At 40.7% G+C, this 72,089-nt stretch overlaps 1 protein-coding gene across 1 annotated transcript; it reads left to right on the forward strand.

The window, feature by feature from the left end:
• Positions 1-11,912: 11,912 nt before the first annotated feature.
• SKOR1 (SKI family transcriptional corepressor 1) lies at positions 11,913-35,402 on the forward strand. Its single transcript, XM_072148716.1, has 9 exons — positions 11,913-12,206; positions 16,223-17,801; positions 22,599-22,698; positions 23,367-23,477; positions 26,390-26,458; positions 26,578-26,652; positions 29,801-29,875; positions 30,650-30,715; positions 34,824-35,402. The coding sequence occupies exons 2-9, from the start codon at positions 16,233-16,235 to the stop codon at positions 34,931-34,933; spliced, it is 2,175 nt and encodes a 724-aa protein (XP_072004817.1). The 5' UTR covers positions 11,913-12,206; positions 16,223-16,232; the 3' UTR covers positions 34,934-35,402.
• Positions 35,403-72,089: the final 36,687 nt, after the last annotated feature.

Below are 72,089 nucleotides of genomic sequence, written 5' to 3' on the forward strand. Positions count from 1 at the left end.
TCTTGGCCTGTTGTGAAGTAGAGATGTTTGTGTTGCTGAGGTTTATACCTTGATCACATAAGAGGTAGAACTGCACATTGTGCTGAGGTCTAAACCTTTGTCTCTTTAGAAGTAGAGATGTAAAGGTTGCTTTAACGTGAGCTATTTGGAGAGAGAGCTGTCCTTAAAAATACTTTGATATTGATAAAAACCTCAACACTGCTAGGAGAGACAACGTTAGGGGGGGGCAAACTGGGCTTTTGTCCAAGGCCCCCTGTCCTAAAGGGTCCCCTGCATATGGACTTTTGTGGGCAGAGGATGTATTGCTCCTTTAATAGCCTCTAAAATTTAGAGGCTAAATGATGCCCGGGTGAAGCTGCTTATCATCTATCTGTCTAGTTATCTATTTCCTATAATTTATCTATTTCCTATCTATATATCTGTCTATCTTACCATTTATCTATCTAGCTTTTTTGTCTATCTCTTTATCTATATATCTTCTATCTCCCATCTATTATCTATCCATCTATCAATCTATCTTCTATCTCTCTTCTACTCATATATATATATATATATATATATATATATCTACTATAAGATTCTCCTACAGCCCCATATTACAGACACTTACCTACTACTGGGTATAACTACAAAGTGTTATTATTGTGCATGGATAATGGAGCCTCTTACTGACTGTGACTGCTTATAAAATAGTTTTATTTTGGGCCGCACACCGGCTCTGTCATAGTGCTGAGGTCTATATCTTGATCTCGTTTAGAGGTAGAGCTGTCCATGGTGTTGATGACTAGGTCTCTTTAAAATTTTAGATGTCCATGGTGCTTACATTTATAGGTTGGTGTCTTATGAAGAAGAGATGGTCATGTTGCTGAGAACTATATCTTGGTCTCTTTTGAGGTAGAGATATTCATGGTGATGAGGTCTATATCTTGATCTAAATTAACATAGAGATGTCCAAGGCCCTGGGGTCTACACCTTCATTTTATAAGAGTTAGAGATCTTTCTGGTGCTGAGGTCTTTATCTTGATCTGTTTGGAGCTGTTCTTTAAAATACCTTGAAATTGACAGAGCCCCCATTGGAGCAGAGGTCTACCTCCTAAGTACTTTGGATATTGTGCTGTCCAGGGTGCTGAGTTCTACACCTTGATCTCTCTACTGCTAGAGCTATCCATGGTGCTGAGGTCTCTTCATCTCTGTCCATCTTAATATAATTAGAGACAACCTTGTCCATGATAAGTTTTATACCATGATTTTATTACAGGAAACCAGCAAAAATTAACTAGTCACTACCACAACTTTACCAAGTAGAATAACACCTTCCAGATCATGGTCCGTTCATGGTCCAGCTCGCATCATCAAGACCATCAACTTTGAAGTGCTATGCAAATAACTTGGGAAAAGTCACAGAGGAAAAGAGCTCAGGGCCTAAATGACTCCAAGAAATGTATTTCACCACTGATCCCTACACATATGACGTCTTCTAAGTGGTGAATAGCTAAGTAGCTATTTGTCTACCTTATGTGCAGCCTGGTTGTATATGTTCCCCAGCTATAGGGCCATCACTGGGTCAGCACATTAGAAGAGACCCCGTCAGTGCTTGTCCTCCCATTACACGACATTAAACTATCTGGCTCTTCCTTTCCTTTCTTTTATCAATGTCCAGTAATTAAAATGTCACCGTTTAATTATCTCCCGCACTGATCCTCTTGGAACAATCTTTTTCCTAATAAAGGATCTAATCGAAATGCTATTTCTATCCAGAAAATGTTACAGAGAGAGGCTGTGACTGCAGATCAATAGGGAGGAGGGATTGATCCGCCTGTAAAGAGGGATTTATTGGGGTCATGCTTTTATATGGTGCTGATACAACTGTTAAATGGAGAACATTCATTTTCAATAGGAGCGTTTATTAAACTTGCACTGAATTAGTCTGTGGTGATTTATAGGGCAATCTCCCCGGGAGGAGAAGGTTCTCATTTTATAGGACACGGATCTGTAGGTTTTAACCGAAAAATGACTCTCTAGTCTGGTTCAAAAGGAAACTGCTGATTTTTTTTTTCTGGGGGCCCTAAATGTTTGGAAAATAGAAGCTGGAAATTCAATCTTTTTTCCACACACTGCGGTTTTATCCGTCCCCTACAGAAATAAAGCCACTTACACATACTTTATGTCTCTGCTGGAGAAGCAGAGGTGCACATCAGAAATATGCTGCCGCTAAATCAGTCTCTTCTAAACACTCATTCACATAGGGACAGTCTGGAAGACAGTCACATAGGGACATGGAGACCCAGACATACAGTCCTACAGGTGCACTCCAAATCAGTCACTTCTGGATATGATAGCAAAGACATAGATAAATACATCCCGTGTAAGAAAGCAGAGCTGTAATCCTAAAACACAGTCTTATAGGGACCCAGAGACACAGACATGCAATGCTAAACATAAACTTGATCCTATATGGACATGAGTTACAATTCACATGAATTGAGTGGTATTAAGGACCGAGGCTCTACAAAACGACCTGGAATAAGAGAGATTTCAGATATATAGTGACACGTCATTATCCAAGAAGATCAGCAGATAAAGGGAATCATCACCATCCATTTACCCGCATTGTACAGAGATAGTGGAGACGGACAAATGCATGGTGTCTATTATTAGAGACCTTTGAGGTGCCTGGTTGAACCAAGTTCAACAATGAAGTTCTTGTGTGTTGTAATAATAATAATTCTTTATTTATATAGCACACACAGATTATGCAGCGCTGCACAGAGCTTGCCAAATCAGCCCTTGTCTCCATGGGGCTCAAAATCGAATACACCTACCTGTATGTTATGGAGTGTGGGAGGAAACCGGAGGACCCGGAGGAACACCCCCCCCCCCCCCCAAACACAGAGATCATACAAACTCTTTGCAGATGTTGCCTTGAACCCAGGAAACCAGCGCTGCAAGGCTGTAGTGCTAACCACTGCTCCACGGTGCTGCCCAATTCTCCATTCCATTCAATTTTTATATTTGGACCAGCATTGAGCCAATTGGAGATTCTCATGTCTAATATATTATGGAAATATAAGTTATAACTTATCTAAGTAGCTCTTTTTAGTACCTTATATGTAAATCAGACAATCATAGACCAGCATATCCCCACTGGATCTACAGCTGCATAGCATGATGTCAGCATATAACCAAATCAGGGCCTTGTGACTGGTGGGCAACATTGTAATACTGCCCAATCTTCTTCTATCCCTGGTTTTGGCAGAACCTCATCATCGTATCTTCTGATGTGGCAATTAGTCAATCAATCAAATGTGTAAATCACCTGCCATTATGATATAATATCAGCAATGGGTTGTATACCTTATTGACAGCTTGTATATTGATTTATCATTACATAAAAAGGACACTGCTGCCTTAAAGTAAAAGAAAAATGATTGTTAGACTTTTTAGGATCACTGCTTGCTTTAAATGCAAGAGAACATTCTTGTTCACATAAGGTGCAAAAAATACTCTAACTGTATGGGGTCCAGGGGAGTCTGAACCCTAGAAAAAGGATAACCTGGGAAAGATACACACCCTGATCTCAGGATCAGCTTTTACAAACACACTACAAGCCGTCAGAACAGGTGAAGCATTTGTGTCACACAGAGGATTATAGAGGTCAGAATATGAACTGGAATATTTCCATTCGCTAGTAGAAAAGTTCATGCATTTTTAATGTACATTGTCCCCTGTACAAACTGCAAAGTGATCCCATACATACACAGGTCAATGTGATTGTAAGGATGCAATAGATACAATAGTCACAATGATATGTTACAACAGGTAGTAACAATACAAGACAAAGGAAAAGGATGAATAATAACTTGAATAATAGTCTGGTAGGTAAACTATAGGGAAAGGGGTTGGAAGAGGGATTGGCATTGAAGCTGAAAAGGAATTTAAGTGGATTTTAGTCAGTACAGGCGGTCCCCTACTTAAGAACACCCGACTTACATATGACCCCTAGTTACACACAGACCCCTCTGCCTACTGTGATCTCTGGTGAAGGTCTCTGGATGCTTTACTATAATCTTATACTGCAATGTCCAGCTGTAAAGTGTCTGTTATGGAGCTTTATTGATATTCCATGCTACAATTACAGCAAAAAAAATTTGAAACTCCTACCTACAATGATAAAATATACAGTTTCGACTTACATACAAATTCAACTTAAGAACAAACCTATGGAACCTATCTTGTATGTAACCAGGGGACTGCCTGTATATGATGGAATCCATTGGGACTTACAAACGAAGGACTTGGGGATAAAGTTTCAATGTTGAATTATTATTTCTTAATTCCTAAATATGTACAGTATGATGTATCTCTCCACCTCATCGCTAAATATACCTTCTCCCAGTATATGGCCTGCATTTATTAGTAGTGGGGCAGTGTGTACTATGTGCAGTGTACCTCACTAATGTGCAGAGTGTACCAGATTAATGAATACTGGCGCACCCTGCATGCGCTGATCACAATCGTATACCAGTTTAACGTGCGCCATAATTATGTAGGACTTGCCAACATACAGTAAATGTGGTGCATAGTGCGAATACGCCTCGAAACACCCCTTTAGGTGCATAATAATAATAATTCCTTTATTTATATAGAACACATAGATTACACAGAGCTTACCAGATCTGTCCCTTTCCCCATGGGGCTCACAAATCTAAGGCTACATTCACACACATGTATAGGGGACTTATGTACGGCCGATATACGTCCCCCATACACTTCTATGGGCTCACGACCCTGTACGGTGCCGCTCACGTGTGGCACCGTACTGCTCCGTAGCCTGGGAAAAGATAGGACATGTCATCCCCTGCAGCGCTCATCCCCTGCTCCTCTCCGCAGCGCCGATGTATGTCCGCCGTACTACGGTACGGCGGACATACATCGTGTGAATGTAGCCTAACATACATAGTACAGACGTGACACATGTATGTATTAATGTGCAGTCTATGCCAGAATACTGGTGCAGGCTGCATAGTAAATATGGGACAATGTATCAGATTTTATAGCAGATTGTTGAACTTCTTAACTATTGTGAATTCATAAACATCAAGCAAAGATGTTTAAACTATTACAAAAAAAAAACTTGCAGAACTTTTTTTATATATGATGATCTGTATTAGGAAAGAAGGATGTTTAATTTGATGTAAAGGCAAGTAGTTTCTCCTTTGTGCCCCCCAGACCACCAGATACGATCCAAATTCTGCTAACTGCCCCTCACCCACTCTGCTATATGTTGCATAGAGAGTCTGGGATACATTACTGTAGGCTTGGTTATTGTGACTGGGAAGGATGGAAAAGCTGGGTTAGGACATGTATAAGCTGTGTTCACCGTTATTTTGAGGTATCACCCAGCTTTCCTTTGACCTAAAACTAGTTAAGTAGACATGTCAGAAACTTAACAAACTAATCTGAGAGTTTTCCAATTTTTGGAGCCTTTTTTTTTAATTTTAGGGAATAATTCTACAAAAACGACATTGAAAAGTATAATATAACTAAGAGACTGGTGTAATAGAGGGAAGTGCAGGCTGCTCTGGTGAGTGGAGTGTAAGTAAGGAAGGAGTTGGTGAGTAGCAGAGCTGAGGCTGATCCTCTGTGGTCCAGGCCCCTTCCTCTTCATTATATTGAGTGCAGTAAATCAGGCAGAGCTATTAGAGGTGGCACTATTGGAAGGGGAAAGTGCCCATGTGCTTGACCCCTGACACCTGCCAGATAAATAATTCTCTCTCCTGAATTATTAAATGACGATTTTTGCAGCTAATCTCCCATTCTGTGACAACGAGAAGGTCAAAGGCGCCTCCCATAGCTCCCAGTGTGTCCCAGCATCTCCTAGCATGTCCCCAGGAAAAGCTCTGGCAGAGATGGATAGTCTGTGGTTCAGGGACAACATCAATGGGAGACTGGCTGGATTAACCCCTTCAAGCACAGCTCACCTATAGAGGAGGAGGGTATGTGAGACGAGAAGGAGAGATCTATTTGTCTTCCTATGTAAAGAAAATCAACTGAATAAATTAAAAGGAACAGACCTATAGCTAGATGTATATATCAGGATAGATAGTTAGATAGATAGATAATAGATGGGTAGATAGATAGATAGATAGATAGATAGATAGATAGATAGATAGATAGATAGATAGATAGATAGATGGAAAACTTAATATAGTCTACACACAGCTCACCTAGAGAGGATTGTACATCCAGTCCTGTGTGTAGAAAGCGGAAAGAAATTATAAAACAGATCGGTGGGTAATTATAGGATATTATAAAGATAGGAATGAAGGGGGTGGATGGATGGATGGATAGAAAGCCAAATAGATAGACCTAAAATAGGAAAATGGGTGTGCCAAATATATACGAGATAGACAGACGCTAAATTGTTGAAAGGTATTTTGAATGTATTAGCATTGGGAAGGAATCATTTCATAGTGTTCATACTATTACTTTTTTATTATTTCCCTTTTATCTTGTTGCCTACAAGTGCAGTGACACTTGGACGTTTAGACCAGGATTCCCAGATATCATTTATATTTATAGAAAAGTTGTTTTAATTTGGAAGCTTGATAGATATGATATATATAGATTAGATAGATATGATATATATAGATTAGATAGATAGATAGATAGATAGATAGATAGATAGATAGATAGATAGATAGATAGATGATAGATAGATTAAGTATTATTGTCTACAGGTGAGTGCAAGCTACAAGAGCCCAGGCTTAATGGCCCTCCAGAAATAATAGTAGAAAAAAGCAGAACACCAAAAGCGATTATATAAGTGAAAAAGTAGTTTACTTTTGGAGAGCTGCTTTTTATACATACATAGAGATAGATAGATACATACATACATACATATAAATAGATAGATACATACATACATACATACATACATAGAGATAGATAGATACATACATACATGGAGATACATACATACATACATACAGACAGACACATAAATAGATACATACATACATACATACATGGATGGATAGATAGATAGATGCTATTGTTCTATAGACACCCCTGTAGTGAGTAGAATGTATTAGACATCACTGGGGTGAAGCATTTACCCCTTGACATACAGTATATTTGGTTATTATAATGTATGAAGCCCCTTATCTTGGCCCTCTGCCCCCCTGTGGCTATAAGCGGGACCCCCGGCAGCAGCAGCCTGCCCCCAGTCTGTATTACATCACATATATACATATATATATACACACATTTAGAGCCTGATTCCTGTACTAATCATTGAATGTTAATTAGAAATTCATTACAATTAGGGCCCTGTCTTAACACAAGGCAATGTTGTAATTACATTTGCTTTTTCATTCAGACTTCGTGTTTACACAGTAAGCAAAATCCGCCTTTACCTTGTGATTATCCCCACTACTCTTTATACTGTACTAATTATGTAAATGAAGGCTAATTATCAGAGAGGAGCACACTCCACTACATTCCACTGCGAGGAGACTGACAACTAGCTGCTGACATACACTGGGTACAGCATCAGGGTATACCCAGCATCAGCCCTACCACCACACTGGCATCAGCAAGGACAGGAAAGACAGTCACATCGAAGGACAAGGAGAACATCTAAACTCCTACCGATAGATAAAAAGCAACAAAAAGACATTACTAATAATGAACGAATAAATAGATAAATAAATATTAAATAAATAACATTTAAAAAAAACTGTTATTCTCTATCTTTTACATGTGTTTGTAGCTAAACAGCTGCTAAAAAATATACCAATAAAAGACTAAAAAAATAAATAAAATAATGATAATTGCAATACCATAAATAAGGTGTAAATAAAAGTCATTATTATATTATAAAACCAGTAATAATAATAATCATAATTATAATAATAATTGTAATAATAACATAAAATAAGTAATAACCCTAACGACAATATCTAATAAAATAAAATAATTATTCAATATAATTAGTAAATACAGCATAAAATAACATACAATACAAAAGTACAACATTTTTATATTTTTAAATAATTATATCATATATTTGTACGTGTCTAGATATCTTATGTAAATAATTAATTGCTTTGATTATTACCATGAGTTGATCATGTAACCAAGAGATGCTGAATATAAAATGTAGGCTTGCAGACATATATCAAGAATAAAAATTATAGTAATATAAATACTTGACAGTATATGTCCCCACAGCACTTTCTATCACACATATCAGTTCTTAAAAAGTTCAGCTTAGTAGTATTTGTCACAGATATTGGTCCTTTCTCATATATATATATATATATATATATATATATATATATATATATATATATATATATATATATATATATGCACTCAACAAGAAAAACAAATGTGGCTCAGGTGCACATCCCAGGACCTAAACCAGGGTCCATCCACATGTAAGTAAAAGAAAAATGGCAGCGCACCGAGTCTTCAATGTGAAAAAAAGAAAAGTGAACTAGTTTATTCACACATCTGTCCAAACACTACGTTTCGGCTCCTCAGACCTGGAGCCTTCTTCCTTGAACTTCCTTTTACTTATATATATATATATATATATATATATATATATATATATATATATATAAGTTTCATGTACTCTCCATAAAGTTTGGTAACTTTTATTAAATCTAGTTTAATGAGGGGCAGGAGGGAAATCAGAACTGCTGGAATAATGATGACTGATCTTCTTTCCATATATAACTTGGTGATATTATTCATCAGTATTGTAGGAGCCATTTGTATGGGGAGATAAGTAACACCAGGTGCTCAGATCCTGGAGCCATATGTGTAAGGTCTGGGGACAAGGCTGGGGACTTCAGTGCTGGGGTGAGTGATCAGTCCCTGGGGGAAAGTTGAGGGGATAAAACTTTTGCAATATCTGAGGCTGATCTCTGCACCACTATAAAGTCACAAACAGATGGTGAAATATTAGGAAGGACCTATTAGCAGGTTTTCCAGGTCTGTAAAGTTTATATTTCCATCCTCGATCACTCATCCCTAGTTTTCAGAACTTCCAGCTAAACAGGGTGTCTATGAGTAGCAGTATATGATGACAACCAGTGTAGATACCAGACATGTATGAGGCTGCTGTACTGGTGCAGGGCACAGACAGGTGACACAGGAGAAAGTTGAGGGAGAGGAGCCTGAAGTCTAATTACAGACATGTGAGGTGTGAGGAGCAGGACTGAGGCTCCAGCCCCCTGTCACCAGCCTGACACAAGCCTCACAGACCCTGAATAATTGACAGCACAGACATAATTACAGAATAACATTGTAATGATGGAGGACGCCGGGCGGCTGCTCTGGAACCTGAGCACAAGATCACTATCAGGTTCACCATTATCCCTCCCTATAAATGTTGCATCCAGAGCTGGGTGTAGGTGACAGTCTGCAGAGGACATGGCCCCTTCTGTGACCCCCTTCCCCCTCCCTTGAAGGAGCCCAGAATAAACACAGGGTGCACAAACCTTTGCAGCTCTCTATTAATAATCCCACACCCTGCAATATAATAAATACACCCCTCAGTGTAGAGCATGACATAGTCCTATAGGGACTGCCATCATATTCAGGTGAAAGGTGCAAGTGTTAGCACAAGGCTGGGGAATTAAGTAGAGAGCAGCCACAATATGGATAGTCCAAGAAACTGTATATTGTTATGGGATAGATAGATAGATAGATAGATAGATAGATAGATAGATAGATAGATAGATAGATAGATAGAGTATTATTATAATATGATATAGACAGATAGATAGATAGATAGATAGATAGATAGATAGATAGATAGATAGAGTATTATTATAATATGATATAGATAGATAGATAGAGAAGATGGACAGATTTGTATATATATATATATATATATATATATATACACCCTATACCATTACACTGTATTGTAAACGATATCCATTAATAAGTTTTATTTGTTTCAGCATATAATATTCTCCTCTATACATCAGTAGATTATACTCTGTATATGCTCCTGTATACTGCACTATGCTTTGTATGTTAGGGCTCCTTATTATTGGGGCAGGAGAGGCAGCAGCAGGGCAGCCCGGGGCTATGCTGTGACCGATATTAACTTGTGTTTGATTAGTGTAATTGTTCGCAGTTACTCCGGACACTATGATTAATTACAGTTTAATTAACGTGTCCATTAAGAGCTGTTAATGCCACAGAGTTGTAGAGAATGCCTCGGGGGCAACTCTGTGCAACCTCAAGCTGGACAGCACTGAGGACTGGGGGGTAACATATATAACATTATGCTACACAAGAGCAAATATCTGCAAGGTATGGATGGAGACAAGGCCTGGAGATCTATTACCAGCCCAGCCACACATATACACTAACTAGAGGGAGAGGGGGATAGATATGGAGATAGAGATAGACCGTTACAGATAGAGAAATAGCAAGATTAGATAAATAGATAGATAGATAGATAGATAGATAGATAGATAGATAGATAAGATATGAGATAGATAGATATATATATAGATATGTGATAGATAAATAGAATGTAGATAGATAGATAGATAGATAGATAGATAGATAGATAGAAACTGTGGTCTCTATTGCATGCCTTCCTCAAGCAGTAGATAGATAGATAGTAGAATATATGCATATATATATATATATATATATATATATATATATATATATATATATATATATATTAGTAGTTAATATGAAATAGATAGTGAGTGATAAATACAAGAAAGATGGGTAGATAGCTATACAAATAAATACAAATAAAATAAATGCTAAATAAATAAATAGCTGACAAACAATAGCTGAGAAGATAGATATTGATCATATAGTTATATATATATATATGCGTGTATATTAGCAAGTGAAGTAGATCAAGATACAGGCGATAGATAAAAAGACAAAAAGAAAGAAAGGCGATAGATGTCGGATAGATACAAATCTACATATGAAATAATTTAATAGAGATGTTTACAAAAGGTGAATAGATGGATAGGCATAATTAGATTATATATTTTGGATAAATGGCAATTATTTTGCTTTAATCGGTCAACATATTCGAAGTATTATCTACATATGTTTGATAATGTAATGGAATAAAACATCTATCTATCTATCTATCTATCTATCTATCTATCTATCTATCTATCTATCTATCTATCTATCTATCCATCCATCCATCCATCCATCCATCCATCCCACATATGGGCTACTATTTTCCTAAGCTGTGGGGTTCCTCTCTCCTTCTCTCTGGAGTATCCTATGTATGTGATTAGTGTAGCATCCCTCAGACAATTGTACAAATCCAGGACAGGACTTGTAAAGGGGATGGGAGGAAATTGTGCGTGTGGGATTCTGCATGCTCCACATACACATGTATGACTGTGCTGGGGACATGCATAGGCACCACATGCTCTGAGTATATTATAAGTGCTCTGGGACCTGGATATTATTTAGTTATGCTTTATTATAGCTCCACTTGCCTCCAGTACAAGATACAGAGCGGGTATATAAATGTATAATAGCTGTGCTTCTGGTACAATGTGCCACCAGGCTCCACTTTCTAGCTGCCACTTCTTAAATATGAAACTCATTTCCCTCACTGCTAAACTCTGAGAGAGATCCTGGAAAATGGATCGAATCCTCTTATGTTTATCCAGCAATTAATTAGTAATAATTATCATCTTCATGATTACACTTTTCTCACACATCAGATTTAAAGGGTCTCCCACCCCCAGCACACAACCACACAGACCAGAGAGGAGGAAGTGGTAGGAGGAGGGGGGGGGAGGAGGAGGAGGATGAGGGTGGTATCTGCTTGTAGTAATAATAATAAACACTCACAGGTGAAGAGTAATCCCCCCACTTACCTCTGGTATCTTCTGCACATCTCACTCTCTTGGAGGAAGGAGCCCACCAGGCAGGGCTGTGCTACACACAAGGGGTTAATGGGAACATGTCACTGCTAAGTGGAGTCGCCTCCCTATTATTGTAGCTGTCACTGGATCACTGGGAGCACTCAGATCAGCTGCATCCTCAGTGTGGACCCCAAGCCCATGGTGCCAGCTTCAGCCTCCATGTCCTGCCAGCCTCAGAGCCCATAAGTAGGGTACAGTACAAGAGCAAGCTACTAAACTGGAGGAGATAGCAGCAACCCACAGCGCAAGAGGGTGAGTAACTCTACAAGCCTAACATAGCAGTCTATGTAATGCCATCTATCTCCTATCTTTCTCTTATCTATCCAACTATATAACGATGTTGTATCTATATCATATAGCTATATACAATTGTGTCTTGCACTCATAAGTTGCGATAACTAAATCCAGATCCAGGGATCACTCCGCTATAATTTTGGATGTATATAAGTCAGGGTAGACAGAGGACACCCTCTATTTTCAGGAATGCTGCTCCCCATCTTCTTATTCTGTGTAATTACAATGCAATCCCCTTCATTAGGTGATCTCTTTAGGATAAGCCTCTTTCTGTGTGCACGACTTGTACAATTGGTACAGTTAAATAAACTAATCTGCCCCTGGATTATCCCATGTCAAGACTTTACCCAAAGACCAAGAGCTGGATTTACAAAAGCCCAAAAAGGATTATGAGAGAGAATAAATATTTAAGGATCCACATGAAATGCTTCTATTAATGCAGGAATATTTCGAATATTTGTTCGTATTCAGTTGTTTAAAAACGAAAAAATATTTCTACAGTAGAGCTAATAATAGTCAGTGGTTACATATAGAATTATAAATATACAAGATAAGCAAATTGTCTAGTATCTGCATAATATATTGGAATAGCACCTTATAATAAATAATAATTTGCGATAGCAGATACATATTAAGAATGGTAAGATATAGAGGCTGTTCTTTTGGGACATGGGAGCAGGAGAGCATTTGGAGCAGATGCTCTGTGTTATTGTGGTGCAAGGATAATTCACATTCAGGTCATAGGGTTGTGTGAATGGACAGGATACATACATTGTCCTGGGAGAGAAGCCTGTGTATGGACTGTATATATACAATAAACAGGGGCTATACACAGTGCTGGATGGAAGGTGATGTTGCACTGTGGCTTATGTGATGCTTGTATGACTTAGTAGCTGTACTTAGGTCTCAGTAATAGGATGCAATGGAAAAGAAGAGTATAGAGAGGATACCCGACCTATGTAGTCGGAGAGATTACCGGCAGTTTATATCATCGATGGTTTAGGATCATACACATTTTTTTTTTCTTTTTGCATGATTGATCCAGATTCCTTGTCCAAACCAATTTGAACAAGGAATGTATTTATCTATACTTTTATTTGTAGGACGTATAAGTATCACATGCTTATTTTTTTTTTTAATTGGGGGGGGGGGGGGTTATCCTGCCTTAACTGACACAAAATTAATATGTTGCAAAATAAATTAATAGGATGTCTATATATTTTAAGGAAAATATTTGAAAACCTTTCACTTTGATATCACTTGTGTGAATCGGATCTTTTCATCAGAACTTAGAAAAATAGTCCACTGCCAAATAGAGAAGAACAAAACCGCATGCGACTTTTATACCATACAAACATTGTTATATACACACAGAAAATATTACATGATAATATTCACCAGGTCATGTATGTTGTGTCTATATAATGTGCAGAACACATCCTTGTTAAATATAAACAACACCTTTTTTATTTTATTTACATTATTTCAACATTATTTAATGTATACAATTTGTTAGCTTACTTTCCTTGCATATACTTTATTAGGCATACACAACATACATGATCTAAACACACAATACAAAAGATAAATATGCACAACAAATGTGAATGACACTACAGACTCATCTATAACACATGCAACACAAACTTCATTGACTTTACACGCAGGGAAATCAACTACACATCACATACATTTACATACATGTATTGCATACAGATGTTTTTCTATTAACATTGTTCTTATTACAGTGGGCATTTTTGGTTATTTACATATGTCACTGTCACCTCTTATGTTCTCTGCTCCTACACACACACACATATACATATTATATATCTATTTAAAGAAAACTGATCACACAGCTATGAATATGCTACAAAATGTATATGAACATAATTCCTAGCACTATACATATTCGCTATATATGTTTGACTATGGAGGACATCCACATGACAGCTCTTGGGTTATATTTTCCCAACATTTATACTGAGTTCAGGCAGGATTTACAACACAGGGCTGTACATCAGTGTGAACAGGACCCAGCGGTTCTTCAGCACATCAGGTGTATTCTACAGTAGATGATATCTGTCACTGTGACTTTCAGCTGACTACACCTGATCCTGGATCCTTTGTGTGTAGATTCTTCTATACACTATAAGGCTGTGATTATAGCCCTGCTCACATGTCTGTACTATATACTCCAGTCATTTATTATTTATATAACATCCGGACTGTTCTCTGTATTACACCAGGGGCAAGAAAATACTACTAGAAATAGGACTATAAATCCTCCATTTATTATTAGAGATGGGATCTGATCCTAAGAGCTTACAATCAGCAACAGTTCAAAGAGGATGAAGGCTCAGGCTATAAAATTGAGCACAGGTTATTACCGCACGTGTCCACTATCAGCTGTATATAATAATAATGCTACATATATAATGCTACACCTATGGAGCGGAGCTAAATTCAGATGATTCCAAATAGATCTATTTATCTATTTCATATTATTCCAACTCCTATCTATTACCTATCGCTCTCTCACAGGGCAAAAAAATGTAAAAAATAAAAAAAATCATATATATATATATATATATATATATATATATATATATATATTATAAAATCTAAAAAATTTGCGTAAATATCATATTCCATGTAATTAAACCAAATCCTCCTCCATAATATATAATATTAATTCTAAACTACTACCAGGAGATTCTTCCTATATTATGGTCGCACTGTTCCCTTCCAAGGCAGCCTGGAAATGCACGGTGTATTCCTGTGTTTTCTTTATACATCACAAAGTTATGGGGAATTTTACTAATAGAGAGGAAATATCTCACAGAAAAAGGTGTCATCCGCATTTTCAGAATTTCTGTATATATAATTAATGTATACAAAAATATAGGAAAGAACTAACGAAAATGATAGTAACACTATTCATTAGTATTTAAAGTAAATGTGTGTCGAATTATTTAAATATATATTCAAAATAAAAATTATATATATACTTTCCAAAACATAAAGCAGCACTCCAGTTCCAAGTGAATAGGCGACCTCCGCTATTTTGGAATAAAATCCTTCCTCTATTCATTTGAAACCTGGAGTGCTGCTTTATTGTTTGGAAAGTATACGCATTTGAGTTTTTTAGTGGGACTCTGAAGCTTATGCACCCCCCCCCCCTTATTAGAGTTTTTTTTGGCACTGTGCTGCTGTGGACTTCTTTTTGATTATATATATACATATATATATATATATATATATATATATATATATATATTTATACACACACATTACAATATCTATTGTCTTTATACAGATGTGTCTGGCTATTATACTGTATACTACAGATGTGTCTGGCTATTATATAGTATATTACAGATGTGTCTGGCTATTATACTGTATATTACAGATGTTTCTGGCTATTATACTACATATTACAGATGTGTCTGGCTATTATACTGTATATTACAGATGTTTCTGGCTATTATACTACATATTACAGATGTGTCTGGCTATTATACTACATATTACAGATGTGTCTGGCTATTATACTGTATATTACAGATGTTTCTGGCTATTATACTACATATTACAGATGTGTCTGGCTATTATACTACATATTACAGATGTGTCTGGCTATCATACTGTATACTACAGATGTGTTTGGCTATTATACAGTATATTACAGATGTGTCTGGTCATTCTTCTGTATATTACAGATGAGTCTGGCTATTATACTGTATACTACAGATGTGTCTGGTCATTCTACTGTATATTACAGATGTGTCTGGTTATTATACAGTATATTACAGATGTGTATGTCATTTATACAGTATATTACAGATGTGTCTGGTCATTACAATGTATATTACAGATGAGTCTGATTATTATACTGTATAGATGTGTCTGACCATATATCGCTGGTGTATTACATATGATAGTGACATGTCCCCCGGTGTTGTATCTTGCAGGGGAGACGCCATGGATGGGATGAGCGCCCAGAGATCGCCCGTCTCGTCGCCCAGCACTAAGCCCCCCGGCGGGGAGAGCGCGCCCTTCTCCTCCCTGAAGCCTAACCAGGTGGGGGAGACGTCCCTGTACGGGGTGCCCATCGTGTCCCTGGTGATAGACGGGCAGGAGCGCCTGTGCCTGGCGCAGATCTCCAACACTCTGCTCAAGAGCTACAGCTACAACGAGATCCACAACCGGCGGGTGGCGCTGGGCATCACGTGCGTGCAGTGCACCCCGGTGCAGCTGGAGATCCTGCGCCGGGCCGGGGCCATGCCCATCTCGTCCCGCCGCTGCGGGATGATCACCAAGCGGGAGGCCGAGCGCCTGTGCAAGTCCTTCCTGGGGGAGCACCGGCCGCCCAAGCTGCCCGAGAACTTCGCCTTCGACGTGGTGCACGAGTGCGCGTGGGGCTGCCGGGGCAGCTTCATCCCCGCCCGCTACAACAGCTCCCGGGCCAAGTGCATCAAGTGCGGCTACTGCGGCCTCTACTTCTCCCCCAACAAGTTCATCTTCCACTCGCACCGCGCCCCGGACTCCAAGTACACGCAGCCCGACGCGGCCAACTTCAACAGCTGGAGGCGGCACCTGCGGCTCAGCGACCCCTCCGCCTCCGACGACCTGGCGCACTCCTGGGAGGACGTCAAGGCCATGTTCAACGGCGGCACCCGCAAGAGAGCCTTCCCCTCCCCGGCCTCCAGCAGCAGCGGCGGGGGCTCTGCCCGCCAGCACCTGGAGCTGCCCCCGCCGCCGCCCCCGCCGCCAGCCAAGAGCCTGCGGGGGGACGAGGAGCAGGCGGCGCGGAGCTTCCCCCTCATCCCGGTGCCCAGCAAGAGCTTCTCCGGGGTCCTGCATAAGATGACACCGCCGCTCTTCCCCCCGCCGCCCTACGGCTTCCCGGCCTTTGGGCTGTGCGCCAAGAAAGACGACGGCGGCCTGGGGGAGAAGGGGGCCCTGCCCGGGGTCTTCTGGCCCGCAGCCCCCGCTTCTAAGGACTCGGTGTACCCACCCTTCCCCGTCTTCTGGCCGGCAGCCGGCGCGCTCCCGGTGCCCCCCTACCCCGGCTTATCCCAGCAGCAGGCGGCCGGCAAAACCGCGGGGGAGGCGGAGGAGCCGGAGAGCAGCGCGGACGCCCAGGAGGAGCCGCCCCCGAGCAGAGACGAGGACAGGTCCGGGGACGAGGCGCTCACTCCCAGGAAGCTGCGCTACATCTCCGCCTTCAGGCCCGTGGTGAAGGCCGCAGAGAGTCTGGCCAAGTTATACGGGAGCCGGGAAGTGTACGGGCCCAGCCGCCCCCCGGGATACAGCTCCCCCGACCTGCTGAGCGACACCTCCAGCTACCGCTCCGCCTCCCCCGGACCCGACACCGCGGACGAGCCCGAAGTAGACGTGGAGTCCAGCCGCTTCCCCGAGGAGGAGAGAGGAGGGAGCGGAGCACCGGGGCCATGCTCCAGCGCCTCATCCCCGGCATCAGCCCGAGACACCGAGGACAGGAGGGAGCACAGCCCGGGGGACAGCCCCAGGAGCACCGGAGGCTACGAGGTAAGAGGATCATCCATATACAACACACATGTCACACACAACATATATGTCACAGTCATATACAATATACATGTCACATCCATATACAACATCCATATCCTATACAACACATATGTCACAGTCATATACAGCACACGTCACATTCATATACAACATGCATATCCTATACAACACATATGTCACAGTCATATACAACATGCATATCCTAACAACACACATGTCACATCCATATACAGCACACATGTCACATCCATATACAACACACATGTCACATCCATATACAACACACATGTCACATCCATATACAACACACATGTCACATCCATATACAACATCCATATCCTATACAACACATATGTCACAGTCATATACAGCACACGTCACATTCATATACAACATGCATATCCTATACAACACATATGTCACAGTCATATACAACATGCATATCCTAACAACACACGTCACATCCATATACAACACACATGTCACATCCATATACAGCACACATGTCACATCCATATACAGCACACATGTCACATCCATATACAGCACACATGTCACATCCATATACAACACACATGTCACATCCATATACAACACACATGTCACATCCATATACAACACACATGTCACATCCATATACAACACACATGTCACATCCATATACAACACACATGTCACATCCATATACAACACACATGTCACATCCATATACAACACACATGTCACATCCATATACAACACACATGTCACATCCATATACAACACACATGTCACATCCATATACAACACACATGTCACATCCATATACAACACACATGTCACATCCATATACAACACACATGTCACATCCATATACAACACACATGTCACATCCATATACAACACACATGTCACATCCATATACAACACACATGTCACATCCATATACAACACACATGTCACATCCATATACAACACACATGTCACATCCATATACAACACACATGTCACATCCATATACAACACACATGTCACATCCATATACAACAGTCACTTACACAGAACATACATGTCATACACAACACATATGTTACATACATATACAACATTCATGTTACAGTCATATACATTATATATGTTACCTACACACAGAACATACATATCACACACAACACATGTAACATCCATATACAATAGTCATGTTACATACACATCGAACATCTAGAATATGCATATATACAGCAGTAAACACACACATAAGAGACATTTACTAACTTATATACTTATAAACAAAAATTAACATAGATATAAATTATAAATACACATTTAATGCACATGAAATTACACAGGGACACATATTATTACTGCTACATACAGAGCCATAGGGAGAAGTAGAATATATAAATATATACATAAAATATACAAATCATATTTACATGTGGCACATATAGAATAGATACATTTGGTACATGTGTAAACACAAAATATACAACAGAAAGATAGAAGCAGAACACAGATAATGAACATAAACATGAATGTAAATCATACATAGACTAGACTGTAGAGCACAAAGAACATGGCATGGAATGCACAATCTACATTTAGAATATGCACATACATCATTCATGTTTTATACGTAAATTACATTCAAGTAGAATTTACACATAAAACTTAATCAGGAAAGATATATATAGAACAGGGGGAACCCACCCGTGCAACATGCATGTGGTGCACAGAGCACGCAGGTAACATACATGCAACCTGTACAGGATTTACATAAATGTTTTGGTAAAATAAACATAATAGTATAGACCTGGCACAACCACACAATACACCATCCATGCTCAACAGACAGGCTAAAACATAGCACTTAAAGTACATGTGCCATACAAGGTGTATTATATACCTGTGACATATGAGCAGACATACAGTTACACACAGAGTACAGTCTGACACTTGCATTGTTTCCCATACCCTCATTATAGAATATTTAGCTATATATAGGGCACAGACACTATAGCCGTGTCATGGCGACACATACATGTATGGATGGGTTGGTCATCGTTGCTCGCTATTTTTTTGTACCGCTATCGTTCCTGACTACATTCCTGACTATGGATAGTAAAGGTTTTACTTTTACCCCATTCTTCTTCTCCCACTTATATGCTACAAGAGAATCAGCTGGTTTGCCCACTATGTATCCTGTGTGTATGTTTGTTAGATCTTATTAGATCTTTCATGATGGGATGAGTCCGTGTGACATATGAGGGTCTCTATCACACATTATAGATGCAGAATGTTTGGCCCCTGTCCCATTCTTCTAAATGGAATTTACAGTAATCCATGACGTTTCTGCCAAAACAAAAACTATTTTTCGGTCGCAGACATTTCTGCAACAAATCTGCCCCATGAGATTACCCTTTGTGTTTGTCTGGTCACAGAGCCACCACTTACTATCTATGGCCTTGTGGGTTTGGAGTACTCCGCTACCTTCTAATGAGGCAGACCAGCTGCTGGGCCCCCAAGGGCACCTGGGTCCGTGTTCCATGTACTTCTGTAGTTGGGTTAGTTACCTTGGGGTATTCTATGGTTCACAATATTGTGATTGGCAATGTGGATGGTGGGTGGCCATCCATCTTTATGGCCTGTGTGTAGAGCGCTATAAGGGGAAGGAAGCAATTTTTTTGGACTATAGCTCGGCTAATATACACATTATACCTGCATTGATTCACTAGTGTCCAATATTTATTGGACCAGGTGTCTAATATACAGTATATATAGATAGCTATGTATAGAGGTGACTACAATTCTGATATTTGGAGGCAGGAGCCATAATCTTAGCATTGTAGTTGATGATAACGATCTTTAGGACCAGTGGAAATGTGAATTGAGAATTTATTGGGCTTGGTTATGGCCATGATTATACTGTATAAGAACTGGACAAATCTGAGATTGTGGTTCAATAACAATGCAAAATATAGAGGCTGATCATTATGGAGGGTTTATCATTGTGTATCTTATCCTTTATCATATTTTGTCAATCTTGTTACAGTATTGAGCAAGTAGAATTAATAATGATAATAATAGTAATGATAAATTATGAATTTATAACTATGATATGCCCCACCAGCAGGGTGCAGTGTTCTCTTTCTTTGTACTATTTCATTTCTATGTGACTATACATCATGTAGTATGATTGGTATATAGCCCATCAGTATGACTTATATGGTTTTATATGGACTAAGGTGCTATAAGATCTGCTACGGACAATCACTGATGTTTATAGCTGACTCTCACAGATGGGTCATTGTACGTGCTGTGATTGGTATATAACCCACCAGAAGGGGGCAATGTTCGCTCTCTCTCTGATGTTGTATATAGTGTCAGCAGGCTCTTGAGGGTAACATATACAAAGCACAAAGCAGACACCAATATTGTGCTGTGTTCTGTAAAAATAATGGAAAACAGCGAGAATTGTACTGGAATAAATCGTATAGGTCGGCACAATTACCAAGTATCAATTATTCCTGTATTGTGCTCTGTCCCCCATACTGGCATAGAATCTTATGTCTCGTCTTTTACAATCCTCATACAACTATCACGTACTCTGCATTATTAGTTATTGCTTTTTCATCACTGCTGTTTTGTTTGTAATTGTATCTGTTCAGTTCTGAAGAGGGGATAATTACAGACCATAACATTTACCTTGGAAGTATACAGCGAGACCCCAGGAGCTTAATCCTGCTTTGTGTATCCCGCTCCCCCCCTAGACTCAGAACACCTGTAAGTTTCTATGTAAGCACATTAACATAGAGTTAATTATCCTGATTAGAGAAAGTCCTTTCATGCTTGGAGGCTGCCGCGTACCTTTGAAGAGACTGTGCATATTGGCCCTCTTCTAATGTGGGCAATTTGCTCTGAAGCACTGATAATTATATATAATAAAATGCTTGTCCTCTTTAAGATCTTGTATTATTTACATCTGCCTGATCATGGAACAAAGGTGCGTGATATCCTGGAGAAGTGGAAGGTGCCGTCTGTGGACTATCTGCTAGGGCAAGGAGCAAAACTTTCTCAGCCCAATCCATTTATTACATTTCCTATTATGTTATCACCTTCCGTATCTAACTGTATGGATCTGGTGTGGTAGAATATTACACAGATGGACATCTTTTCAGAAACTAAGACTACCACAGCGTACCGCTTCCCAGTACCGCGACACCAACTCTTATAAACTCTACAACTATTCCTGTAAGTCTAGGAGATAGAGGGCAAGTGCCAACATATCCCATACAGGAAGATGGAGCATGAACAAATCACGTAACAAATACAATCGCGTAACAATTTGGATCAGTTAAGAATTCTCAGAACCATCATGGCTACATAATTGCAATATCTAGCAGCCTGCTTGATGCGTTGTTGACGCTGCTCCAAACATATGTATCACTAAGCGCCAATAACAAAGGCGTATACCACTGATCTCAATCATAAGGTCTTCCTTACTAAGTCACAGATTTTATTTCAGATGTTAGGGTATGGGGATCATTCAGTGCACAATATTTTATTTTAGATTTCTTTGTAGTAAATATCCATTGGCCACATTGTACTCTAGAAGGTGCCTCCATCAGGAGACACGGATTGTCTAAGCTAGTGCTTATGATCGTCAGCTTTAGTGGCAAGCCAGAAGAGATGCTGAAGACACATACTTTAGTAACCAGTCATAACATTGTTTTGTTGCGGTGTCATGCTTATGTTTGAGCAATGATAGAACCTGGGCTATAATAAAATTACAATATGTCGTCTTTTCTCCTGCAGGTGTACACAAAACCGATGGCAGAAGCTCCTCAGACATTAAAGGCAAGCACCCCACATCAAAGCCTCCCAACATCTTATCTCTGCAGCCTAGACCCAAATGGTAAGTATAAGAGACTGCTTGGATGCATGGCCAATCTTGTCTTCCATGATGCAAAGTGTACACAAAGCCATACAACATAGGAAAGGGATGGATGTTTAGCCAGCTGGCAGAACCCGATGCGTTTAGGGTGAGGGGCGTACACCTTTCCTGGCCGCCAGTCTTGACCTTGGACATAGATGATGCTGAACTAATGTGTACGTTGGTGGCAGTAAAATCTGTGAAGGATCATTTTGGCGTTTCCTTAAAGGTTATAGCGGGAATTTCATGAAGAACAATGTCCTGTCTTCTAGATGATCCTTTTACGAGAGAGAAACCGCAGATACACCAACTTTCATCCCGAAATGACTAACACAGAGCATTTGTAGCAGTAATCTCTGCATCTATTCCCATCACTCGTGGAGATGTATTTGGATAAATATTTTCCTGCCAGATGGTTGCGGTGTGCTAGTATATCCCACTACACAATCCAAACATTTCTAATAATTAGTCATAATTGTGCATGCATTATCTGTACATTGTAGTCAGCCCTTCATCAAAATGTCACTGGTTTGTATTCCAGAGATCCAGGGCCAAGTATCAGAGTGTAAAGTAATTGCTAGTAGTTTTATATAGGTCAGATGTATATTGTCTGTTCGCTTGTAGTTAAAACCTTGTTTATTGCTTTTTAGAGCAAGATTCAGAAGACAGTCATTCAACTGCTGAGGATCTGGAAAGCAGGAAGTCATTCCAAGACCAAAGGAGTCATATATCTCACCCGAGTCCCGCACACACTGACAGAGGTAGGTGCTATCTCTGGCCCCATGCCATATATTTCGCTAATGTAACATCCTCACACGTTGCGAATGTTCCTATCCCACTTGTCGAATAAATGAGCAGTGTGCGCTCTACCTACCAGTCCCATAAAATGTGCGCATTACCCCATCTTCCTGTTTAATGCCCACATTAATAATACATCTTTGGCACTTCTTATTCACAATCGATAGGAGGAGATTTAAATCAGCAGTAAAACAGCTTGTCCCCTCCAGCTTTCACCGGATAAATATTTAAATAACTAACTCAATTGTTTAAAGAATAACCTTTCATGGGAATATGGATCTGACTTGAGCGTGCCAATTTCTACAAGACATTTCTGCACCTATTGGACTTTGCTTACAATAACATACTAGGTCTAGACCGGGGAGTCTGCTCCAGTCATTTCCCTTCGATTTGGTATTAAAAATTTACAGTATCAGAAACAATTGACTTAAGAAGCGGAAACACTGATGAAAAAAAAAAACCACAGTCTCAATATATTGTGATCTCTATAGACTCTGATGGAAACTCCGATTGTCAAATTTGTCATCTTTTGTAATGTACTAATATAATAAAACGAAAGAAAAAAAAAAAATTGATTATTTTCTTCCATGTTTATTTATTAATGAGTCTTTATTACAAGGTTTATAGCCAGAGTTTATAAATAGTATTTTCGCTATGCACTAGATATTAGAAGGCATTTGTTACCGTTGGAAATTTTGGAACTTTTCACTCGTCTTCTGTCCCCAAATGTCTGTATCACATCACCGGTGTTCGCGTTAGTAGTCAGATCTTGTCTGACATTGTTAGAGTTTTAGGATATGGTTTATCTCCCTATTAGTTAGAAATAGTTACATTTGTAGAATATTTTTATATGATTTTGTATATTGGATTGGAAGTTTTTTTTAATTCCATTTTTCAGATGAGATTTTTCAGAATTTTGTGGTTTATGTAACAAGGCAGTATTATCATTTATTTTATCAATGAATATAGCAGTAGTTTATTCCATGTTGCTGTAGAGAGATTGACATCACTTATTGGGGGCTCAGAATCTAAATTCCAGATGTATTTGGAGTGTGGGAAGAAACTCACTGAAACATATAAACTCCATAGTTGCCTTTTAACAGATTTTTGGGGTATTCTCCTGATTTTTGGTTCTATCATTCACAGTTTTATTATTATTATTATTTTTTTGTAAATACAGAACGTATTAGACTCAGGGCCGTGTCATAGCTGTCTGTACTGAAGGAAATCCTTGCATGACGTCAAATTGAATGATGGCCATAAGAAGAAGTGACATATTAATCACCACACTATGACATTGCAGTTCTCATTAACAAGCTGTTATATGACAATTAACAATAATTGCTATGACTACAATGGTAATCGTGATCAATTATGACTGATTTGATGTAGAATTAGGAAATGTTCACTGTCTAAGGGCTCTTTCACACTGCCATTGTTTTTTACATCAGCGATTTTCACGGGTGCCTCACTGAACCATTGTTTTCAATGGGTGTTTTCAGATTTCCACTGATCTGTAGTCTGTGAAATTTTTTTTTTGAAAACTGTCCTATTGTTTTCATGGATGCGGATCATGGAACGCAATAGAAGTCTATGAATCTGCAAAAAAAAAGATGACTAGTCCCTTTTTTATTCACTGATGATGCTGGGAAAGCAGGTGTTATGTTTTCTAGCCAATGTTAAAGCCTTCAGTTGTTTTATTCGGAAGTGGAAAAAAATGGGACAAGCATCCCATTTCCCTAAGCATCACAGACATAATGTAGACAAAAAACGGAGACTGCATGGAATAGACACACAACGCACACACCTGTGTGAATTCACCCTTAGTCATAGCGTTAGATAGTGGTAGTATTTCGATTACTGTGCTCCGACAGGCAATGCAAATGAGATATATATTCCATGGTACTAACAATGGGGGTTATGCTACTCCTCTCAGGGGGCTTGGTTTTTGTGTATTACTCTATAAACTAACACATCTTCACTGTGCTCTTACGGCTTAGTTCTATAACTATAGGTGAATATGCTGCAGATGTGTCTGGGCTTGCAATGTAAATTTGCAGCACGTTTGTATAGGAAAGAAAAGAACATTTTGTATGTCTATGATAATCCCTGTGTTTAATTGCTTACTTTTGTAGTCAACAAATACATTGATTCCTATTTAAGGAGGGCAGTGTACTAGCTCCCTATGGCAGACACATACTGTAAATGGTAGATGTAGTGAGACACCCATCATCCTATATCTATATCCCTCTAGTACAATATTAGTAATTGAGCACAGTAGGTATTGGGTTTAGGGTCGCAGCACACCGCTCCTATTTACTGGACCCAATGCACGAGTTCGAATGGGTTCATTAGGATTCCTTCTGCATCTTAAAATCGTGCTTAGGTTAACGGTATTTAGTTTCCTATTAAATTAACCCAAGCTTGTATGTCTGAGATGAAGAACAAGTCTGTGAGCCCCATTGGGGACAGGACTAATGTAAATGATATGTTGTACCAAGAGTTGATATAGATACATGGATCGATTATAACCCTGATCCTTATTTCTGCAGTGGTTCTGCATGTAACCTCATTGTATTACTATGTAGCTATAAATGTTAACAGATTAAATAATGCTTTATTGTATTTTTCCCATATCCGGGATCTGGGACAAATCCCTATTCACATCCATGTTAATCAGTCCAGACAGTTATTTTAAGTCGCTATAGCTTCCACTTAATATGCACCGCAAGAATTGAAGAGGGAATATTGTGTTTTATTATATGCTGCAGGATACAATTACATTGGTTCTTGTCTTCCATGTAATATTATGTGGATCATAAAGGTGATTTTTATAGCCAGCATTAGTCTTACTCTTCTTGCTTATCACAAACAGGGGAAGACAGTCCAATCGATGTCACCGGGACCCAGTTTGTAGAAAAAGACATTGAGAACATGGCGAAAGGTTAGTGCGGTTGTTATACAGCTATATATATATATATATATATATATATAGTAATGCCAGTATTCAGACTTCCTATGTATGGTTGTATCTGTCGGCTCTAACTCATTGTTATCCTACAGATGAGCTGCAGAAATTGTTAGTAGAACAGATGGATCTGAGGAAAAAGCTGGAAAGGGAATTTCAAAGCCTAAAAGGTATGTAGACCCTGTTAATATGGGAAATCTGTCCCTGCTCTTCTTAATATTTCTACTATTCAGTGGTGGTAACTGGTGTTATGTATCAAAGGTTTATCAATAAGTTTGCACCTTTTTTCCCCAGAATTGTGCACAAATAATATGAAAAGATTTTTATTGCCATGCATTTTGTGACTGAATGTGCCAAAATAGTTGAACTTTAAAAAAATGTATGTAAATTATGCAAATACATTTTTTCCCAATAGAAAACTTGTGATTTAATTGTTTATTAAACTTCACCTGCTAATGTGTATTTACCTACTAATATGTATTTAGTATTTTGCTAATATGTATTTTTTTAACGTGTATTTTGCAAACCCGAGAAAAAGTTTCTAACGCACACATATTCAAGCTTTTATTGGGGTTTGTAAGAAAGATGTACCAAATTTTAGGTTAAATTCTAACCCGCACTTTTCCCACAAAGCCATACCACTGAGCCGTTCCTCTGTATCAGTAAAGTTATTACATTTGTCTATAATAAATATAGTGTGCAGAATGTAGGAGAGTTTTGTGGTGCAAGTTATGCAAGCATTTTGTGGTAAATCTGCATTATGTGTGAAGTCATCGGCTGTTCCCCTAAGGTAGAAGCAATATGGATAAGGGTCTAAACAAATTTCATCCCATTACAAGTTACTTGTAAAACAAGTTGTAAATTATTGTTTTCACCCGCATCTCTTAAAGGACATCTGCCACCAGGATGAAGGATTGTAAACCAAGCACACTGACATTTACATAATATTAAAAAATCTTTTTTTTTGTTGGGAAAAACCAGGGAATAAGAAGCTTAAAGAGAACCTACCACCACGATTCTACCTATAAAGGTAGATCGGGTGGTAGGAGGATGTAAGGGATGTGAGGATAGCTCTTTTTAGAGCTAATCCTCCCGTCCCCGCTAACTTTTGGTACACTTTATTGAATTAATATGTAAATTTCGTTATGCGGCTACTGGGACGTGGAGTAGCCGGGCACGAGGCTACCCAGCGCGGCTACTCCACGCCCCAGTAGCCACATTACTCCTCCTACCCTGTTGCATGCGGCGCGCAGCTCCTCGTAGCTGCGCGCCCTCGTAGCTGCGCGCCCTCGTCCGACAAGCCGGCTACTGCGCATGCGCAGTAGCTCCGGCCTTGGAGCTGCTCAGCCGCTGGCCGGCGTTCTGCGCATGCGCAGAACGCCATCATGACGGATGAGGGTGCGCAGCTACGAGGAGCTGCGCGCCGCACGCAACAGGGTAGGAGGAGTAACGTGGCTACTGGGGCGTGGAGTAGCCGCGCTGTGTAGCCTCGTGCCCGGCTACTCCACGCCCCAGTAGCCGCATAACGAAATTTACATATTAGCTCAATAAAGTGTACCAAAAGTTAGCGGGGACGTGAGGATTAGCTCTAACATCCACCTACCACCCGATCTACCTTTATGGGTAGAATTGTGGTGGTAGGTTCCCTTTAAAGAACAGCAGATCCTGCCAGAGGGGGGACACACCATTATGTCATTGTACTTGGTTTACAATCCTTCATCCTGGTGGTAGATGTCCTTTAAAGTCTGTAGCACAAAGGTTAAGTGCTGGTCAGCCACAACAAAAACACACCTGATTTCAAGTGGTTCTGATGTGTTTGGTTCCAAGTACTTGGAGGATCTCTTCATTGAGGTTTCCATCTTGTTGTGTTAAAACATTATGGCTAGCAGAATTCACCGTTTTATGCTATCTAGTAGGGAGAGTATTGATCAGTGTGGCCTGGGCTACAATCCGTCCACTCAGACCTGTAAATCTGTATGTGTGTTTTCCTGGTAACAGAGTGAATACAGTAATATTTGGCTGCTATTAAAAATACCATCAATATTAGGGTTTTTAATAGTACATCCAGTGTTGCCAATGCTATCTAATAATGGGCAGCAATACCTACTGTCAGATATGCCTTTTTTATTTTTTTTTTGCATATCCCCTACCCAGTTATTGTCACTATGGTTTGAATTAAGATACAGATGACATTAATTGCCAAATGTGCACAAGCCTTGTTACATACAAGATCATGGCGCCATAAAATTGCTGTAAACTGTACATCATTATAATAATAGCTCTAATAAGTAGTAAACTTTTACTCTAAATTTGTACTCTGATCCTATCATACTCTACTCTTTGGGGGGCATTTATTATCGACTTTCAATCGTAAAATTGGCGGAACTTGTTTTTGTTCCCTTACTGCCTCTTGCGCCTTATTTATGAAGCGCCGCCACAATCTTGGCGCTTTTCCAACACTTGCGGCTTGTTCTGTTTTTGGGCGCAAAATTGTGTTGTCGCTTGTGAAGCCGACACTTTTCGGGCGCTTCTATTTTTTGACTAGTTTTGTGACGCAATTTGTGGCAGCTAAAAGCAAGTCTAGGGAGTTCTATTTCACCTTCTTGAATGTGGAGGCAGATCTTTTTGTTTGTGCGCCAAATCCGTAACCCCTTGCATCACAAACTTAAATCACACTGAAAATGATGGCACACTTTCTGTGCCCAAATTAATAAATGCCTCCCCCCCTCCTCTAATTCTCAGGACCCTTCCATGTTAGCAAGACAGAAGGATCTTGGTAAAGGACAGATATAAGGGAGCATGACTGTAGGATCAGAGTACACAGCGTTTGTTTGTAGTTTGTCACTGAGTTTGTAACATAGATCTGCACACAGAATGGAAGGAAATTTGTAACTATACTATTTGCAAAGTTGTTTCATTTTGTTCACGCAAAAGACATTGTAATATTAAAAAAATCCGGTTGTAGAGACTGTTAAGTAGCCAATAAGCATAATAGTGGGAGAAAGGCTCACTAAACAGTTATCCTTACTTCTATCATAAGTAAATCCTGACTTGAGCAGTCAACCTGGGAGAGTTTAATTAAAACATCCACCCCCCCTGGTAATATCATAGGCAAGATGACCCGAAAGAGGTGCTAATCATCTTTACGTTGTGACCTTATGGTTTTATGCCTCCTGTAACGTAGAGACTCGATGGCCTGGAACAGTTCAGGAGGCTTGTATGGAAATGTTGTATCCATTTCACTAATAAGCCTTAATGCTTGTTTTTCTTGGGAAATATGGGTTTGTTTAATTTCCCTGTATTCTTTTTTTTTTCCAGACAATTTCCAGGACCAGATGAAGAGGGAGTTGGCATACAGAGAAGAGATGGTCCAGCAGCTGCAGATTGTCAGAGGTAAGCGCTCCCGCGGTTCTGCCGTCATCTGACGCTCCTTACAATCAGCTCCTAGTCACATAGGTTTAAATGTAAGGTAATTCAACAATTATTTTTTCTTATTTAATATCCTCTGATTAGTCTGAACATAGCAAACAAGCCTCGCTCAGGCCTTGCAGGCACCATTACCAAACAGTGATTGAACTCCTCTGCACACTAATTTGCATGGGTTTCTAAATTAAAAATCGAGGCGTAAAATTACCTGCGTGTTAATGCCTGCGATTGTGTTTAATTCTACTCGTATCCATCTGCCTCCCAGCGCAAAATCACAGGCAGTGTCCTTACTGTAACTCACTTCTAACAAACTGATCTGGTTTTAACCCCGTCTTGTCTATGCTGGTGACTTCCTCCACATTGCAGAACACGGGCGCTTGTGCTTTATCTGTTATGTGTTTAATGTATAATAATGATAATAATCATGGACATTCTTCTAATTTAATTATAGAGGAAAGAATGATATGGATGTGAATATGTAGTTAACACAGTTTAACTGTTTAATACATATTTTTGTATTTGGAATTCTAGAATTTGTAAGAAATGACCCCATTACTATTGGTTGGCACTCATGGTGCCCATTAGTACCCCCATTACACTGGTCACAAGTTTAGACACCTTTAATCAGACTGGAAAAGGTATATTAGATAAGAGTGTCCATACTGGCAAGGAATGGGTTGAGCATTTGGAGAAGAGGCTGTCATTGAGCATGAGAAGCTAAAGTCTCCTTTCTTTCCCCAGACACCTTGTGTAATGAACTGGATCAAGAGAGGAAAGCACGCTATGCCATCCAGCAGAAATTAAAAGGTATTAGCAAAGGAGACAAGAGAAAAGTGTGTCACGGAGCAATTTAAACTGCATAAAAACTGCATACAGACACAATGAGATCTGAACATACATGTGCCACATTGGAAGGTCTCTTTGTGAATGTATATTGCACATAGACACTACAAATCATAGAGACAGAGTAATCTATCAAGTTGTATATATAATGGTAGCAGCCAATACAATGGTATGGTTGCCTTTAGAAGAAGGGGTTTAGGCCAGATTGGTGCCAGCCCTATCCCTGTAAAATCCGTTTTTCATGGACCAATCACAGTTGCGTGCCATGGGCCTTACATGGATCTTGTTTCATTACAAACCTCTGTAAGAAGCAGCCTGTATTCTGCGGACAGATCTTCATGACTATAGGATTGCTGTATTTGCACTTCTTGAATACATTACTCTACACTGACCAGAGGTAAAGTTAATGGGGTTCTCCTATGGTCCACATGACTAGCACACTATTGGATCATTGTACAAATGCCTTCTTATATGTCATTAGAAGTAATCAAGCATTCTAAATATCTAAAATATATAATTTTGGACATGCTTTCCTTTCCAAGGAAAGGACCAGTGCCCGAAGTGCTATATTCTGTTGCGCATGCGTGGTGATCTCGGCACCTTTCCAGCAAGCTTTCATGCCTGCTGATACCTGTGATAGCTGTGAACGAGCCTGCGCCGAATGCGTGTTCGCTCACAACTGAGAGAGGAGGACGTAGGAGGGATCATGCGCTCCTTTCCTCACATAGTGAGATGCGGCTCGGGGCCTATTGTGGACAAGCACTACCGGCATTGCAGAGGAAAGGTATGCTGGGATATGTAGCTTAGTCACATAGCGTGGGAGCCATCTTGGAGATCAATAACAACAAGAAAAATAAGTCTAAGGCTACACTGACGGCCGGGCGAGCATACGTCAGTCGTGATGGAGAGGAGGAAGAGTGTCCACTTCCCTCTCCATAGCGATCCATCGTGTCCTATCTTTTTCCCTTGTACGGAGCCATTTCCATCAATCAGGGACACATGTACGGCGCAAGCTTGAGGCTGTACATACGTCCCCCATGCGGTTGTGTGAATGTCGCCTAAGAAATATATTTTTAAAAGTTTCAGAGTTTCAGAGATACATAGTAGAGTATTTGTAGATGTAGATAACAATGGGAAAAAAATTAAGGCACAGTGAATTTAAAGATCTTTACCTACAACACTTTATTCTACAGATTTAAAGATTAGTGATCAGCAGGGCCGGTTCTAGATATTTTGGGGCCCTGGGCAAAATTACAAGTAGGGGCCCTAAGTTTTAAAATTTTAAAAGACGTGATGTCTTTGATTTTTGTTCGTTTTCTCCTTTGTTTGTCCGAAACGAAAATAACGTCTTTTCAAAGGATTTCAATGTTTGATGCCCAGATATCTATAGCAATACAAAAATATTTAGACCCTAAACTAGACACCAAAATAAAATTCTGGAATCTCTTCTTCATGTCTCTTCTTTATATATAATATTAAGAATTTGTCTTCCAAAAATTTTTCAGGTAGTATTGCAGAGAGACAGCAATAAACCTTTCTAATGAAAGACCACTACATGATGCGTATTCTGCCCAAATTTGCCATGCAGACAATCTGCAGCATACTACAATAGTTATGTATACAGATCACATATTTGCTAATCTTTAATAATCAGTAGTGCCTCAGAACAGATTTAGAATCTGCAGCATCAGAGGTCACGATAACGTCTGTATACATGTCAACGCATCTATGACACGTGTACAGGCATTATCGCGCCCTCTCGTGCTGCAGATTCTAAGTCTGTTCAGAGTGTTACCTCCTCTAAAAACCTGCTGGAATGAATACATTCATGCTTAAGGTCCCGTGACTGCAGCAATGTTCTGATCAATTGGCCTTACACAGTGGCCGGAAGGAGCCCAGTCAGTACACATGACATTTTCTGCACATGTACCATCAGCAGAATCACACTGACTGCCCAATTCTGTACCGTGAAAGGGGGCTAATATCATCAGTCCCCTTTCCTTTCATTGCACTAGCTGCATTTTCCTAATCAAACAGCTGTTAAAACTTGTGTTTACAAAACACAATTGTTAATGTTTGCGTTAACAGATATGTTAACATTGCATTAACACATGTGTTAACACACTGTTAACACACATGTCAACATCCAGTTAACGGTTGCGTTCTGTAAATGTAAATGTACACAGCTGTTTCATTAGGAAATCTATCTCCAGTTGGTGCAATGTGTTTTGAAATGCATGTGTTAGCCGTGATGTGTGACGTGATGGGGTGTCTGGGGTGATGCTACTGTCCTTAATTAGGGCACTGGGATGCAATACGCTGGGCTTCTTGTGTTGCACGTGAATCTTTTGTGATGCAGCTGCACTAGCCACCTTGCAACACAAATTTGGGGCCGTATTTAACATGGAAATTTAACATGGAAATTGTGTTGCATGTCCTATGTTAAAGGTGCACAACAAGAAAGTTGGTGAACTCTGTCGGGCCAGTGCAGAGAAGCGCCAGATTCATGATTTCTGGCGGACGTTCTTAATGAATTGGTCGCACCCAGCATTATACACGGCAAAGCACTTTTAGTGCAGTTTTTTACATTTACTTTCTAAGTAAATGTGCCCCATTATGTCAATGTATATGCACAGTGTATATGTCATTTCAGAAATATACGATGTTCGTACACAAAAAATGTGAACCAAAAATGATCAATATTTAGGTGCTGGCATAAGCAGATTTTAGTTTTTTGGTAATCAATGTAAGTGTATGAGGGTATGTTTGTTGTTGGACAAATTGTAGTGTTTGATGGCATCATTTTTGTGGTTTGTAAAATTCATCAATTAAAGGGTTTGCCTGGGATTATTTTTTTACTGTAGCCCTGGGGGTATGAAAGTAACAAGCAGGTCAGGGTGCACTCACACTTCGTGTTTAACGCATGCGTTTAAAAACGCATTGGAACAGAGAGATTTGCTTAATTAAACAGCTGTTAACACTTGCATTTACAAAACGCAAATGTTAACGCTTGCGAATCTCTCTTCAGCTGTTGCAATGCATTTTTATACGCATGCGTTAAACACTTCTCTCTGACACAATGCTACATTATCACTGCCAACTGGTATACAGAGGCTCAGTGACAGCTGTCATTCAGTGCACCAGAAAGAGGCAAGCATAACCTATTATTTCCATACCCCTCTGTAGCTCATAGAATCTGCTTGATTCTTATTTGAAGGGAGATACCATGGGATTTCTTTATTTTCATTTCTTATGGAAATCAGTGAGACTTATCTGAGAAGAAGATCTCTGCATCAAAGAGAGATAAGGTGCAGTCAGCCTAGCGTCTGCATACACTGTGCCTGGCAGCACTTAGTTCTAACCTTGGTGACCTCCTGGCTCTAAAACAGCTTTCCACCTCTCACAGAAATAAGGTCTTTCTCATCCCAGGCAGACGTCTGTAAGGCCGAGATGTTTCATGTAAATGACGTACCATGACCTGACGTCTGACCTCAAGTCCCGTCCCGCGCTTACAGAGAAGTGTCTCCGCCTTCCCCTCCTCCGCTCTGGTTGCTCAGGCAACAGCTTTTACTTCTCCCTGTCTGTACAATGCAGCGGAGTCCAGGCAGGCTCTCACACTTAACCCCTGGCAGCTCAGGAGGCCCGATTACAAGTGGGGGCCCCTGGCAATTGCCACCTTTGCCTACCCATAGCGCCGGGCCTGGTGATCAGTGCCTCTTTGGGACTCTTTGGTATTTTTGGTGGCAAGATTAGTTCAGTATTGGAAATAATAGAAGCACAATGTGCTCATTTGATCTTATAAAGGATCCATCGCGGTTCAGTGTTATAAATAGAGGCTATTGGTATCTTTTGCGGTTCATTGACTCATGAAAGTAAGAATGCAGTCTGGAACATTAGTCTTGGTATCCAAAAAAAATATTGGAACCAAAGCCGACCCAAATAGATCAATGTTTACTGAATACGGTATATATCTGTCATTATGGTGAAATATAAATGGGGCCTCACTAGTTGCAGTCACAATGTGTAGCCTATGTTTTGGTGAAATATTTATTCTATATTTTTTATCTTGCAGATGCTGATACTAAGACCTTGCACAGAGAACTATTCCTTCAGACTTCTAACCCCGCTCCCCTTAGTTATATCTGGGCTCCAAGGAAACTGATGTACCCTCCAGCGCCCTGAGAGACAAAACGAGGAATAGTTTCTGAATAGAGCAAGCCATTCTCTGACTGGAAAGAAAGCACAAGTGCGACCCATCTTTTTTTGGGGTTTTCCCTTGAGACATTAGGCGAACTTGTACATATTGTAAAATGAGCAACAGGATGTCTGTGCACTGAGGAATCTGAGCCAGGAATGATCCACAGATCGACCATGTAATATAAGGCTTTTGTGAATATCCAACACCTATATATAATATAAATATATATAAATATATATATATATGAACAACTCTTGCAAAAAAGTCCAATGTATTAATTGTTTTACGATTTATTTCTTATTCTGTATGTTTCCACTAAACCTCAGTAGAACCAGTGGAGGTGTCCTTCTGGCACCAGAAGTGTTACACTAGGGGTCATTGGTGGTAGAGTGGCCACGTGCAATGGATATTTATGTACTGTGATTCTTATTAAAGCAGTATTTTTTTAAGTTATTTGAATTATTTTCTATATTTGTTTTCACCATCTTTTGTATTTTGGATGATGTAATAACAGCACTTTAAGGAGAAATCCGCCAACTTGTGTACAAAACAGAAAACTCAGTTTGTTTTAAAGGAAAGCAAAAATTCTGTATAAGTGAAAAATGTTCTTAAATAAATGAAACTCGCTGCAGATTTTGGATTTGTACATCAGAGGTTATAGGATAAGGTTCATTTTGTGTTGTAATAGATTGGAAATTTTTATTTACCATTGAAATTATATGAACATATTTGAGTAAGTGATGGATTTGGACAGTATCCTGTCTAAAAGGCATGAAGAAGTTGTAATTTCTGACTATTGAAAATGTGACTTTAGGCCATTGTGGAAAACAAGACAGACCAAGGTGGGGATGCCATGACCAGCCAGGCTCTCCATAACCTAGGTCAGTGGTGGTGAACCTATGGCACGGGGGGCACTGAGAGCCTGGCCATCACCCCAGCCCAGAGATTTTCAGACATGTTGAGTGACTCAAGGTCTCCCGGATAGGCCAGAATGTGCTGCGGCAGGGAACAATCAGTTGTTAATTAAATTGCTGTGTCGGTATGTTATGATGAATAAGTGAGCTTCTGACTGTAGTTTGGGCATTCAGCCTCGAAAGGTTCTAAAGGTTCACCACCGCTGGCCTAGGCTGTAGCTGAAACCGACACCTGCCCACGTGGGGCACTAAGATCATTCCTAAGTGCTGATCTTAATACATCAAACTATATTTTTCTTATTGTATGGTTTACCAGAAAACTGTCTGCTTCCATTGAGTTCAGTGGAAGCTGTGAAAATCTCTTTGCATTGACCCTGTCCTAGTGGTGACTACCTGAAAATGCAGCAAGTACCGGTGTGAAAAAGGATAATATCAGAGTAGGATCCCCTTCCCCTAGCTGCATGGTCTGGTTACTCGTTAGGTACACAGTGGCGTGAAGTTGAAGCTGATGGGCCCCAGATGAAAAGTCTGTGCCGGGCCCCCGTATCTAGTGTAGACTTTTTATGTTGAAAAGTGACACCTAATGGGCCCCTTAAGCCTCTTGGGCCCAGTTGCGATCGTACCCTCTGCATCCCCTCAAGTTATGCCCCTGTAGGTACACCTCTGAGTGATGCCAATAGTTTAACATTCATACACATGAGGTATAAAATAATAAATTTGCACCTCTTATCTGTTTTGGATCCTCTCCAGATTTTGGTATTAAAATCAAAAACTGCAAAGTGAAAGTGGCCTCATTCACAATTCAGAATTTATAGTCAGTATTTATCTTTTTTTAAGGAAAAAAAACTATTACATACTAACAGAACAAATATAATGGACACTTTAAAAAAGGCCTTGTGAGAGCTTTTATTTGAACTTCCCTACAGAATGTGATCATAAAATAATTGGTCATTTTCAGTTAAACAAACTTTGCCTGAATCAGTCTTGCAAAACTGTGGCACGGCTACACAGCTCCAATGGAGATGGCAGAGGTGAAAAACACTCGCCCCTCTCCACCTGGCCGAAAAGGACCGCAAACCTCCTCTGAGGGCCCATTTTAAGCACCTGGTCATTTGCATTAGGGTGATGCCACACATGGGGTTCTTGGTCAATTTTTAAGCATGCGTTTTCAGTCAGTTTTTCCCTATTTTCTTTATAGATAAACAGGTTGTAAGCAGTCAAACGCATGGTAAACGGTAAAAAACGGATGCGTTTTCAAAAACTGATGCGTTTTTAAACTGACTGAAAACGCATGCTTAAAAACAGACCAAAAACGCCATGTATGTGTCATACTAGGCTCGCACAGTTTGAAAATGTAATAGTGTAAGTATAAGACCCTAATGGGGTCACCCATATTATACTAATAAAATTTCCTATTTGCTACTCACATGTGGCTCACTTAACCCATGGATATAGCAGAACATTTCATGTTGCCCATGGCAGCCAATCAGAGCTCAGCTGTTTAAAAAATGAAAGCTGAGCTCTGATTGGTTTCCATGAGCAACTAGAACAGTTCTGCCCTTAGACCCTTTTGATAAATCTCCCCCATAGTTACTGTTCAGTTTTTTTGTTGTAAACATGTAAGAAAATATGTGCTTGAAAAAAAATGGGAAAAATGCTTTGACAGGAGGGCAACTTTAAAAATGTTTATGGGAACTTTTTTGGCAGATTAGGATTCCCCAGGATAATTACATTCAATTACAATATGATTAAAGTCATTTTCACAGATGGCATTATGATGGCATTATAATCACCGAAAATCAAAATGGGTAAAGTATTGATCAACAATGGGGATATCTCGAGAAGTAGACATTGGATCGAATAACTAAGAAATGTTACAAATATTTCTTAAAAATCTATCCAATGATACTTAGATTGACCCTGTACTTTCACCCCCTGCGGTGGGGGGGGGATCTAATTTTTTATGTAGAAACTACATTCAGCGTAACCCAGGAACACTGACGTGAATTTAGTACATTTTTTTGTGTTCTCTCCGGGGGCTGGTTTAATGTGAGTCTCCACCTCTCACACATTGGAGAGATTTCTCAACTTAATCCCCCCCACCGAGGGATTTTCTCATTGCCTACGTAGTTTTCATATCTTCAATGCTCTACATTAATTGCTTAAATTTGGTAACATTGGATATCTTTTAGAAAAATATTGCATATGTCTATTTTAAGATTTTGGATCTGCCGTGTATTTTTGATATTTCAATTTCTGGCGATTACAGCGCAATCCTGTCACCAAATCAATGTAAATTTTTCTTGCGGAATCCAAAACGAAATTAATATTTAAAAGTTATCCATGCAGAGGTCATTGTACGGGGAGGAGGAGGAGGAGGAGGAGGAGATAAGCTGTGACATCATCTATTGTCAGTAGTGATGTAATGATGGGTCAGTGTTATCTATATAGAGGTCATTGTACAGGGAGGGGAAAAGCTGTGACATCATCTATTGTCAGTAGTGATGTAATGATGGGTCAGTGTTATCTATATAGAGGTCATTGTACAGGGAGGGGGAGGAGATAAGCAGTGACATCATCTATTGTCAGTAGTGATGTAATGATGGGCCAGTGTTATCTATATAGAGGACATTGTACAGGGGGGGAGGAGATTAGATGTGATATCATCTATTATCAGTAGTGATGCAATGATAGGTCAGTGTTATCTATATAGAGGTCATTGTACAGGGAGGGGAGGAGATAAGCAGTGACATCATCTATTGTCAGTAGTGATGTAATGATGGGCCAGTGTTATCTATATAGAGGACATTGTACAGGGGGGGAGGAGATTAGATGTGATATCATCTATTATCAGTAGTGATGCAATCATAGGTCAGTGTTATCTATATAGAGGTCATTGTACAGGGAGGGGAGGAGATAAGCTGTGACATCATCTATTGTCAGTAGTGATGTAATGATGGGTCAGTGTTATCTATATAGAGGTCATTGTACAGGTAGGAGGAGGAGATAAGCTGTGACATCATCTATTGTCAGTAGTGATGTAATGATGGGTCAGTGTTATCTATATAGAGGTCATTGTACAGGTAGGAGGAGGAGATAAGCTGTGACATCATCTATTGTCAGTAGTGATGTAATGATGGGTCAGTGTTATCTATATAGAGGTCATTGTACAGGGCGGGGGAGGAGATAAGCTGTGACATCATCTATTGTCAGTAGTGATGTAATGATGGGTCAGTGTTATCTATGTAGAGGTCATTGTACAGGGAGGAGGAGGAGATAAGCTGTGACATCATCTATTGTCAGTAGTGATGTAATGATGGGTCAGTGTTATCTATATAGAGGTCATTGTACAGGGCGGGGGAGGAGATAAGCTGTGACATCATCTATTGTCAGTAGTGATGTAATGATGGGTCAGTGTTATCTATATAGAGGTCATTGTACAGGAGGGGGAGGAGATAAGCTGTGACATCTTCTATTGTCAGTAGTGATGTAATGATGGGTCAGTGTTATCTATATAGAGGACATTGTACAGGGAGGACGAAGAGATAAGCTGTGACATCATCTAGTGTCAGGAGTGATGTCTTGATGGGACAGTGTTATCTATATAGAGGTCATTGTACAGGGAGGGGGAGGAGATAAGCAGTGACATCATCTATTGTCAGTAGTGATGTAATGATGGGTCAGTGTTATCTATATAGAGGACATTGTACAGGGAGGGGGGAGGAGATAAGCTGTGACATTATCTATTGTCAGTAGTGATGTAATGATGGGTCACGGTTATCTATATAGAAGTCATTGTACAGGGAGGGGGAGGGGATAAGATGTGACATCATCTATTGTCAGGAGTGATGTAATGATGGGTCAGTGTTATCTATATAGAGGTCATTGTACAGGGAGGTTGAGATAAGCTGTGACATCATCTATTGTCAGTAGTGATGTAATGATGGGCCAGTGTTATCTATATAGAGGACATTGTACAGGGAGGTTGAGATAAGCTGTGACATCATCTATTATCAGTAGTAATGTAATGATGGGTCAGTGTTATCTATATAGGGGTCTTTGTACAGGGAGGAGGAGATAAGCTGTGACATCATCTATTGTCAGTAGTGATGTAATGATGGGTCAGTGTTATCTATATAGAGGTCATTGTACAGGTAGGAGGAGGAGATAAGCTGTGACATCATCTATTGTCAGTAGTGATGTAATGATGGGTCAGTGTTATCTATATAGAGGTCAATTTACAGGGAGGTTGAGATAAGCTGTGACATCATCTATTGTCAGTAGTGATGTAATGATGGGTCAGTGTTATCTATATAGAGGTCATTGTATAGGGGGAGGAGATAAGCAGTGACATCATCTATTGTCAGTAGTGATGTAATGATGGGTCAGTGTTATCTATATAGAGGTCATTGTACAGGGAGGGGGAGGAGATAAGCAGTGACATCATCTATTGTCAGTAGTGATGTAATGATGGGTCAGTGTTATCTATATAGAAGTCATTGTACAGGGAGGGGGAGGAGATAAGCTGTGACATCATCTATTGTCAGTAGTGATGTAATGATGGGTCAGTGTTATTTATATAGAGGTCATTGTACAGGGAGGGGGAGGAGATAAGCTGTGAAATCTTCTATTGTCAGTAGTGATGTAATGATGGGCCAGTGTTATCTATATAGAGGACATTGTACAGGGGGGAGGAGATAAGCTGTGACATCATCTATTATCAGTAGTGATGTAATGATAGGTCAGTGTTATCTATATAGAGGTCATTGTATAGGTAGGAGGAGGAGATAAGCTGTGACATCATCTATTATCAGGAGTGATGTAATGATGGGTCAGTGTTATCTATATAGAGGTCATTGTACAGGGAGGTTGAGATAAGCTGTGACATCATCTATTGTCAGTAGTGATGTAATGATGGGTCAGTGTCAACTATATAGAGGTCATTGTACAGGGAGGTTGAGATAAGCTGTGACATCATCTATTGTCAGTAGTAATGTAATGATGGGTCAGTGTTATCTATATAGAGGTCTTTATACAGGGAGGAGGAGATAAGCTGTGACATCATCTATTGTCAGTAGTGATGTAATGATGGGTCAGTGTTATCTATATAGAGGTCATTGTACAGGTAGGAGGAGGAGATAAGCTGTGACATCATCTATTGTCAGTAGTGATGTAATGATGGGTCAGTGTTATCTATATAGAGGTCAATTTACAGGGAGGTTGAGATAAGCTGTGACATCATCTATTGTCAGTAGTGATGTAATGATGGGTCAGTGTTATCTATATAGAGGTCATTGTATAGGGGGAGGAGATAAGCAGTGACATCATCTATTGTCAGTAGTGATGTAATGATGGGTCAGTGTTATCTATATAGAGGTCATTGTACAGGGAGGGGGAGGAGATAAGCAGTGACATCATCTATTGTCAGTAGTGATGTAATGATGGGTCAGTGTTATCTATATAGAAGTCATTGTACAGGGAGGGGGAGGAGATAAGCTGTGACATCATCTATTGTCAGTAGTGATGTAATGATGGGTCAGTGTTATTTATATAGAGGTCATTGTACAGGGAGGGGGAGGAGATAAGCTGTGAAATCTTCTATTGTCAGTAGTGATGTAATGATGGGCCAGTGTTATCTATATAGAGGACATTGTACAGGGGGGAGGAGATAAGCTGTGACATCATCTATTATCAGTAGTGATGTAATGATAGGTCAGTGTTATCTATATAGAGGTCATTGTATAGGTAGGAGGAGGAGATAAGCTGTGACATCATCTATTATCAGGAGTGATGTAATGATGGGTCAGTGTTATCTATATAGAGGTCATTGTACAGGGAGGTTGAGATAAGCTGTGACATCATCTATTGTCAGTAGTGATGTAATGATGGGTCAGTGTCAACTATATAGAGGTCATTGTACAGGGAGGTTGAGATAAGCTGTGACATCATCTATTGTCAGTAGTAATGTAATGATGGGTCAGTGTTATCTATATAGAGGTCTTTATACAGGGAGGAGGAGATAAGCTGTGACATCATCTATTGTCAGTAGTGATGTAATGATGGGTCAGTGTTATCTATATAGAGGTCATTGTACAGGTAGGAGGAGGAGATAAGCTGTGACATCATCTATTGTCAGTAGTGATGTAATGATGGGTCAGTGTTATCTATATAGAGGTCAATTTACAGGGAGGTTGAGATAAGCTGTGACATCATCTATTGTCAGTAGTGATGTAATGATGGGTCAGTGTTATCTATATAGAGGTCATTGTATAGGGGGAGGAGATAAGCTGTGACATCATCTATTGTCAGTAGTGATGTAATGATGGGTCAGTGTTATCTATATAGAGGTCATTGTACAGGTAGGAGGAGGAGATAAGCTGTGACATCATCTATTGTCAGTAGTGATGTAATGATGGGTCAGTGTTATCTATATAGAGGACATTGTACAGGGAGGTTGAGATAAGCTGTGACATCATCTATTGTCAGTAGCTCTGTGAAGTGCTGCGGAATCTGTTGGTGCTATATAAATAAAGGAATTATTATTATTGAGGTGTTATCTATATAGAGGGAATTGTACATTGAGAGGAGAACATAAGATGATCCTCAATAACTACAACTGAAAGTGTGTCACTAGGCTTACACTATTGTGCTTTGCAAAAAAAAACCCTCCTATGGTATGTGTTCTCACACTTAGTTTAACAGTTACTGAACTTAATAAATGTAAAACTACCAAGTATTATATCAAGGAGGATTGAAGTAGATGTTCACAACAATCAATGAGATTTTACTTTTTAAGCTTTAAAACGAAAATAGCTTACAAACAATAGGAATGTATTTTCTTATTACCTATATTGGGCAGTGTATGGCAGTATAACTTATGATGAACTTTGGGGTTGTGTACTATAACATCATTATTATAGGTGCAGTCTATTCATAATTTGACTTATTTACAGATTTATTATCCTTTTGCTTCAGGCCAACTACAGTTTATGCGATAACGTGGATATCGCTGGTACAGAATCAGCGGTGGAAGAAAATGACAAGTCAGCATAGAGAAGAAATGCAAACCTAACATGTCCCAGGTACATGATAGGGGCCCATGACTCTTAGTGCCTAGAGGCCCAGAACACTTTTAGCCCACACCTGGTAGAAACTGAATTAGGCAGAACCAAGCCATTATACAGGGAGGTTTATATTCTTCAAAACTGATGACAGGACAATGTAAGGCCAAATTCACACCTGTGCCTGAGGTTTTCTTTATGCCCTTCCTAGAAGCGTCTAATGGAACCTAGTCATTTAACAAACAGAATCACAGAAATGTATTAAATCAAAAAAATCATCACAGAATGCTCTGAAAGCACATGGAAATCTGTCTACAGTGTATGAGCCCATTTCTATATACAGGCAGTCCCTGTTTACGTACAGGATAGGTTCTGTAGGTTTGTTCTTAAGTTGAATTTGTATGTAAGTTGGAACTGTATATTTTATAATTGTAGCTACAGTCACATTTTTTTTGGTCTTTGTGACAATTAGATTTTAAAAATGTTGGATTGTCATAAAAACCAGGATTAACAATAAATCTTCATTACAGACCCCATAAGTAACAATTATAGCTGTTCATTGTAGCCGAAGGCTAAAGTACAGTAAACTACCGATTACCAAAGGTCTGTTTGTAACTAGGGGTCGTCTGTAAGTCGGGTGTTCTTAAGTAGGGGACCCTCTGTACTGGGCAAATTAATATGTTGCCACTAGCTAAAAAAGTGTGGACTGCAATAACATGAATGCTCTGTAGATGGTGCTATATACATTAGAAGCTTTTATACCTAAGCTAATACAGCCGTCACCTTTCCTGGCATACCAGTTACACATAGTACAAGTATTCTCCATAATAATAATTATATTCTGTAGTGCTTTACAAATCATAGGGGACAGACAAGTATAATGTAACATTACAAACATCCATATGTTTAGGGCTCTGCTCGCAAGAGCCTACAGTCTATATATATTATTATTATTATTAACAATTCTGGGGCATCTTTTATCACAACCCCTAGAAACATAAAGATAAATTATTACACATTATATTTGCAGATACAGAGAAATTCTATGAATACTTGACATGGTGTCCATGTGACATCAAGCACAGCTTTTGTTATAAAAATATTTCATGTAACAGAATGCCCTCCTCTAAGTGACAAGGACAGCTTGTAAGATTGTGGGCTGGAGGATTTGTGCATAAGTAAAAATACATTTGTGGCTTTATATAAGACAAAGATATAATATTAATTAAGAATCTTTATTTATATAGGACCAACATGTTAATTAAATAGCAATTGCATGGTCAGATGAAACAACAGAAGTGAGGGTCCTGATCCCAAGAGCTTACAATCTATGCATTGCTTATTTGTGACTATCCCAGCCTGCTATTGCTTTATTGGGGATCTGTGGATAAGTTAAAGAAGATCTACCATAAAACTGTCATAGTGTCTCCCCCTCCCTCTGCATAATATAATCACACACAGTGGGAGGAGAGAAGTGCTCCTGCACAGTGTAACAACCTGTGAAGCTACAGCTTGGAGGGACTTTGGTAACGTCGCCACAAGCCCTACCAACTCATTAGCATAATTTTAAAGTTGATTTTAGAAGGATGGAGGCTATAGATAACATATATAAGAGGATTACCACAGATGCAGTGGGGGTGAGTATAAAGACAATAGAAACACAAATTCATATGTGTTACAACTTGAAATTTGTGCCCCCCCCCCTTCATGCCCCACTGGCGTGAAGGTGGCAGATTGGAGAGAATAAACACAAGTGCTAGCAAAAAGCTAGCCAAAGACGTGGTGCAGAGGCCCTGATAAATATCCCCCTAAAAATCCATTAGTTGTCAATGCCCGTTGCTTATATATAAGTCCACCATTTATAAGAATAGTGACCAGCCTGGAAAATCAATTTTACATTATAATTATGACAGGATCAACGCCTACTGTCCACCATCAGGCTAGAATTTCAATAAATGTGTATGTCTGACATTTTCATTTAGAATATACAGCCAATATAAGATAAACTCTGTCATTGCTGTAGTTTTACCCCATAGATCATGTTTATACTGTTACTATTGTTTTACACTTATAAGTGCCCACCTCTTTAGACTGTTTAACTTACCACTGGGCGTCCCGGCGTTGCTGCCAGGCTGTCCTAGGTGACACCTCATCAACAAAAAGAATGGTGACGCATAATTGACAATTTATTCAAAAATTTATAGGAAGAATAAAATGGGAACAACACAGAGGTTTAAGAAAACATGATCGAGGCTTAAGGAGCAGCTGAAGTATACACTATATTGGGATCCCTGCTGCTGCGGAACCTCCTTGCAAAAGAAAAGTGAGTATTTTGTTAATCAATGATTGATCTTCACTGGAAAAGCTGTTGGTGGAATTAGTGGGGATAATCTCTGTGCTGTTCCCCTTAGTTGTATATGTTGTTATTCTACTGTTTACATAACTGTATTTTGTTCTACCTCCATTATATGTGATATATTGGGGCTATGCTGCCATCTGCTGGTCAGTATGCACATGCGCTCCCTCTGCTTGTTTCATAAGTTTTTTCTAAGTGGGAGTGGTTTTGGAGCCCTGTCCCTGGTTATTTCCTGTGGCAGCCATCTTCGGTTGCCTGTAACTGGGAACACACGTGTTTTGGGCTACAGAAGCATCAAATTCTGACCAGCAGTTCAGATCTCTGTATTACAGAAGCGTATATCATCTTCAAGACTCATCAATTACCAGCATCAACAATCTCAGAGCCACACAACACTGTATCTGTGACTATCGCTGTATCTGAGGTAATAAACCAAGTCTTGCTTCACATCACTGATTACTGCATCTTATCTCCTGCATCTGAGCTCTGGTCCTGTCTGCTCCACATTCTGGATACGAAGGTAGGAAAGTTTCCCAGTTACTATCTTCTAGTCAGTTACACCTTCAATCGCCTTGTGTGGGGACAGAACAGTCAGAATTTGTCTTAAAGCCCAAAATCATAGTCAGAATTTGTCTTAAAGCCCAAAATCATAGTCAGAATTTGTCTTAAAGCCCAAAATCAAAGTCAGAAATATCTTCTGCAACAAGCTCATGTGCAGTGACTCTGCCCGGCTATATTACATGTCTGGACAAGCCTCAGGGGAAGCTCAGTGTATCTGTTATATCCTATACATGCAGCAAGGTCTTCCTCAGACCATCCTCCTACTAAGAGACTTCCTGGACATATCTCACGTTGCTGCAGTCAAAGAGATTTGAAAACCCTGCAATTTACTGAAATTACCCTGGGAATATTATTGGGGTGTCCCACAGAAGCTGTGCTGCGATTTTTAGCCCCAAATCAAAAACTTTGTTTTCTTAAAGAGACAGTCCACCTTACACCAAAATGGCTGAAAAAGATGTGGAACAATTTCCCAGTGATAAAACACAGCAAAGACAAGCTGATTTGGATGATTTTGAAGAGCAGGAAAAGGAAGTCGCACTTTCAGCAGATGAGATTGCACGACCAAGACGCTTTCTCAAACCGTCACTGAAGGTCATTGAAAACTATCACACTACAAAAGATGAGTTCTGTGATAACCTGGAAGATCTATGGAAGCGAGTTACCTCCCTCATGTCAGGCTTTCAATCCCTCAAAGGTAATGCTGAGAGGTTACAAGACTTCGTTACAAAGCTAAATACAGCGCACGAAAGATATAAGCGACTTCTGGCAAAGTACGTCACGTTCTTAAAAGACTGTAATATTGATGAAGCCTTAACAGAGCTGAACAAAGCAGAATCAGTAGACAGAGAAAGAGACGCCATGGTGCAGAATGCTAAAGCTAAAGCGGAACTCCATATCTCTCATGTACAGGAGACTAGATCACACGCATCAACTTCATCCAAACATTCATCACGAACATACAGATCATCATGCTCAAGAAGCTCAGTCCTAAGTGACAGATTACTAGAGGCCCGTATAGATGCAGAGCAATCCAAAATAAGACGTGCCTTCAGAGAGAAGGAATTAATGGCAGACGCTAGGGCTAAAAAAGAGAGAGCAGAAGCTGAGGCTCTGATAAAGACTCTTCAAATAGAGATGGAAGAGGAAATCGCATTAGCCAAAGTAAAGGTACTTGAGCAAGCATTGAGCCAAGGTCTTGATCCAGTTTGCTCGCCACCACAGGAAACAGACAATCCAGTTGATCGCACCAGTGATTATGTGCTGAAACAGTCATCTGCAGCGCTCCCTATTCTCAGTACTGTTCAAGTTGACAATGCTGAAACATACAAGTCAGCTCTACCTGAGGTTCCAGTGCTGTCCATAGCACCTGCACAAACTAATAATCTTCACCCTGTTGTATCTTCTCATGGACAGTTATCTCAGCAAGATGGCTATCAGTTATTTTCTGGCCTACAGCATAAGCAGCGGTCATCAGAACTTCCAGAGGCTAAACCACAGCTCAACCCTTCAGCGACCTCATTCTACCCAGGAACATCTCACCCTTTCACGCCAAGCAACCCATACGCCCAAGGGGTACCACGAGTTGACACGGCAACAAGCAGTGAGAAAGCAGATATGTCTGAGTTTGCTAGGTATATGGTTAGCAGGGAACTGATCAACACCAGTCTCTCAAAATTTGACGACCGTGCAGAAAGCTACAGAGCATGGAAAGCAACCTTCAAAGCTGCCATCGCCAACCTTAACCTAACCGCAGAGCAGGAGCTTGACCTCCTTGTCAAGTGGTTGGGACCAGGTTCTACAAATCGCATCAAGAGCCTCAGGACTGTCTATGTGGGACAGGCAGAAGCAGGTCTTGCCGCTGCCTGGCAGAGACTTGAACGTACCTTTGGCAGTGCCGAAGCGATAGAGAAATCCCTATTCAAGAGATTGCAGAACGTTCCAAAGATTAATCTCAAGGAGGTCAACAAGCTCCAGGACTTAAGTGATCTGCTTATGGAACTGGAACTTGCCAAAAGAGACCCTCGTCTATCTGGATTGTGTTATCTGGATACTGCCCATGGGGTGAACCCAATTGTCACAAAACTACCATACAGTTTGCAAGAGAAATGGGCAACATCAGTCTCAAGATACAAAAGGACACATGATGTCACCTTTCCCCCGTTTGTTCATTTTTGCAAGTTCATCGATGAGCAGGCCCAGATGAGAAACGACCCCAGTCTCGACTTTCTGGAGTTCAACACCGCAACTGCATCATCATCAAGGTATGAAGGCATCACACAAAAACACAAAGACTTTAAGAACAGTGTGAATGTTAGAAAGACCAACCTGCCACCACATGCAGTAGCCACTGGCAAACGCCATACTAACTCTTCAGGAGACAAATCCTTCAATCGTGAATGTCCCATTCATAAAAGGCCACATTCGCTAAACAAATGCAGAGGATTTAGGTCCAAACCCATACAGGAACGCAAGAAAATCCTCACTGAGCTAGGAGTATGTTTTAGATGTTGTGCTTCATTGGAGCATATGGCAAAGGACTGTAAATCTGCAATTGAGTGTGAGGAGTGTCACAGCGACAGACATGCCACAGCTATGCACCTAACCCCACTCACCAGAGATTCACCAGCTGTAGTTACCAGTATTCCTGCTCCAAGCCATGGCGGGGAGCCCCAGAAGCCTGCTAACTCTACCACAGATGTTTCCTGTTCATGCTTGGAGGTATGTGGAGAGCACCAAAGAGACAAATGTTGTGCCAGAATATGTTTAATCAAGGTTTACCCAGAGGGACAACCAGAAAGGGCTATAAAAATGTACGCAATCATCGATGACCAAAGCAACCGGTCACTAGCGGGACCTAAGTTCTTTGAAGCCTTTGGAATCAAGGGACCTGCAACACCTTATACTTTAAATACCTGTTCAGGTAGCATAGAGACTTGTGGAAGAAGAGCACAAGGATTCATCGCTACTGCTATCAATGGGGACACTGAGATACCTCTACCTACTTTGATTGAATGTGACCAAATACCCGATCACAGGGATGAAATTCCCACCCCAGAAGCTGCATTTCACCAACCACACCTAAAGCACCTGGTCAGTGTTATCCCACCTTTGGATATGGACGCCGAGATTCTACTTCTGCTTGGCAGGGACAATCTAAGGGTACACAAGGTGCGTCAACAGTGTAACGGTCCTGACTATGCCCCGTATGCCCAGAGACTAGACTTGGGATGGGTAGTCATAGGAAATGTATGCTTGGATCAACCAGGAGTTGACTCTTTTAAGACATATGTGTGTGGGGATGGACGCACATCTTGCATCAAGCCATGCCCTCATCACTACAAGGTGAAAGAGAAACATACAGACCTCATACAGGTGCCTGACGTCATTCCCTCCCCCTATGCTGATGACCTGGGGAGATCAGTGTTTCTCACAACTAAAGATGACAATAAGGTAGCCTTGTCAGTAGAGGACAGAGAATTTATCAAGATAATGGACAGTGGGTTCTCTAAAGATGAAACCAGTCATTGGGTTTCTCCATTGCCCTTCCGAGCTTCCAGGGCAAGACTCCCAAATAACCGGGAACAAGCTTTGTCTAGATTCAACTCTCTTCATCGTACTCTAAACAACAAGCCTGAAATGAGAGAACATGTTGTAACCTTTATGGAAAAAATATTCCAGAAAAACCACGCAGAACTGGCTCCATCCTTAAAGAAGAATGAGGAGTGCTGGTACTTGCCTTCATTTGGAGTATACCATCCGCAGAAACCTAATCAAATTAGGGTTGTGTTTGACTCAAGCTCCAAACATCAAGGTATATCTCTTAATGATGTACTTCTCACAGGTCCTAATCTGACAAATAATCTACTCGGAGTCTTGATAAGGTTCAGGAAAGAGACTGTTGCCATCACTGCTGATATAGAACATATGTTTCACTGTTTCCTAGTCAGAGAGGACCACAGGAATTTCCTGAGGTTTCTGTGGTACAAGGACAATGACCCCAGCATGGAGATGGTGGAGTATCGCATGAGGGTACATGTATTTGGGAACAGCCCTTCACCTGCTGTAGCGACCTATGGCCTTCGCAGAACTGCTAGAGAAGGAGAGTCTGAGTATGGAACAGATGCCAGAGACTTTGTTGAAAGGGACTTCTATGTAGATGATGCACTCAAATCATTACCTACAGAAGAAGCAGCAATTGATTTACTCAAAAGGACTCAAAACATGCTGTACCAAGCTAAACTGCGATTACACAAAATCGCTTCAAATAGCCTGGCTGTCATGAGAGCCTTTGAATCAGATGACCATGCACCTGGATTCAAGGACATAAACTTGGGACTGGACAGTCCACCCTTGCAAAGAAGTTTAGGCCTGAGGTGGGATCTGTCAACTGACTCCTTCGGCTTTCAAGTAAGCTGTGCAAACAAACCATTCACAAAACGTGGTGTCCTGTCAGTTGTAAACAGCCTATACGATCCACTGGGATTTGTAGCGCCTATTACCATACAAGGTAAATCCTTACTGAGACAACTTTCTGAAACCGTCAAAGATTGGGATGCTCCACTTCCTTCTGATAAAGAGAAAAAATGGGAAGCCTGGAAGAAATCTCTGTGTGCTTTGGATCAGATCTGCATCCCGAGATGCTATGTAAAAATCTCACTCACTGCTAGTGCAAGAAAAGAACTCCATGTGTTCTCGGATGCTTCCACAGAGGCCATAGCAGCTGTCGCCTACCTGAAGGTAACAGAACACAACAGTCAAGTTCATATTGGGCTAGTTTTTGGCAAAGCTAAGCTAGCCCCCAAGCCTGATCACACTATTCCCAGACTTGAACTCTGTGGGGCTGTGTTAGCAGTAGAAATAGCAGACTTCATACAACAAGAACTGGGTACTGACCTAGACGAAGTCCAATACTACACTGACAGTAAGGTCGTCTTAGGTTACATCTACAATCAGACCAAGCGATTTTATGTGTATGTCAGTAACCGCATACAGAGGATCAGGAGGTCCTCCAAGCCAGGACAATGGCACTATGTACCATCTGAGCTTAATCCAGCAGATCATGCCACTAGGCCTATGTCTATAAGTTCTTTTGCTAACTCTTCTTGGCTCACAGGTCCAGAATTTCTGCTAAAACAGGCGAACAAACATGTTCCGGAGGACTTCAGCATCCAGGATCCAGATAATGATCCAGAAATCCGCACTGAGGTTGGTGCATTAGTCACTGGAACAAAGCCAACTTCCAGCCTCGGTTGTCAACGCTTTGAACGTTTCTCCAGTTGGAGGAGACTTGTAAGAACTATTGCAAGGTTAGTGCATATTGCAAGATGCTATCACCATACATCTGGGGATAAAGATTGTTGTGGTTGGCATATCTGCCATAAACCCTTCTCTGCAGAGGACATTTCTCAAAGTGAATTCCTTATAATACGTCACGTGCAGCAGGAAGAATTCAATACAGAATGGAAGTGCCTGTATAACAAACAGCAGGTTCCAGCAAAAAGCCCTATTGCCAATTTGAATCCATTTTTGGACAGTTTTGGATTGTTAAGGGTTGGTGGTCGACTAAATCAAGCTGGCCTGGGAGTTGCGGAGCAAAATCCTATCCTCATTCCCAGCAAACATCATGTTACCATCTTGTTGATCCGACACCATCATGAAAAGACAGAACACCAAGGTAGGCAAATGACAGAGGGCAAGTTACGATCTGCAGGCCTTTGGATTGTAGGCATGAAGAAACGTGTGGCACACTTACTGCATCACTGTGTGCATTGTCGGAAAGCAAGGGGTAAGCAGTTACACCAACAGATGGCTGACTTACCTGCAGTCAGACTAAGTACTGAGCCACCCTTCACTTATGTTGGCCTAGACGTCTTTGGGCCATGGATGGTGTCTGCACGCAGGACCCGTGGTGGCCACGCAAACAGTAAACGTTGGGCCGTACTATTTACTTGCATGAGCGTGCGTGCCGTTCACATAGAGGTCATAGAATCTATGGATGCTTCGAGTCTGATTAACGCTTTAAGACGCTTCTTTGCCATCAGAGGACCAGCAAAGCAGTTGAGGTCTGACCGTGGAAGCAACTTCATTGGAGCATGTCGAGAATTAAACATTGACACAAAGCCCATCCAAGATCAGTTGGCGGAGAACGGTTGCACTTGGATTTTTAATCCTCCACATAGTTCCCACATGGGAGGCGCCTGGGAAAGGATGATTGGGATCTCACGCAGTATCTTAAATTCTATGCTAATGGATGTGAATTCTTCAAGACTCACACATGAGACTCTGATTACTCTTCTTGCTGAAGTTTCCGCCATCATCAATTCAAGACCTCTTGTGCCAGTATCAATGGATCCTGAAACGCCGGCCATACTGACTCCAGCTACTCTTCTCACCCAGAAGACCGGGAATCCACTAATGCCAAGTAGAGAGTATACACATGCAAACATCTACCAAAAACAGTGGAAACGTGTACAATACTTAGCAGATTACTTCTGGAATAGATGGCGAAAGGAGTATCTTGTAATTCTTCAAGGAAGAAGAAAATGGTAACATCCGAAACCAAATCTCCAAGAAGGAGACCTTGTGTTGATGAAGGAACAACAAACAGAAAGGATTGACTGGCCTATGGGACTAGTCACAAAAGTTCTTCCCAGCAAAGATGGCAAGATTCGGAAAGTGGAGTTGAAGATCTCCAGGAAAGGCGAGTCTAAAACATTTGCAAGACCAATCAATGAGCTCATTCTGATACTACCCATTGAGGATGTTCCTGCAAGATGAACAGGACTGAACTTTATTCATGGATCTTGTTCGTGACTTGAGAAACAGGATTATCTTAGTGTTTTATATTGTATTCTAACATTTTGTTACAGGTTTGGACTATATCTTATAGACATTAGTTCATAGTGAAATCCCCAAAGGGAATTTCAGACGGGGAGTGTGCTGTTCCCCTTAGTTGTATATGTTGTTATTCTACTGTTTACATAACTGTATTTTGTTCTACCTCCATTATATGTGATATATTGGGGCTATGCTGCCATCTGCTGGTCAGTATGCACATGCGCTCCCTCTGCTTGTTTCATAAGTTTTTTCTAAGTGGGAGTGGTTTTGGAGCCCTGTCCCTGGTTATTTCCTGTGGCAGCCATCTTCGGTTGCCTGTAACTGGGAACACACGTGTTTTGGGCTACAGAAGCATCAAATTCTGACCAGCAGTTCAGATCTCTGTATTACAGAAGCGTATATCATCTTCAAGACTCATCAATTACCAGCATCAACAATCTCAGAGCCACACAACACTGTATCTGTGACTATCGCTGTATCTGAGGTAATAAACCAAGTCTTGCTTCACATCACTGATTACTGCATCTTATCTCCTGCATCTGAGCTCTGGTCCTGTCTGCTCCACATTCTGGATACGAAGGTAGGAAAGTTTCCCAGTTACTATCTTCTAGTCAGTTACACCTTCAATCGCCTTGTGTGGGGACAGAACAATCTCCACTCACATAACAGCCACGATAATAGATGTATTTGCTGCATACATTTGAGTTTAAATATTTTACAAATTTAAAGGGATATGCAACACCCTCGCCAATGCAAGGCAGAGCTGTGTTTGCAAATACGTCCCACCATGTAGCTTGCAGACTGTGTAGGGTCTGATTAGCCTCACAGCATGTCACTACATAACACAGATGAACTCTGCAGTGGTAGATCCTGCCTGGTAAGGCAGGAGTTAATTCTTTGATGTGATGTAAGATGTGTCATCCAATCACATGTATTAACCTAATGTACTGTAAGCTGGGATGTAATTGGAGGAGTAACCACCACATGACCAAGAGCTGAGAAAAAGTGACGGTTGGAGATTTCCAACAGTCAGTTCAGTCAGAGAAGTGAGTCTGACAGGATTCAGTCAGAAAGACTAGCCAGTCAGACAAAGCAGTGAGTTAGACAGAGAGAGGAAAGGGGTATCATCCTACCTTCCAGGGTGATACCTGAAGGACTCCAGGATAAAGCTGAAGCATCCTACTAGGACACAGCTACCTCGCAGCCTGCCCTTGCATCCAGGCTGATGATCCCTCCTGTGGATCCCTCCAAATGCATCTCAGCACTCCACCATTTTGTTAAGGCACGTTGCTGCGGTTCCTATCGGTTCCAATAAAGAACTGTAAGTTGTTTTTGTTCAACGTCTGCCTCCGTCTGGTCCCTGCTACTACAGCTGCCATCATCACCGGCACTCTGTCCATCACCCAGAGACTCATACTCCAGACCCCAAAGGGTTGCCCCAGGGAGATCCGCTATAGCAGCCTCTCCCTCATCATTTCTTGCCAACACCACCCTGCTGGAGACCTGCCAGGCTGTAGGACAGCCCTCCGGTTCCCCCATACCAAGCACCGTGACACTAGCGTGCCTAGGCCGCAACCGCCAGCCACTCAGGTACTGCGGGCCCCGGCTGACTCCAGGCCCCGAGAAAAGGCTAGGCCCCGGTGGGGGATGTTGCAAGTGGCGTCACGAACAGGATATCTTCAGATATCATCCTTGAAGGTAGGATGACATCCCTTTCCTCACTACCTAGCTACTATCTCCACTTCAGGCAGGGGCTAAGCTCTTCCTGCTCTGGTCTGGTCTGGCTAGTTGTACAGACTCCTAAGAGTCTGTACTGGAGAGACTCCAGTCTGCTTCTGAGCTATTGCTCATCTAACTGCTCTCTTCTTCTCTAGAATATTCTTGGCCAGGGGTTTTATTATCTCCCCTTGGTCAGGTGGTGGCTGCTCCTCCAATTACCTCTCAGTTCACAGAGACAGGATGTAACACAGATCATTGGATACTGGACTTTTACATCATACACAGATTAACTTCTGCCTTGCCAGGCAGGATTAACCACTGCAATGTCCCCTGTGTGATGTAGTGACATGCTATGGGGCTTATTCGCAAGCACTCCTTCGCCATTGCATCGGCGAGGGTGTTGCAGATATTCCAAGAGTGTTATTCATCATGCTTAGTGGTTAGCATTACAGCCTTGCAGCGCTGGGGTCCTGGATTCAAGTCCCAGGGTCAATATCTGCAAAGAGTTTGTATGTTCTCTCTGTGTTTGTGTGGGTTTCCTCCGGGTCCTCCAGTTTCCTCCCACACTCCAAAACATACTGTTAGGTTGATTAGATTGTGAGACCATTGGGGGCAGGGACAGATTTGGCAACCTCTGGGCAGTGCTGCGTAATCTGTAGGCGCTGTATAAATAAAGGAATGATGATGAATGATCAATGTTTTTAGGAAAGTTGATTAGTATCAGATCGGTTGGTTATGTCTGAAGCCAGTGACATTCCATGCAAATAAATAGGGATGAACTGCAATACCAAGCACAGTCACTTTACAATGGTGGGCACTGAACTTTTCATCCTCTCCAGAAAGCTGATCAGTGTGGGTAACAGGTGTAGTAAGGATCAGCAATACAAAAAAAATCGAATACCTCTTTAAGCACTGAGTCTTCTGTGCTAAAGAATCGGATGCTACAAAATCACTGTAACTTCTCTTTGGCAAAAGACCTAAGTAAAATTCTTGTTGTCCAAGCAAGAGCATTCGAGATTTATATCCAATATGGTTAACAAATTAACAGAACCTCCTGTTCTTCATGTAGATGGAGGATTGTTACAATGTATTGCATCCACAATGACATAAAAGTGGAACATCCTGTCAGCAGCACTACACAATAGCGCCATACGTGCCGCCTCCATGTTACACGAACGTTCAAAATCTTCCGTCTCTGCCGATTGCTTCAATTTTCTCTTTGCCATAAAGCATATTATATATGTCCATATGTACACATACAATCTGGAACACTTCTTCTTTTGAAGCTCCATTTGGATGTAGACATTTTTACAAGAAAACCCAACAGCGAGTGATAATTGTACTTCAAATAAACAGAATCTCCATCCGAGAGGCGCGTGTAACAGACAGAGCCTTGTATTGTTGTGTCGCTAGATAAGACGATAAAATCGAGGTTCTGAACCTTCTAAACTTCAAGCTGTGCCACAGAAAAGTTGCTAAACATTCCATTAGAATAAATTCGCCAAGCTTCAAGTAATTATATTGATGCTGCCTATTCGGGTTTCCAGGCTACGGAGATGCAGCATCTGTCAATTGTCAACATATGTGAGATTAATTCAGCAGCATGCCGCTATACACTGCCAGATGGCTTGGCGAACACTAGAGCCATTGGCGTAAATGGAGCCCAGTCACTTGATCTTACGTATATTGGGTAGTGCTTGTCATGGAGGATCGATAACCTCACAGGAACCAACAGTAAAATAAAACGCATTTATACGGGGAGGACATATAACCTGTTTATGTGCACAGGCACCCATATTAGAGCAGGACCCAATTTTGGTATATGCATGATGTGTATCTGATGTGTCTGTGGTTGTTAGTTATAAGCATGTCCAGTGCGTTTGCCCCATGTGTTGATGTCGTATATCCATGCATACATTGGGGATCATTTATTAAGGGTCCGTCAGATGCATTTTCATTGGGTTTCCCGACGATTTCCGTTTAGCGCTGAATTGCCCCGGGATTTTGGTGCACGCGTTCGGATTTTGGCGCATTGGCGCTGGCTTGCTCGCAACAGAAATCGGGGGGGTTTTCCGACGGATTAGGACAAACCACAGAATTTAAAAAAGGATTTGTGTCGCAAGATCAAGCACTGAAATGCACCTGGAAGATGCAGGTGAACTCAGGTGGACCTCGGCGCAGAAGCGACGGATGCAGGAACTCGGGCGCATGAGGTTACTGAATCGCGCCGGACCCGAATCCTTTTCGCACAACGCACCGCAGGATCGCGACAGGACCAAGTAAGTAAATCTGCCCCATTGTATCCTTCGTACGTCAGATGGGCATGGGTGGCCCAAACACAGTTCTTGAGCATGGTCCCTTGCCTCTCAGTGTCCACCTCTACTTATAGTGCGAACGGAAAGTATTCAGACCACTTTAAATTTTTCACTCTTTGTTTCATTGCAGAAAGTTGGTAAGATCAAAAAAGGTTTTTTTTTTTGCTCATTACATGTACACTCTGTACCCCATCTTGAAAAAAAAACCCACCGAAATGTAGATATTTTTGCTAATTTATTAAAAGGGTATTCCCACAAAGATTAGTTTCTTAAATGTACTCAGGATAACAAAATAACACATTCTCTAATTCACTGTTGTTAGCAAAAATACAGAATTTCAAAGATATCATTCTAACCTGTCTCTATCAGTCCTGGGGTACATAATTTTGGCTGCCCCTAGAGCCGACCCTGTATCTTCTGAGTTTAGGGTCGGCAGCCATCTTGCCTGAGGCTTCATAACTCTCTCCCTCTGCTCCCTGCAGGGGCCCTTCCCCCCTGCTTTCCAGGATGATCTCTCATACAGAGACACAGACACTGACGTCCTGCTGGCATGTACACTGCGTGAGGAAAGTATAGCTACAAGTTACTGGCAGGTAAGATCATTATCTTGGGGAGAGGGAGGGAGGTATATGGTAGAGCTGACAGTATGTGTGTGTGTAGCTGAGATGTAGAAGTGCTGAGTATGTTATATGCACGTCATGGATCTCATAATCTCTGATCGGTCTCATCTCTCTCTTTCCAAGTGTTAGATACTGGTACAATGTTCAGAAACTAAATGAAACTGTATATAAACACCTACCCCGATAAGCTAACCACATTGTCAGCTCACAGCACTAGAGGGATCATGAAGTTTCTGCTTAGAGAGTCTCTTCCCACACTATGGAATATTACACTGACCATCACTGAGTGATAGAAGCTAAAACAGCAATAAAATTGAGTAAAATTGTAAAGTAAGGGGTTAAAAATGATCTTTATTGTGTAAATATCACTAGGGGATTGAAATGTGAGTATTTTCTTTCATGGGCAAACCTCTTTAAACAAGACAAACTGAAATATCACATTGTCATAAGTATTTGGACCCTTTGTTGTGACACTCATATTTAACACACATGCTGTCTATTTCCTTCTGATCCTCCTTGAGATTGTTCTACTCCTTCATTAGAGTTCAGCTGTATTTGATTAAACTGATTGGACTTTATTAGAAAAAGCACACACCTGTCTATATAAGACATCACAACGCACAGTGCATATCAGAGCACATGAGAATCATGAGGTCTAAGGAACTGCCCAAGGAGCTCAGAAAATTGTGGCAAGGCAAAGATTTGGCCAAGGTTACAAATGAATTTCTGTAGCACTCAAGGTTCCTGAGAGGACAGTGGCCTCCGTAATCTTTAAATGGAAGAAGTTTGGGACAACAAAAACTCTTTCTCAACCTGCCCGCCCAGGCAAACTTAGCAAACTAAGCACTCACCTGTGTGCTCCTTCACAGGAACAGAGCTCTCAGCTTGGTGAGCTTATATCAGTGGGCGAGGGAGCAGCTGTAAAGGAAAGTGGGGGCTGAGAGTTGAGTAATGAGCAGCACAGACAAGTCATGTGTTGTTTTTTGAAATGCATCCAAACCAGAGCCCAACCCCTGGGACTACACAGAGGGTGCAATGTAAGTTATAAAACACAATTATATTGTAATACAAATGCTTATGAAAGGCAGAAAGACATATTTGCACTGCAGGTGTGATGGGCTTCTGTAACCTGTCTTTAGTGAAAATGAGGTCCCTGGTCACAGTTTCCCTTTAAAACTAGTTTAGGCTGTGTTTTTAGGGAGAAAGTATTTGTTAAGGTGTTTTAATAGTACAACTTTGACATTTCCCCTACAAAGAAGGGGGGTGTTGTATATTTATCATGTGTAACCATTGACCCTCTTGATACACCAAATATATGTAGAGGCTATGGCCTCCTGATGTATCAGGCGGTTGGGCAATTCTACACCAGGTCCTGACTTGGGTAGAAGTCCGCTATTTCCTTTGTCAGCTCCTGGCGCATGCTATACCTAGTGCTTCAGAGGAAATGCAGCAATACCTCTCCCCATCCCAATCCTCCGCCAGGCATGGCCCCCTTTAAGTGCCTCCAGGGCTTCTGGGAATGGAGATAGCGTAGGAGGGAAATTGCAACTATTTCAAGGTTTTCCGTTTTCTGGCGTACAAGCTTTGATAATGTCTGTCTTCTACATTGGACGTAAAACTCTGTGCTTTTCCAGGATCGTTCTAGAACAATCACTTGGATCATAGCTCCATCTAGTGTAAGGTCTCCCATGTCTCTGGCTTTACATAAGATTGCATTCTTGATTGTAAATCCATATTAGTGGAATGGATATAGCACATCATATGGCCAATCAGAATCACATCTTATTGTATGATGGAGCCTCTGTCTATCTCTAGATCAGCAGCCGGGTCTTTCTACAGGATTGCTCTAAATGGTTCCTGCAGTGTTTGATTAATAAACTACAGATATTTGATCTGTAGATTACATCTTTTTGGGATAAAAGTCATTCACGTGTATCATAGTTTTCCGGTTGCCACTTTCAAATTTCCTGAAGTTGGCCCAGTTACTCATTACAATGTTATTTCCTTTGTGATACATGTGATGAGTTTCCCGTTTAGTCTCACTTTCGCCACTTTTTTTAGTGTGGGACTTTTTAGTCCCAAATTGTAGCTCCCAAAAGTAAGTCTGGGTCTCACATGCTCTGTTTTGAGACTTATTAGGTAGAAGAATGGGACAATTTCAGAGCCAAAAGTCTCACAAGTTGAACAAACATCTGGCCACTACATTAAATCCTTGAGGCAGCTAACTTTGGTACGCTGCTTGATTCTGCACCTAAAAAGTCTCAAACAGCGAAAAGTCTCACAAAAAGGTGCACAAAAAAAAGAAAAATTAAGCAATAGGAGTGATACATGTCCCCCTTTAAGTAGAAATTTACAGGTGTTATAAAGAGACCAATTCTGTTGGCTTGTGAGTCCAGGTCAGTGGAGACTTGGTGACCAGTGGAAATGTTGGAGTAGATAACTTTAGGATTAATGTTGGTATTTTATTATTACAATTATCAAAAACAGTGCAGTGTGTACTAGGTGCAATTTTCCTGTGAAGTGTGCAGGGGGCGCCAGATTCTGGAATTTTGGAGCACGTTCTTCGTGATTCTGGCACCCACTACATGATAAATGTGGCACATGGTCTGACTGCACATTTCAGTGCAGAATTTTTTTGTTGTGCCGGGTATAAATACATGTGTAAGCAGTTTGCACTGAAAAGAATGTGCAAAATGTGCAACATAAAACTGGCGCAGGGGATTAAATTAATATCAGCCAATGTAGGCAGACCATGGTACTGTACACATCTGTAGTGCATATTTAGGATGTACTAAGTTGGAGAATATAACGCAACAACCGTACCCACAAATAAAGTATCTCCCCACTCTACACACCTTACAATTCTTTGGAGGACATTGATCATAGGATTTTCTTGACTATTTTGGATTATTTAAAAACAAAATACTGCTGAAAGATTTATTAAAGGACCTGCGCCACTTTAATAAAACTGATGGGCAGTGGAGCTTCCATAGAACCATCACAATGAGCTGCCTAATGATAAATAACCGCCCTTATTTCGATTGGTAATTATTGGCACATGTGCGGATATCTCCTTTTATCCCCTGGATCCCACTTCTGCGGATCAGTACTGTAGTAGGCGACTGACCGTCTAGAATATGAGAAATCTCTCAGCCTGTGTAGTGTCATTTCCAGAGTGTTAAGGGGCAAAGGCTGCCATCTGTATGTGGTGCAGGAAGCCAGGGAAACCATGTACCTAAAGCATCCCCAACATTCATACTCTAACATAACATTACCCCTGAGCTATTGTTAATAAACCAAGAGCGGTGCACTAGAAGAGAGCGGAGGAGAAAGTTTCCAGTTTCTAGAAATTTCTAAAATTATACAATATAGGTAACATTTCTATGTAGGGGGCACACAGAATCAATTTCACCTGGGGGTTCAAGGCACTCAGTCCATCACCGCTTCCAGATCATGTTTCTTACATGGCCTATCATGGTAGCATCAACCAGAGAATCAACTGAGATGTGATTTGGTTATATAAAGCCATGGAGGCGGAGAGTTTAGGACTGAAGTCAAGCTCCCCTTGCCTCAGAAGGATTTATCTAAAAAAATTAACGTCTCTGTGTCCAAGGACATCACTAACCAGCTCTCGTGACTTTTGGTACGTGATCACAGCAGAGGGAATGATAAGAGGTGGGGGAGAGCTTGACTTCAATGCTTAGCTCGCAATCCTGTAACTCTACACAACCAATTCACATTTTAAATCAAGGCTCATTTTCTTGTTGATGCCACCATGCTGTTCCCTAAAAGAAGCATGGTCTGAACTGTGTTGAGCTGCTATACAACATACTGGTAGTGGTTTATTAGGTCACTTTCTGCTGACAGCTTCCCTTTAAATGCTTCAATACTTAGCAGACCTGGTTTATGACCCTCACTCCACTTCTTAACATTCTTAGTGAAATCCTTTTGCGGATAAGTCCTGCAATAATATTTGTACAACTTTTTGGTGACATTTCAGTAAATATGGTAATCATTATGACTGCAGAATCTGTGCGGGCTGTGTTATTTCTTATCCAGCAGAAGAGATGGAAGAAATATTTTACACGTACTGTATTACTCTTCACACATATTCTTTAAATTTCCCTAAAAATGTTAATTGTTTCATCCATTCATTTTATTTTCCACGCCAAACCTATCAGCCAATTGATTGCAATCACTAGCTATTTGCCAGGAGCAAGGGATATAAAAGTGGGAAGCAAAATCACAGCAAATTGTATATTTAAACTTTTACAGGGGAAAAATGAGGTTTTAGAAATACTGCATGCCAGATACTGATTCCTGTCAATAGTCTTCTTATTTTTTTCATGCTAATGTATCCCTCCTGTGATAAATTAGCGCTCCAGTGGGTATTCAGGACAGCATGTGGTCTCAAAGATACTCTTAGGACCGCCATGAAGCCTGCTCTTTAACGGTCTGCCAAAGGCAAACTGTAACAGATCAGAAGTATATACAAAATATACTGCGATGTAGTATATCGTATAAGCAAATCAACCCCCTAGGGTAAAAGTGCCCTTGGGGGCCTAAATGTAAGTAAAAAAAAAAAATACTTTTCTTAGAACACGTATACAGGCAGTCCCCTACTTAAGAACACCTGACTTACAGACGGCCCCTAGTTACAAACAGCACTCTGGATGTTGGTAATTTACTGTATTTTAGCCTTAAACTACTATAAACAGCTATAACAGTTATCAAAGGTGTCTATAACTAAGTTTTATTGTTAATCTTGCTTCTTATGACAACCCAACATTTTTTTAAATTCAATTATCACAGAGACCAAAAAAACATTTTGACTGGGGTTACAATTATGAAGTATACAGTTCTGACTTACATACAAACTCAACTTAAGAACAAACTGCCTGTAAAAGAAAACAAAATAAATTAAGAAAATTCACATCATATCAGGTATCCTTGGGTCTATAAAATGTTCAATGTATCAAAATCTAAAAATGATTATTTCATGGCGTGAGCACCTTAATGGAGAATAGTAAATCCCCTCTTTTCTTTTTGCCATTTTTTCAACCCATAAATATTTTAATTAAAAAAGTTATCATATAGGTCCCAAAATGGTATCAATGATAATGTAAGCTCATCACACAAAAAATTATACCTACCTCTTACATAGCTCTGTGCACTGAAGTAGAAAACAATACGAGTGTCAGATGCTATGGCGATTTGTTTTTTGGAAAGTTATTTCCTGATCGTACTGACCCAAAGAATAAAGGGGACATAAGTGCAGAGTGAAAGTTATAAAAACAGAGCCCCCCCCAAGAAAATTTATGTCAAACTTGTCAAAATGTCCCATTTGAAACTTTTTTCCAGCTTCCCAGTACATTGCATGGAATATTCAATGGTGCAACTAAAAAGTTTAATTTGTCCTGCAGGTAACAAACCCCCTTATAGCTCAGTAAAAGGAAAATTTAAAAAGTTATGGAAAAAGGGTTGTAAAAAACAGAAACACAAAAATGAAAACAGGCCTGAATCGTGCTTTGGCTGCTTTTGATTAAGAATACAATGTTCTCTACAGACATTACACAGTGAACCAGCCAAGTGTTTCAGAGCCTTAGGGAAACACTGTGTTAAAAGAGGGGGGTCCGATGTTAATAATCCTCATTTCTTTGCTAGATGAACAAGTATTTGCAAGAGTTTTTTTCCCTTTGGAGAATCTGTCCTGATTTGCATTACAGAGGAGGCAAACTGATCAGAATTGACCACTATGTAATTCACAGTTCTACCTGTGGTGGCGTTATAGAGACTTTAAACACTTACTGCAATGTTCCCCCATAGTCAAATTGTTACACATCACAGCAGGAATACTTTTTGATCTGTATAATCAGGGACAGATTATAGGGAGGGCATGCAGGGCGCGAGACCCAGGGCCCCTCCAGTGCCCAGGAGCAGGAGGGGGCATTCAATATTTCCTCTCTCCCAAACTCCTGCCTCATGATCTGCAGAATTGATGTCATGAAGACACAAATACTGCCGGGTCCTATCTAGTACAGAGAGTCATACACTCCCTGAATGATCTTCACTCCAGGTCTAGGGGTTGACCTGAGCGATGGGGGTAGACATATGTGGGTGAAGGGGTGTGGCCTCAGAGATTCCCGAATTGTTGCAAAGGGAGGTGCAGCACCCTGCAGCTGTAGCAGAGAGTTGGAGAGAAGAGAGGTACAGGTGACTGTGTATTCACTAAATAATTGTGTATCTCACTAGCGAAACTATTCAGTAAATTCTTAGAGGCACCTAATTAATAGAAAACTAAAACTTAGGCACCATTCATACGTCCATGTGAACAAACAGGAGTGGGGGGCAATGAGCAAGAATTTGCAATTATTTCACAGCTACTAGGCAAGAAACTGATGTAGAAGCAGTGATACGTCTCCCCCCAAATATTTATTGCTTAATAAGATGAATAAAGCAGGATATTTCTATGTACGATCTCCTGGGCTTCTTCAGGAAAGGTTAATGTCTGAGGGAAACCATTTAACAATTCATCCCCTGGTATTACCATACTCACATCAGTAAACTCTCATTAAAAGACACTTTACCAAATTTAATATGTGATTTAAAATGACACAAGATATTAAGTACTTAATATCCTAGAAATTGGTGGCCTATCACGAGAGCTTGATTGGATGAGGAAATCTAAGGCAAAAGGAATGATTTGTACAAGGCAGATAAAACATGGATATCTAATAACCATATCATATGTTGAATATTGTGTATATGTACATTATGCTGGATTTGTTCTCTAATGGATTCTGCTCATTGACGTATAATGAAGTTTTCATCATGTGGGTTCCTCTGTTGTGTAAGTGCAGAATGGGCCCTATATTCCTAAACCGTTACCTGCTGCCCCCATCCCACACATTACACTTGAGAAAACACATTTACTGTGCCTTTTCAAGTTACACACACATGTACATTGTATATGCAATACACTCACATACACACATTTATCACTGATACTTCACACACATACACCAGGTATCTACACTACACAAACAATATGAAACACTGAAATATAGGTGCACATAAATATAAATACCTACACCCTGTATACGATATCCACACATCTGTAAAATACTTCAAATGAATGTACCACACACACATACTGCAAACATAAATATAAACCAGCAGCAAATATACCACACACACATACATAGAAAAAAATAAATGTACTGCACCCACCAAATTAAGTATTTGATATAAACGACAGAATTTTTACAGCAACGACATCCCATAACTAATTTATGTACTGCATTGACACCCCTCATTAGTTCATATGCCACAGCGGCACCCCCTCATTAATTTACAGCACTGAAGCTTCCCCGCCTGAGCAGCAGCCCCCCTTTAATGAGTATATTATAAACTTAGTGCCTTTTTATTAATTTAGAGTACAGCAGCAACACCATATGCAGATAGTTTAGCTGCCCCCTTAGCAAATCAGTGTTCAGCCAGCAGCCACCCCCTTATTAGTTTTGTTCAGTGGCCCCACCTATAGCAGTAACATGGTCTGCTAAGCTTCTAGTACAGAAAGTTTATAGGTAGCATTGCAATGTTTTGTACAATAAATAATGCAAATAGGGTATACTTTTATAACTTATAGTATATCATATGTACAGTAGTAATCATGCATTATCCCTGTGGATAGAAAAAGACTGCTCTTTTCTTTATTTTGTGGGGGACATTTATTATAGGATTTTCTGCACTATTTGATTTATGACTTGCAATTTTTTTAAATATTTGCCAAAAAAATCCCAGAGACACTTCCTTCTTGGTGTGTGCGCTGCTGCGATTATTTTACTCCTCTTGCAACTATTTAACCCCTTTGCCGCCGAAGCCACTTTTCACTTGACACTACTCTATTTTTCAAATCTGACAGGTATCACTTCATATGGATATAACTTTGGAATGCTTTAACATGCTCTGCTGATTTTGAGATTGTTTTCTGTACTTAATGTTAGTTTAAAAAAATTTAGGTGATATCTTTTGCTTTTAGTTATCTAAAAAAATGGAAATTGGGTGAGAATTTGGAAAAATTGCTATTTACAGCTCCAAAAATTTTAGAAACTGCAACCCTTAAAGAATGTTTACAACTTTTATGAAGTTTGTTGTCCGTTTAATTGTTTCACAGGAGTTAAAATGGGGGAAATTTTTACATTTTTTTTTGGTTAAATGAATGTATTTTTTATAATACAATACCAATAAAATACCAAGATGCTCCACAAAATGTTATACCCAATTTCTCCCAAGTATAAATACACCCCATAAGAGGTGATGGGCACACGGCAGGGCATTGAAGGGACAGTGCGCAATTCAGAGCAGATTAGAATAATCACTGTAAAGGCTATACAATCGTTATTATTATTATTTTTTTGTCATATAAGGCTTATTTCTATGAGATTAGATGCACTTAACCAGTACCGTATTTTTCGGACTATCGTACTTAAAGACAACAGCTGCCTTGAACTGTGCACAGGTCTGCCACCTGCTGGTCATTCACCCTTATAATCAGGTGCGCCTTATAGTCCTGTGCGCCTTATATATGAACCTAGACGTTTTAGCAGGCATTTATGGATGGTGCGCCTTATACTCCGGTGCGCCTTATAGTCTGAAAAATACTGTAGTTTATTTTAATGGGTCTTTAGCTTATTGATGAGATTTCATTAATTCTTGAATGTATGGAGGAAAAGAAAATCATCAATTCTGGTTTCAGATTTTTGGTATTTTTTGGGAGCTTACCATAATAATTATATGTTATCTTTACTCTATGCCATCACTATGATTATGGTGATACCTCATTTATATAGTTTTTTTAAAATATAATTTTACAAAAGAAAAACTAAGATAGAGAAAATGTCATTTGTTTTAGTATCGTCATCTTTTTCAATGCATGATGTTAGTATTTTCAGTTGACATTGCAGGTTGAGGACTAAGTTTTTGCATGATGAGTTGTTCTTTTCGGTGGTACCATTTTGGCACCACACACAGGGCCGGTGCTATGGGTAGGCAAAGTGGGCATTTGCCTAGGGCCCCCACGGCATTTTAACAGTTAATATCCCAGTTTTCCTGACACTTAGAAACTTAAATTTAAATTCTTAGGAAAAAAGAAGTGAGGTTCTATGTGTCACAGAGCCAGAGATACAGCCCTCTGAAATGTACCCTCCTTCAGATTCTTAGCCATCAGGCTACAGGGAGAATTTGCTGCACACAGGAGCTGCTGCACCTCACAGATAATGGAAATATTCACTTTATATGTTACTACATTTTGATAAGGAATAATATCAACTAATATTCATGTTTTTAACCCTCTCCTATCCAGAACTATCCACAAACACACTTTCTCTCTTATTGCCTTTTATTCGTGATAGTCGTGATTTTTCAATTAATCTTCTATTTCTCTTCTACTTTATTTATCTCTCGGCCAAAATGGGGCTCAAAATCTAATCAACCTACCAGTAAGTTTTTAGAGTCTGGGAGGAAACCGGAGGAAGCCCACACAAACACCGAGAGAACATACAAACTCTTTGTAGATGTTGACCAGCGCTGCAAGGCTGTAGTGCTAACCACTGAGTGACTGTGCTGCCTATCTGTCATGGGTGTCCCTGCAATCCATGCATCGGATCGCAAGCACATCCGTGCGTCTCTCTGTGGCACGCACCAACACTCGAGGATTTAAAGGGCCAGCGCACCGCTGATTGGCGCTGGCACTTCCGGGCTTCCCATAAAGACCGGTGGCTCCCATCACTCTCCGTCGGATCTTTGAGCTACCAGCCTTAGGGCTCATTCACACGGCCGTCTGCAGACGTCCCAAAAGACGGCAATAGCGGCACGGCGCAGATCCGGGCCGCACACCACAAAAAGGTAGAGCGTGCTCTATCTTTCGGCGTGTGTGCGCCCGTGCGCCGCTATTCTCTATGGAGGGAGGAGGGGTCACCTCCTCCTGCACTCCAGCATGAATGTACCCTTAGAGAAATCTTGCTTGTGAGTTCCATGTGTTCCCTTGTCTCCTCCGTTTGAATTCCTGTTGTGCCCTCGGACTTGACCTGTGAACTTGCATCTCTGTCGCCGGCCCTAACTACGTGCCTGTCTCTGACCTTGGCTGCCACCGCAGGCTAGTCGTACCTGTTAAACGACCTGGTGGCACCCTTCCGAAGCATGTCCATTCCGCTTTGCGGCGGGCTCTGGTGAAGACCAGGTGCCACTTACATTCCGGTCCCATGTGTCGGCTAGTACCATCTCCCGTGGTGGTCCAAGGGGTTCACTGACCCAGAGTCCTGACACTATCAATTTCCCTATCATCTATCTCCTATAAAATTCTCCCACATTACAGTTTGTTTTACCATACTAAAGGCAGCCTCTTACTGACTGACTGATCAGAAAATAGTTTTATTTTAGTTTTGCCCAGGGCCCCACTTTGTCTAGAATCGGCCCTGGGCACACACTTTTTAGTGAAAAGATTTGAGGAAAAATTTACATTTCTGGCAAGTTTTTTTTCCTTTTTTTACGGCGTTCACCAAGCGGGTCCAACAACGTTTCTGATTTATTGTACAGATTGTTATGGATGCAGCGTTTTTTTTTGTTTTGTCATTTTGTGTTTTTTTGCACTTGATTAGATTTTTTGGGGCAATGGTGATGTTTAGGGGACTTTCACTTTATTTAATTATTTACTTTTATTTAAAAAACTTTATTCATTTTTTTTAACTTGTTTTTTTAACTAATTGGCTTGAATAATCTCATATTGAACTAACACATTCATTATACATCACGCAGCCCAGGGGGACTCATCGGACCCTTGGCTGCTATCGGAGGAGCGGACCCCTCGGTAAGTGGCGTGTGGGGGAAGGGGGGCCTGGTTTGGTCCAATCCACATAATTTGTGACTGCTGCATGTAGCAGGTGGGTGCTAGAAATAATAGGGGTTAAAAAAAATCCCAGATTTATTAAAGGGCCAAACCTAGCAGTGATCCAAAGGCAGTCTAGAACTGTCCGAAAGAGCTGGCCTGAGGATAAATAACCTTGTAGACATCACTGTGATCCTGACTGTATAGGATAATTGCGACTATAACACTGCATGTATACAGCATGTATAATCTATATTCACTCCTACATTTTCCGTTGGTGCATTGTGACCTGATGGGTTAAAAAAGAGAGAGAATTGTGTTGCCACATTATAGCAGTTTACCTTTTAGCGGAGGTCACGGAACAGTTGGGAACAGTTTTTTTTCTAAAAGTAAAAATAAAAAAGTTATGGCATTTGGAATGCAAGAAGTATAAAGTAAAACATTTATATATATATATATATATATATATATATATATATATATATATATATATATATATATATATATTTTATATGTTACTGGTATAGGGTAAATGTTACTCTGAATAAGTTTCCTTCTCTTTTCTAGGAGTAGTCATTCTTTAAACCCCCATTTTGGAATCGGATGATGCCTGGAGTCAAAAACTTAAGAAATATTTCATAAGGAAACATATGGGTTTAATTCAGCATCTCCTTTGTCCTTTACTTTGCTGCTGGCAGCTGCTCTGGGATTGGCTGCCTGCTACTGTAAACACAGTATAAGCAGGAGGTGCAAATCGGGGGTAGCAGAGGCTATTCTCATTTCTTTCCTTTGGAAGCAGCAGCCAGCATCACTTCTGTTTACATAACCATTTCCCACTCAGACACTTTAATTGAAAAAAGATTTTTTTTTAACTTATTTGTTACAAATTTTCTTTTCACTACTGGCAATATGACTAGTCACACATAGATGGATGTAATGGACAGTGGACCACTGTGGTTTTTGGTTACTCCCAGTGGTTTTCTCTGGTGGATATCTCAACCTTTATATTATACTAAAGGGGGGATTCTCCTCTTTAATATGAGGCTTGTGTTTCTAGGTGTGAACGTTTGAAGTGCAGCATGTATATACAGGCAGTATTAGCTGAGACCAGAATGCAGAAGGAGATGCAGAAGACACTTTGTAAAATTACATGCACCCTCTGCCTCTGAAAATAGAAAATAGTGATGACTTGACACTGTACATATTTATAAAATACAGGTGACTTACAGATGATCCCTAGTTACAAACGGGCCATTGGATGCTGGGAATTTACTGTATTTTAGCCCTAGGATACAATAATCAGCTATAATAGTTATCACAGGTGTCAGCAATTAAGCTTTATTGTTAATCCTGGTTCTTATGACAACCAACAATTTTTAAATCTAATTGTCACAGAGACCAAAAAAATTTTGTCTGGAGCTACAATAATGAAAAATACAATTCCAACTTACATACAAATTCTACGTAACAACAAACCTATCTTGTACGTGACCTGGGGACTGCAAAATACAACAAAAGAGAATGGGTTAACAAAAAATATTTTATATGTATCTATAGACATATAGGGGGATATTTATAAACTGTGGCAGGGTGGCTGCCACTAGAGAAGCTTTTCGGCATAAAATGTGCATTTTGCCTTATGAAAAGCTGAGTAGAAGACAGACCTGGAAAAGTTGGGTCTGTCTAATTAAGTTGATTAGTTTTCAGCTGGAGGGGCTGCACTAATACATGGGGCAGACTTCACACTGGGCTCCACCCTAGGGAAGAGACAGGCTACGGCAAAGGCCTGTGGAACGGTGGCAGTGAACTGTTACTGTGTTTTTGGGGTGGCTGGCAGTAGGCCAGCACCTGGTGAGGTAGGGAACCTCGATGTTTAGTTAGTGCCGGAGAGGCTTAGGTGTTATTTTTATGTTTTGAGTTTGTGTACTGCCAAATAAAGCTGGCTGAGGCCAGTTTTAACCTTACTCACATTGTGTGAATTCCCTGTGTGTGCTGGTCGTCTGCTTAGGAGACGACGATCCCCGGAGCTAATCCCTTACATATGGTGGCGGTATGCTGTGGCATGGAAATCAGCACACACAGCGAGATTTAAAGGGCCAGTAACCCTCATGTGAGAGACTGTTGTTCCTGCTGCTGGAGGCGCTGTGGTCACGGGAAGATTTGTCTTGGTGTGAGAGATATACAGAGACTGCTTGTTTGCTGTGGGAGTAATCACCATGGGTCCGATGGATGATTTCCAGAGACGCTGGCGGCAGATGATGTGGGAGGACCTTGGAATGCCAGAAGCCATGCGGGTTATGGAGACCCCAACTGCCAAGGTGAGCGGATCCCAGCCGATGGTTCAAGATGTCTGTGATCGGTCTGCAGTTCCTGAGGAGAGGTTGCTATGTGCCGTTGCCGGGGGCAACCGACGGGAGCAGCTTTGCAGATGTCTACGGATGAACCGGTGTGTGGCGGAATGTCCTGCGGCCAAGTGGCCACGTGTTGCAGCGTGTATGCAGCAGCGCAAAGATGTGGTTGCTAGGGGCAACCAACGGCGACAGCATGCGGCTGTGCCATGTGAGGTCAGTGCACCTCATTGTCCTCTGGTCAGGAGACCAGAGAAGTTGCCAGTCAAGACCTGTGAGATGATAGTGGGTGGAATCCCGCTGATGGTGGAACTGGACTGTTCTCAGGATGTCTCCAGAGTTAATCCGGACATCTTATTGTTCCTGAAGTACCAGCCAGGGAAGGGTAAGACTGTCTGGATTGACTTTGAAAGTGATATTGCGATTGTGACACATAAGCTGGAGATTTGTGCAGATCTGGAGGTGGAGTTCATCCTGGGGAAAAACTTCCCTTTTTTCTGGGACTTGTGGGAAAGTATTCCAAGTGGTGGGAATAGCTGCTTTTCCTGGGAGACCCCTCTGACATCGGGTACAGTCCCAATCTCCCCAAAGGACGATCTGGAGAAGTCTCAGCGACCTGAGGTGATGGTGGGTGGAGTCTCAACAGGTTGCAGTCTGAACTGTGACCAAGGGGTCTTGATCCCACAGAAGGAGACTCTGCCACTGAGACTGATAAAGTCTGATGGACTATGTGATGATGATAATATTTGTGATGCCTTAATTTCTGAAGTTAAACCAGAAAAGTGTAATGTTGTGCATAATCTGCCTCTAACCTGTGATTATAGTGTTAACTGTGATTATATGACACTACCTGTAACATGTGACAATTCTGCAATGTCGATAACATCTGATAGCGTTACAATGTCTGTTCAGAATTATGCAGAATGTGAACTAGGTGCAGCCCTAGATACTGAGAGAGTTAGCTCAGAGGTGCCCCTAGAGGTTGTGAGTTGTAATGACACAGGTAGCGAGCCTGAGATGTGTAATGTAGCTAACGGCAGTTCAGATAGGGATACCGCCATAGCAAGGGCAGGTGAAGATAATGAGATCCTGATTGTTAGTGGTTTCCCTTCAGCCCAGAGTTACACAAACAGTGAGTGTGAACAGAGCCCTAGAGAAGCAGCTACTCGCTCAGAACCTGCAGGAGGTGAGGATAGCCGGTGTCAGTCACCTGTGGAGGAGTCTCACATCAGTGTTCAGGAAATGTCAGGGGGAGACCAGACATCTGATACACCTGAGGCTTCTGAGGAGATTGAGGTACTGAGTTCGTGTGTGAACAAGGCCAGAAGAAGCATCAATAAACTGAAGCGTCATGTGAATACTGGTTTACGGAATAACTGGTATAAATGCTACAATTGTCACGTGTCTTATAGAAGAAAAGATGACCTAAAGAGACATATATTACAGAAACACGAGTTGAAGATTGATATCTCGTACTGTCCTTTCTGTGATACAGTGTTTGCAAAGAAAAGTGAATGGGAGGTT

The sequence above is a fragment of the Engystomops pustulosus genome, chromosome 4 (genome assembly GCF_040894005.1).
Source record: "Engystomops pustulosus chromosome 4, aEngPut4.maternal, whole genome shotgun sequence".
Classification (NCBI taxonomy): domain Eukaryota; kingdom Metazoa; phylum Chordata; class Amphibia; order Anura; family Leptodactylidae; genus Engystomops; species Engystomops pustulosus.

Excerpts from the sequence above, each read along its gene's own strand:
- SKOR1 (XM_072148716.1), top strand. The coding sequence starts at position 16,233 with ATGGATGGGATGAGCGCCCAGAGATCGCCCGTCTCGTCGCCCAGCACT. Across the intron at positions 26,653-29,800 it reads GGAATTTCAAAGCCTAAAAG|ACAATTTCCAGGACCAGATG; the intron begins GTATGTAGACCC and ends TTTTTTTTCCAG. Across the intron at positions 29,876-30,649 it reads GCAGCTGCAGATTGTCAGAG|ACACCTTGTGTAATGAACTG; the intron begins GTAAGCGCTCCC and ends TTCTTTCCCCAG.